General features: G+C 40.7%; 1 protein-coding gene and 1 non-coding gene across 2 annotated transcripts; one reads left to right on the top strand and one right to left on the bottom strand.

Annotated features, from left to right (window-relative positions):
• Positions 1–6932: 6932 nt before the first annotated feature.
• Positions 6933–37364, bottom strand: LOC123237780 (synaptojanin 2 binding protein). The gene is made up of 4 exons (XM_044664910.1): positions 37179–37364; positions 18831–18967; positions 9582–9677; positions 6933–7633 (listed from the first exon to the last, which is right to left on the bottom strand). The coding sequence occupies exons 1-4, from the start codon at positions 37240–37242 to the stop codon at positions 7493–7495; spliced, it is 438 nt and encodes a 145-aa protein (XP_044520845.1). The 5' UTR covers positions 37243–37364; the 3' UTR covers positions 6933–7492.
• Positions 12338–12440, top strand: LOC123238406. The gene has a single exon (XR_006505592.1). It is a non-coding gene; the product is annotated as a U6 spliceosomal RNA (small nuclear RNA).
• Positions 37365–67595: the final 30231 nt, after the last annotated feature.

Genomic DNA, 67595 nt, shown 5'->3' with positions numbered 1-67595 from the left:
GGAGGGAGGGAGGGAGGGAGGGAAGGAGGAAAGGAAGGAAAGGCTTTATTAAGCACCTACCATGTGCCAGACACTGTGCTAAGCACTTTATGGATATTATTTTATTTAATCTTCACCACTCTGGAAGGTAGGTGCTTCCATTTTATAGTTAAAGCAACTAAAGCAAAGGTTAAGTGACTTGCCCAGGATCACACAGCTAATAGTGTCTGAGGTACTCCTAAATCTAAACCCAGAACTCTTCCCACTAGATCATTGTGCTGCCTTGAGCAGCAAATAAAGAAAATAAATCACTTAATATCTTTCTACCTCATTTCTTTACTTAGAAAAATGAAAGATCCAGACTAGATGATCTTTAAGATCCCTTCTAACTCTAAATCTATTACCATAGAATCAGAATTTCAGAGTTGGAAGGAACCCCAGTGACCATCTAGTTCAATCTAAACCCCGCCCCCCAAAAAAAATTTCCTCTAATATATCTAACAAGAAGCATTCAACCTTTGTTTGAAAACCTCCAAAGAGGTCCACTGCATCTTTGGAGGGCTTCCTGCCCTGAGCTTGAAGATGGCAGTCATTGTCACTTCCTTTTCAATAGGGTGGCGGGGCCCGAATCCCAGGCTTGAAGTCCTCAAAGCGTCAAATAGATTGTGGGTCTTTTCTGGGACTCACAGAAAGAGCTAGAAGGGATTTCAGGGATTATCCAGTAAAACTCAGACGTGGAGACTCCCCTCTTTTGTTAGGTAGCTCATTCTGTCTTGTGATCCATTCACGATGGAAGGGCTTATCCGTGCTTAAAAGGGCAACAATTATCATGCAGACATGTCAAGCAACTTGCTCACGGATGCTGATGAGACCAGAAACAGAGATCGCCTTCAAAGACTTCCCACAACCATGAAATGATCTTTGACTCCAAAACACTTTGCTTAAGTTCACACGTGTGAAACTCACTCTGGCTCACACTGTGCTGAATGTCATTAACTTGAAGTGTGGTGTTGGGGCAGCTAGGGGGCTCGGTGGTTGGAAAGTCAGGCCTGGAAACAGGAGGTCCTGGGTTCAAATCTGACCTTGGACACTTCCTCGCTCTGTGACTCTGGACAAGTCACTTACCACCACCACACCTTTGCCCTTACTGCTCTTCTAACTTATCAATTCCAAAGGAGAAGGTAAGGGTTGGGGGGGGAAAGGGGAGTCTTTTGTACAGAAATGGGCTGGAGAGGAGTAGAAAGAAGAGTTAGAATGAAGAAAAGCAGCAGATAAGATATCAAACATGTCCATTATTGTCTGGTGAGCTCAATCATACCTGTCATCAGAATCCAATTATTTAGGGTTATTAGAAAGTCACAGAATCTTATGCTGGAAAGAGACCAGAAAGGCAACCAATTCGATTCCCTGCCCAATATATGAATTCCTTCTACAATTGCTCCAAGAGAGCTATTTGACTTTTCCAAACATACTATCAGGGACTTTAGTCATTAGGAATTGCTTCCTTAAGCTGGTCTTTTTTTTTTTCAGTCCTTCTAAATCTTTAACTTGCCATTAATTAAAGTTTCAAAAAAAAATCAAAAATTTAAAAATTCAAGTTGCTATTAAGTCTGCATTGCAGATTTTCCACCATATCTACAACCTAAATTATTTACATTGAATTCAATCAGATGTAGGTGTGTGGGAAAATCTGTAATCTATACAATAGCAAATTGAATTTTCTCTTCTCTGACTTCAATTTTGTTATAAAGGGGATGTTTACTTTTTTTTTTTTAATCCTTACCTTCCATCTTAGAATCATTACTTAGAATCAATGAATTGGTTCCAAGGCAGAAGAGAGAAGGACTATGAGGGTTAAGTGACTTGCCCAGAGTCACACCAGCTAATAAGTGTCTGAGGTCAGATTTGACCCCAGGACCTCCCATCACTAGGCCTGACAATTTACTTTTTAGTTTCACATGGGACCTGAAATAAAAATATGTTTATACAAAAATAACTCAGTTTGATTCTCAAAAATTAGATCTACAGCCTTTTAAAGTTTAAACACAAGTGCACGAGGTCTTCGTGACTATGTATGTTTCTGTAAATTACATCTGTTGTCACAAATATTTCACTAGAAATACAGGGAATTCTGTGATAGTAGCAAATCATAAAATGAATGACAAATTGGAGTTCATCTAAGGCAGGTGGTCTTAGCCCCTGTCTTCCTCAGTTTTATCTGTAAAACAGGGATAGTTATACTACCTACTTCCCAGGGATATTGTGAAGATCAAAATGAGATCACTGTAAAGCCTTGAGCAAAGTGCCTGACATATTCGACCTATAGGTCAGCTAATATTAGTTATTAGTACTGAAGATGAGGCTCTTATTTGGGATTTGAACCCAGGTTCTCTGATATTGGTGGGTTTTTTTTTAAATTTTTATTATACCACTCCTTTTTGATGCCTTTTTTTTTTAAGCAAAAAAATGTTGCTAAAACAACTTTTCTCATTTCCTACTCTACACCTAGCTGTCTCTTGGGTTACTGTCAAGAATGATGGATCGGGGGGGGGGGGGCAGCTGGGTAGCTCAGTAGATTGAGAGCCAGGCCTAAAGATGGGAGGTCCTAGGTTCAAATCCAGCCTCAGACAGCTTCCCAGACCCTGGGCAAGTCATTTGATCCCCATCATCTACCCTTACCACTCTTCTGCCTTGGAGCCAAATACAAAGTATTGACTGCAAGACAGAGGATAAGGGTTAAAAAAAAAAATGATGGATTAGAGCCATAGGATGAACCCAGACTAAGGATGGAACTGACTGGGGTGGGAAAGCTTACTCCAGAAGCTCTGGGGCACAGCCTACAGCCTCATTCACCAATTGAGGTCATTCAAGGCCAACAATCTGGAACTTTGAGTACAATCAACCACCTCTTCAGAGCTGAAAGTATATTTAGATCTCTGATCACACTGCACAGGTTGCTGAGGCAGTACTCTACCCCCAAAGGCAAATTCTTCAGAGGACGCAGGGGCTCATACTGCACCCCAGGGACAGGGAGAAAGCTCAGTCAAGCAACTTGTACGAAAAGTTTATTTTGAGTCTTCCTGGACTATCTCAGTCTAAAGTGCTCTCTGCAGCCTTGGAACTCCTATAGCAATTGTGGCTAATGTCATTCATCTGGCAATTAATTCAGTGCAACTTTAGGACAGTACTGTCATCCTGGACCATTATTGATGGCTTTTGCTGTTAATTTTTCAGATGGTTTTCTTCCATGTCGCCAACTAGACCAGAAGTACCTTGAGGGCAGCTCCTGTGTCTCTTTACAATAAAGACCCCATCAATCAATCAATACATCAAGGATCAGTGATTTCCTCAATGAGGGGACTCTCAGACTGCAAAACATCCATAGCTCAGGAAATAGGTTTTATATAGTTACCTTGGGCACAAAGACGTTGTAACTTGGCCATGACAGTACCAGTAACAGAATGTGAGCATTTAACTCCAAGTCTGCCATTTTGTCAACCATGGCATGCTGTTTCTCTTGCCCACTGGAAGGGTTCAAGAAATACTTGATACAAAATGATAAATGTACATACAAATTTTCAAGTGATAGCTATTGGCTTATCATTTCTTTAAAAATATTGATAGTTCACAGTACAATGTATATGCAGCCTAGCACGGACCTCCAACTTGCTTCCCATTTCACCTGGCTATCCACATTAGCCATCTCTTTGTTATCCATCCTGCCAACACACTCATTTCCCATCCCTACCACCCCCTAACTTCCAACCTTTTCACTTTTTTGCTTTGAGAACATGAATCAAATCAATATTACCATTGCTTCTGGAAAGGAGGTGTCAAGTGGTAGCACCCCGTATGGCTCCACTCGCCATCTCTACGATGTACCAAACCCAAACATTCTTCCTTGAAAACTCTGTGTGTTATCTCCTCCAGCTTCTAGAAGATAGGTCCTACTTTATTTTTATACTTGAATCCTCAGTTCCTAGCAGAGTGATTGGCACATATACATGGATTTAATAAATACTTTTCATTTATGCCTTCAAATTCCAAACCTATCTTGCATAGTCATATCTCTTTCTAGGCTTTTAAAGTTTCCCATGTTCTCTTCCCCACTATTTTACTTGTATCTTCTATCCATCCTTTAAGGCCCAGCTCCATAAAGTTCTCCAATTCAGTGATCTCTCCTCTCTACTGAATTTTTTTTTAATCTGTACTATCTGTCTTAATATCAGTTCTAAGAAAGAAGTGTGGCAAGAATCAGGCAACTGGAGTTAAGTGACTTGCCTAGGATGACACAGCTATAAAGTATCTGAGCTCAGATTTGAACGTGGGGGGGGGGGGGGAGGGGGAGGATAGCTGGGTAGCTCAGTGGATTGAGAGTCAAGCCTAGAGACAGGAGGTCCTAGGTTCAAATCTGGCCTCAGACACTTTCCAGCTGTGTGACCCTGGGCAAGTCACTTAACCCCCATTGCCTAGCTCTTACCACTCTTCTGTCTTGGAACCAATACACAGTATTGATTCCAAGATGGAAGGTAAGGATAAAAAAAAGAAAAAAAGATTTGAACTCCCAACTCCAAGCTTGGCATTCTATCCACTGTGCTATCTAGCTAGCTATGCCTCTGCTGAACTTCTAAATCACCAATTGATCAATCAACCAACAAGCTTTTTGTTAAGAGCCTACCATATTCCAAGCATTGGACTAGACAATGAAGACACAAGTATAAAGAATGACTTTCTCACCTCAAAAGTATACAGTGCCCAACAGTATATAAGGATTTTGTTATACTATTCACTGGCACTTATTATTTACTGCCTTTCACTGCTAGTTATCTTCTAATGTGTCTAAACTTCACCTTCCCAGTGAGAAGAAGCTTCTTGAAGGAAGAAACACGCTTCTTTCCAAAGCTGGGACAAAGCCATCTCTGTAACCCAGGCGGGGTTTGAAAATGGTGTATGTGTACCCACCAGAAGCTCTTAGTCTTAAAATACACGTCATTTATCATAATAAGAACATTCCTTAAAGAGAACTTTTTAGCATTAAAAATATGTATATTTAGAAACAATAATAGAACGCAATTATTGGCAGTCCCCTCATTGCCTTGAGCCCTGAAACACAACAAAGCCTTTACAGCAAACAAAGGAGATAGGTCTAGTCATCCACACCAGGGGAAAACAGAGTGAAAGAAAAAAGCAGATGACCCAGATTGCCACAAGCAGCCGGATGGAGATCAATATGTATATCTTGGGGAGGTCCTGAAGACAGAAGATGAACTGAGCCCCATATTAAGAACTTGAGGTTAGATAAGATCTTATCAGTGCTCAGGGCTGGGATTTCTATGAGACCAAGGGCTCAATGCCAATCAAGCCCATCTCTTTCACAGTCACATGCTCCCAGTGATCCCTTTGGAAGAATGAACATAACAAATAATGCAAAGAGTGACAGAAAGATGCAGAACAGGCGGTTACCAATGCTACAGAATGGTGGCAAGGGGTCATGCCACAAGGTCACTGAAGGCACCAGGGAACCGAGAAGGAGGGAGGAGAGCGGCCACACAGTTAGAAGGAGACACATAGGGATGGGCAATCCGAGAGGCAACGCCCGGTCCCCAACAGCAGCAGAGAGACCTTCAGCAAGCTGGGAGAGAAAAAAGAGGAACCACCTGGGAGGAGAGGGTGAAGGAATCCCTTGGGGAAGTGCCAACGCTGACCAAATCCTGGACCTTGGCTTTGGACCCTGCCTCTGTTGTCTGTACTGCCCTTCAGATAGGTTTCTCTTATCAGGACAGGGTGGCCTGAAGGAGAGCTAGATAAAGCTGGGCTAAGAGGCCTTGCATCTCAATAAATATTTGTTTACTGGAAGAAATTTCCTGCAGACTTCTTTCAGGGGCTGCCAGGGGGCTGGTTGATAGGCATTCATGTTCACCTAACACAACTGGATCACTTACCTAGCTAACTTAATCTCACAGGGGATCGCAGGATGAAAAGGACAATTTTTAGTAGCCCAGGAGGCAGGTTGCCCCTTCAAGCTCACAGACCTTTCTACAGCTGAATGTACAGGCTATAGTGACATGGAACCCCAGAATTGAATGCTGATGGAGTGGAGAATGCTAATTGCTGTGTTTTGGCACAGGACATGGATGTACTATCCAAGATGGAAAGAGGGAAGAGGAGGGACCTGGGGAGAGACCTCCTTTACCTCTTGCCTTGCTCTGAGGAGCTTTGCCTAGAATCATCCTGGATGCTTCTGACTTGATCTCAGTTCTCAACTTCACAGGGCCATCATCTGGGCTCAAGCTGGTATGTAAACAGGCAACTGTGCCAACAGTGAGACTCTGGATGCTCCAGAGGGGCCAGGACTCAAAACATGTGGGGACCAGGAGAGTTTAGGGTAAAGGGTCTCCAGGCAAAGTTAAGAGTATGAAGACTGTGAGAGAGAAAGAACAAAGAGAAAGGAAGAAAGGTGTGTGGGGAATTAGGGTGTTCTGTGGGAGAGGGAGACAGTTAATGTTTTATAAATTATAAAATTTTTTAATGTAAGGTCTTGGACTTTATTTTTGCAAAGATTTTTTCTGAAATGCCTATAAATTAAAGGGGGAAAAAACCTCTCCCACATGGCTGTCATGGGAAAAATATTTTTCTTGAGAAATCTCTGACTAGTTCCTTCAGCTTCTTCTCTCTCTAGGCCCCTTCCATAGTGCCCTCTCACTATGAAGAACTAAATGTAAGCCCAGGGCAGCCAGATGGCACAGTGGATAGAGTGCCAGGTCTAAGTAGAGAGAACTTAGGTTCAAATCTGACGTCAGACACCTCCTCGCTGTGTGACCCTGGGCAAGTCACTTAGCCCCATTTGCCTAGCCCTTGTCCTTCTGTCTTAGTGTTGTTACTAAGACAGAAGTAAGGGTTAAAAAAAAAAAAAAAAGCGCAAGCTCTAACATCAAAAACCTAAAAACCACAAAGTATTTTGTCTCTTTAATTCTCCATAAGGCATTTACTATCATCATGTTTTTCAATGGTAAAAATGGCCCCCTCATTCTCCTTTGTTCATGTAGGCACCTAGGTTTGTAGACAGGAAAAAAGTGAGGACCAAAAAGAGTTTCCAAGTAAGATCACTAAAAGAGGAAAATCCTTTTTTCTCTTTCTCTCAGCTACACAATTGGCCTTGAAACAGGCCAGGCAAAAGGAAAGGTATCACCTTGGGTGAGCAGGTTGGCAGGATTTTCCTAGCTGGGGGACGAGGCCCATGGCTGGACCGCTGGTTACCCTAATGAATACCCATCTCTCCCATACCCAGGACTCTCTCCTTCAGCTCGCCAACCCATTTCCCACTCCTCCACCCTCCTCGAAAGAAAGACAGCTTCTCAGTAGTTGGACAAGCCCTCCCCAACATCAGTCCAGAACAGAACAGTCCATTCGTTCTCTTTAAATCATGTGGTGGCTCTGTACAGAAGTGGATAGGTGGGCAGACAGAGAGAGGGAGAAAGATCATCGGGGAGCACTGGGGGGAAACAAATTCTTATCACAGCCGCTGCCGATATCTCATGATGACCCAGGCTGCTGCCAAGGCAACAGCCATCAATGGCACCAACACCATGGCAACGGGGACGCCACTTGGTTCTCCTTCCCCTCGATGGCCCAAGGGTCCGTTCTGCACCTGGACCTGGAAGGGAAAGAAGAATATTAATCCAAGTCAGCCAGTATTTCAGAAATACCACCAAAAGACACAAGCACAAAGCAAAGGCAAAAAGGTATGTGTTATTTGTGCTACAGCTCTTGGACAGGGGTTTGGGTGAGAGGGCTCCACCATGGTTTTGCTGAAGAGTGGAGGTGCTCAAGGCCCCCCTGGAGGCAATAGGCCTGTAAGGGGTTCATAAAGCTCAAGGCTCTCCCAGGAGTGATGATCCTAAAGGCCCTCTAGGGCAGAGGGTGGAAGTTACTAATTCCCTCTGGCACCCAGGGCTGCTGTGAGAATTCAATCAAATCCCAGATGGCTCTCTCCTCAGGAATCAAAGTTTGGTCTTTCATTCACTGCCTAAACTTCTCTTCCCCCAATTCTCAATACATGAAAGGAAGACAAATCCACATAATTTCAGCAAAATAAATGATAAATATAAAATAGTCAAATTCTAGGTTAATGAGTTCTTATAGCTGCTTTCTCCTATAGCTGAGTGACTCCTTTGTAAGATATACCAAATACCTCAGTTTGGTAGTTCAGACTTATCTAACTCTCTGTGATACCATAAAAAGTTTTCTTGGCAGATACTGGAATGGTTTGCTATTTCCTTTTCTAGTAAATTAAGACAGACAGAAGTCAAGTGACTTGTCCAGGGCCACATAGCTAGTGTCTGAAACTGGATTTGAACTCAGGTCCAGGTCCATTGTTCTATTCCCTGAACCATCTAGCGCTCTCTCTCTCTCTCTCTCTCTCCTTTCTGTGATAATAAAGGACATCAATACCCATTATTGACCTCTCAAACTTCCCAATCCATTTCCCATTACCTGACCTTTCCATCTCAAAGACACAGGGATTGTCACACCCTTGACCTCACCACTACTCATGAGCCTTCCATTTCAAAAATTGACTAATACCTCCAAAAATACATTTATCAAATCAGAATTTCCTGTTTATCATTTCATATCTCCCTATGCCATATTCCTCCTAAAGACAGTCTTTATTTTTTAAAACCTTACCTTCTGTCTTAGAATTGATACTAGATATTGGTTCCAAGGCAGAAGGAGGGGTAAGGAGTAGGTAATTGAGGTTAAGTGACTTGCTCAGGGCCATAGAGCTAGAAAGTCTCTGAGGCCACTTTGAATCCAGGACCTGCTGACTCCAAGCCTGGTGCTCTATCCCAAGCTACCTAGCTCCCCAACCCAATATATTCCCCATCCTCGCTAAGAATTCTAAACCCTTCATCCCTCAAAAATCTTCCAAACCATTAAACTGCCAATCTCACTTTACTCCTTTGCCCTTGCTGATCCCATAATTAATAAGTTCAACTGTATTCGTCCTCTCTCTAAAATCCCTTGCCCCCAATCTTAAGAACTTTCTTGCCTTGCCAAATGCCAACTCTGGATTATCCTCACCATCTATCACCTCTCCATTTTTACTCACAAAACTGGAGGATATCATGTTCACCTGGCCCAAAACAACCCCAAATGGGGTCACAAAGAGTCAGATACGACTGAAAACTAACAAAAAGAGTTTGACAGCTTCAAAGGTCCCTTCTGTTTCAAATTTACAATTCTAAGTTATCAACTCTGCAAACTGGCTTCCAACCTCATTGCCTAACTGAAATTACTCTCACCAAAGTCACCATGATCTCTGAACTGCCAAGCCTGATGGCTCTGTCTTGGGAGAGGCTTGGAATGTGGCTGAATCTAAATAGCTAACAGTGTCCCAGATGGCACTTGGAACATCACAGACTACAGGCTGCACCTCAAGGGACTTTAAATACATGAGAGCACATCAAAACCCTCCTCCCTACACTCCCACTTATGACCTAGAAAAGATAACAGGAGAAGGAAAGGCTGGGAATTTGTATGGATCTCCAGAAAGCCTGATCTTTGAAAACTGGCTTCAAACCCACAGACAGAGGGATGCCCACCCTATGCTGCACTTTCAGAGACACGGCAGAACCAGCATTTCGGAAGAGGTCCACAGCATCTTGATGCAGCAAATTCTTCAGGTCTTGGCCATTCACCTGCCAAGAACAGGAAGGAAGAAGAGAATTTAGAAGCAAAGCTCAAGTAAATCCACCCATCAAGTTTATGAGAGGTCCTCAAAACACAAATTCCTCAAAGGAGATTCTATGGCTAATTCACAAAGCAGGCTTTATAAGGAGGGCAAGAAATGCATACAGGGTAAAGAATACACAGACCTTGTCAAAAATTTTCCATGGCTCCCTACTGCTTCCTGAGTAGAGGCCAAACTCATTTTTTATGAATTCAGGGCCTCCTCGACTTGGTGCTGTCCAATCTTTCCAGTCATACTTAACTTGGTCTCCCATTACTACCATTCTTGCACTCTGTGCCCCTGACAAACTGGACTACCCTCTGGCTTTCTGTGGGTCCTCCTACCTCCAGAACTAGGCTCACACTGTGCTCAGTGCTTAATGTGCCTTCCCTCTTCCTCCTCTACATAATTTCTACCCAAATCAAGTGTCACCTCCTCCACGTGCTTCCCCAATCCCTTTGCAGGCCAAGTTCTTTCTCCTTGGTCCTCACCAGGACTCAGTTTTAGACTCTCCAGCATTCAGTGCACAGGGTCAGGGGTTGGTGTTCCCCCACCCCCAGCTACCAAGAAACAACTGAAGAAACTGCTCTGTGACTGAATATTACTGTGTAGTGAAATAGAACAAATACAAAGAGTCAAAGAAAGTGAAGAAGCTTTACATGAAATGATATAAACCAAAATAAGCAGAACCCAAAGAATGGTTTATAAGACAATCACAACAATCTACAGGAAAACAACAATAAAACAATTTTTAATTCTGATCAACACCCCATTCCCTAGTAATGGTAAAGCAAGCTTCCTGCTTCTCAGTGAGAAGTGGCAGGCTATAGGTGCTGAATGAATAGACATTTTCGGCCATGACTGATGCATAGATTTGCTTTGTCCAACTGCATTTACTTGTTACTAGGGAGGGTTCGTTTCATGGAATGAGGGAAAGGGAGGAGGGGAATGACTGGGAAGTAATAGCAATCAAAAAGATCAATAAGACTTTTTTTTAAACCCTTACCTTCCATCTTAGAGTCAATACTGTGTATTGGTTCCAAGACAGAGGGTTAAGTGACTTGTCCAAGACAAAGGATTAAGTAACTTGTCGAGACACAGCTAGGAAGGGTCTGAGGTTAGATTTGAACCCAGGACCTCCCATCTCTAGGTCTGGCTCTCAATCCACTGAGCTACTCAGCTGCCCCCTTTCCCCATCCCCCCATAAGACATTTTAAAAAATGAAAGGTAAAAGGTGCAGAGGAAAAAGTATAGTGGACCAAAAAGAGTGAAAAGTGTGATGAATAAAATTCTGAGAGATGGGGTTCTGGGTATAAAAAAAACAACTGATTGACTGGACTAGCAATAACCAATAAATTAATGGTCAATGATCTGGGTAATCAAAGACAAAGATTCAAGGTCCTGGATCACTTTAAATGCTCCAGCTCTCCCTGTGACAGTTCAGCCCTCCCCTGAATTAACTGTTGAACGCTTGATGGGAAGTAGGCTAAGGGCTCTCAGCCCTTCCCAGGTTACTTCAGTTGGGAGTGGGGGTCATCCAGGAGTGAGACCAGGTCAGGAGGTGGCAGCCGCCTTCGGCCCTATGATCAAAGAAACCCGCCTGCTTCTGGGCAGCTCTCACCTCCCTGATGCGTCCCCCTACCTCTCACAAATGGGTACAGGGACCCAAGCTCACCCCCAGGAGTATCTGGTTGAGGTTATTTACAGATTCCCAGTTTAGCAGATGTCATAGGGCATTTCTGGGGCTGTCAGGGAAAGGGCAACTGTTATGGGCAGAGAAGAGAATATTACAAATTTCTATCAGTCATCAAATGATACAATATTAAAATGACCCTAACCAATACATTGCATCTCTCTAGGGTTAGGTTTCTTCATGTCTTCCTTTTTTTTTAAAGCTGAGAAGTATCTAAGGTCACATTGGAACCCAAGTCCTCCCAACTCCAGGCCTAGTGCTCTATTTACTATACTACCTAGCTGCCCCAACACTGTTTTTAAAAAGCAGTACTAATAGATTTATTTGTTTGAGAATAGAGACTCAAAAAGTGGATTTTAGATCTTTGAGGGGTAATTATTGCAAGTAGATCATGAATCCATATTCAATGTTAGCAAAAATACCTTAGGTAGACAGAATGAATAGATAATGTCCCATATATAGTTTTCCAAATGCTTTTTTGATTAATAAAATGCTAATCCAGTAAAATCGTCATTGAAGTCATAGCAGCCTTCTGTCATAGTAGGTTTTCTCAAATAAAAGATACTAAAAAGGTACTCTACTTGACAAAGGAGTTGAACATAGAACGTATTTTGCTTCAGCTTCAGTTATTAAAAATATTTACAAAATGAATTAATCCCCTAATACACCGAAGTACAAGGGTTTAAAAAAAATGAATTAATCCCCTTTCCTGCCTTAGTAAGCATAATAGAAGGAACTTAATCAAACCCTTTTAACAACTGAGGATCTGAGGCTTGTTATTCATTTAAAATATAAACTCTCCCTATATGATAGGCTATCAGTAGATATAGAAAATATAATAAGAGGAACTGAATGTGTCCCTCAGGTCATAAATGCCAGAAGTTCATTGGTACTAAATACCTGAAGTGATTTCATTTTCTTGCCCTTCTTGAGGCTTGCTTTGGCAGCACACATATGAAAATTATGGCAATTCAGTGAAGATTAGCACAGTCCCTGCACAAGGATGACACACAAATTCATAAAATATTCCATAGAAAAAATAAAAATTTCTTGCCCTTTACATCTCCTCATCAGAGATTAGAGCAAAGGTAAAAAACAAATCTAGGAAGGCTTGTTGTAGACCAGTGAATTAAATGTTACATGGTTTTAGCTGTTGATGCCATTTTACTTGGCCCTGAATGGTTTCTCCTTTACAGATACACATCAATGATTGTTCTATCTCCACCTTTGGTTTCTATGCCCAATGGGTACTATACAGTACTGTCATCTGGGCACATTTCACCATCTAATTCACTGTATTTTATAATCTTGTTTCACAGTATAAAATTTAGCAGACTAACGACCTGGTCCCTCTGTGGTATTAAAAGGCAAAAGGTTTTGTTAAAATGAAACCATCACCAATAGAATAAGTTCAGTCATCACCTTTCAATTGATAAAATAAATGGAGATCTCATAAAAGTCTGTTAAGTGACCTTGTCCTTGTAGCCAAACTGTAGGAGACATCTCCTAGAGAGAAGCTTCCTGAGTGACCTATTACAATGTTTCCTAATCGAATGACAGCAGTGTGGCAGAGTGAATAGACTCTTATATTACAACAATGACCAATATGAAAGTGTGGTTTGCATGATAATATATGTATGGCCCAGATCAAATTGCTTGCCATCTCCAAGGAAGGGTAGGGAGATGGTTTGGATCTTATAATTTTTGAAAATCTTTGTTAAAAATTATTTTTACGTGTAATTGGGAAAATAAAGTATCTTTGAATTTAAAAAATAAATACTCCACTGGTAAAATCTTATTTATACTTAGAGTTGTTCAAATATAAAGCTTTAATTGTCTTAAAAGAATTGGGCATGGTCCAGAAAGCTCACAAGATAGAAATGTTTCCCCAAGAAAAACCACCTTTTCTTTGGGGAAGGGGGGGGCAGTCAATGCATAACAACAATTTTAAAATATTCATTATTCTAGTAGATAAGGGAGAATCATCATGTTGCTTTTTAACCTTAGGAAATGGAACTATGATGAAAGGTAGACATCATTTAGGTAAAAATAGAAGAGGTTAAAGTCAAGCCCAGAGGATGTCAGGAGATCAGATCAAGATCTCTTATTGGAAGCCCATAACTGCATGCCAAGGATTAAAAATATTGAAGGCTCCAAAGCACATAACAAAACAACCAAAACCCACAATAAAACCACAAAACAACAAAATCTATTGGAGTGAAAAAAGCAGAGCTCATCAAAACAAGGAAGGAAGCCACTAAACTAAGAACAGGGAAGTCCAAAATCTGACAGATGGGCCAAGAAATAACTGGAAGAATAACAAGCAAGAGTTACATAGCTAGGGGATGGGGCAACAAGGTGCACAGTGGCTAGAGGGCTGGGTCTAGAGTCAGGAATTTCAAATCGGGCCCTGGACAAGTCACTTAGCTCAATTTGACTCTAAAATAAAATTCATAGCCAAGAGGAAACCCTTGGAATACAGCAAGGTAAGCAAAAGAAAGTGTGGAACTACTCCAGTGGTCATGGCACAAAACAGGAATAGGGCAAATTATACAAGAAAAGTCACTATACTGTCTATATATGTGGCACAGCAATTCTACTAGTGGGCATATATACTCCAAAGAAGCCAATGCCAAAAACAAAGGTTCAATATATTCTAAAATATTCACAGTAGGACTCTTTATGGTCATAAAGAAGCAGGAACAAAGTGAGTACCATGAGCATATTCAGGGGATCACAGGGTTCATGGAAGGAGTCAAGTACAGAAACTCTAGAAAAGGCAGAAGGGGGCAAGTTGTGAAGGGCTTTAAAAGCCACCCAGAAGGGTTTTCTATTTAACCCTGAAGGTCCCTGGGAGCTCCACAAATTTTGGAACAGGTTGGGCGCCAGGCATCAGACCTGAGTTTGAGGAAGATCGCTTTGCCAGCTGAGGAGAGATAACCGGATGGCGAAAGCCCTGGGATGGAATGACCAGCTAAAAGACTATAGCAATAGTGGGGATGAGGGGGAGAACCATGCATTTGAATGGCGAGAAGGATGTGTTTGGGAAGGATGCTGTAAAGACAGAACTCTCAGACTCAACAAACAGACCAGATGTACAGAGTGAAGGACTAGGAGGATCTCAGTGTCCCCGACAGTGACTGGACAATCTGAAGAGGGGAGCACTGGAGGGGAATGATATCCAAGAGGTCATTTTGATGCTCAGGAAGTTAGGGGTGAGTATACAGATCTGGAAATCAATCATAAAAAGATGTTAAATGAACCAAGGGAGATTGTATAGAGAGGGAAAAGTGGAGAAGGTCCAAATCAGACCTTTGGGGCCGCTCACAGTTAGTGCATGCCCTGAATGAAAATCTAACAAGAGACTCAGAAAGAGCCATCCGGCAGGAGAAAAACCAGGAAAGAGAGGGACACTCAAGTCTAGAGGGGGAGAGTAGCTGGGAGAAGAGGGATATCAAAGGGGTCAGATGACGCAGAGAGAGTAAGGGCAAGAACCGAGAATAGGCTGCAGGGTTTGGTGGTGACATTGCTGGCACTTTGCAGAGGGCAGCTTCAGCTAAGTGCTGAGGCTGGATTGGCAAGGGCTTCAAATCAAGGGAGAGGAGAGGAGATGGAAGCACCAAGGGTGAATGGTTGGTCAGAGTTTTGCCATGAAGGGGAGAGATATAGGCTGATGGAGAGTGAGGACAGGTTTAGGACAGCAAGGAGCAAGTTAGAGTTTTCTGCAGAGAGGGGGAGATGCAGAGATGTTTGCAGATAGCAAGGAAAGAACCAACAGATAAGGAGAGACTGAGAGATGGGGAAAGAGCAGGGATGATAGAAAGGCCAGACTAGGAAAGAGAAGACGGGATGAGATCACTTATGTATAGAGAGGATTTCCTTGGCATGAAGAATGAGCTAGCGGGAAAGCCACCTGAAAGACATGAGACAAAGAAGAACAGGGAGGAGCTCTCAGCATATGGCCTCAATTTTTCCAGCAAAGTGTGAGGCAAGGTCCTCAGCTGAGAGGGTGAGAAGCCAAGTGGGGCTAAAAAGGTTTAGAGAGGGCACATAGTAGGAAGGTGGTGTCTAAGGACTGAATGGCAGCAGTGAGGGCCCAGGAGAGATTATGTTACAAATGCGGAATCAGTCCAGTAGGCACAGTTTAATGATTTTACCAAGCTTGTTTGGCAGTCTGGGAATAGAGGCAAAGAAGGCAGAAGGTGGGAGGGATCCCCACTTGGTGCCTGACAAGGCATGAGCAGCAAAGAAGAGACTGAGGGAGCCCCATACAGAGGACAGGACATGGCTGAAGTGATTCACCAGGGTCCATCAGGATCAGAAAGGGAGGAGATGCCATAGTGCATAGGCTTGGGAAAGAACCAAGGGTTGGAGAGACTAGAAGAGGAAGAACAGGGTGAGGGTCAGAATGAACAGAGAAAGCCAGAATGGTAAAGGCTTACAACCACTTCTAGGGATAGCTGAGGTAGAGTGGAGGAGTGGACAATGGAGAAGGAGAAACAGAAAAGTTAGTGTTTGAGGGAGTTTCAATATATATGCTGACATTCTATAGTTATGAGGGCAGCATTCTGGGTGAAAAGACAGTGAGTCAGGCCTGAATGGCCTAATGCAGTGCCCAGCACATAGCAATCACTCAACAAATATTTTTGTGTAAAAACTTCTACCTGGGCCACACATGAGTATGTTTCCTTGAAACAGCATTGCAATGTCATCTCCTATTTACAGACTTGCTCCTAGAAACATCCAACATTTGTGTTTCTAAACTTCCCAACTTCTGTTCCTCTCACAAAATAACGTTTTGGCCTTCAAAGTTTCAAGGGATGGGAGTGAAGGGGTAGGCTGGGATGGGAGAGAGAAATAAGGACCTGGTGCCCTGAAGTCCATCCTTGGACCAAGTACTGAAGCTAAATAAGTTTCTGTTCCTGGAGACCCTGAGTCAATTAAAGAACAAGCTGAAAGGGACAGCTAGGTTGCTCAATGGATAGAGAGCCAGGCCTGGAGACAGGAGGTCCTGGGTTTAAATGTGGCCTCAGATTCTTCCTAGCTGTGTCACCCTGGGCAAGTCACTTACCCCCATTGCCTAGCCCTTACCACTCTTCTGCCTTGGAACTGGTAGTTAGTACTGATTCTATAAGGGAAGAGATAAAAGATAAAAAGGCAAGCTGAAGTCTCAATCTCTTCAGTCAGTGCTGACTAACTCAGACTCAGTCACTGAGAGAGGAAAGGATGGAATCCCACCCTCTGGCCTCCCAAAGTATCTCTGCCTGAAGCTGGGGGCCCCAAGATAAGGCACTGGCACATACCCATCCTTTCTGGGGGAGAGATGGGGCAGGGAAATGGTTCCAGACCTATGACTCACAGGCATAGGGAACACCAGCAGTCAAACCTCTCTCCACTAAGGCAAACAGGTGACAGCTCACAGCCAGAGATCTGCCCGAGACACTGAGAGGGTAAGGAACCTGCCCACAGACACTGAGCACATGTCAGAACCAGGACACGAACTCAGATCTTCTTGCCTCCAAAGGTGAACTCTATTCACTATGTCACACCACCTCCTACAATCTTGATCCATACTACTTATGAATGACTGGAAACATCAGGAGTGCCTGAAAGGAAAGTGAACTACCACAAAAACCAAGAAACCACCAGACTGCCACTGAGGCAGGATCCTCAACATCCAGGCCTCCTCTGTGGGTTCCATACTCCTCATTATCTCTGATGGGCCTTTCCTACTACTTCTCAATCGGTGACCTCCCATTCCTGTCTCATGGCCTATGCTAAGCAGGGTTTCTTTCTGGTTCTCCTAAAGAGAATGGGGATAGCTCTGGGCCAGTCATTTATCCTCCTTGGGGGATAAATATGAATAAATAAATAAAATGGAATAAAATAAAGGGGTCAGCCTCAGTGAGCTCCACTCTCTGATGGTCGAAGCTGAAGGCTCTTGTCATTAATGACCTTTCCCATGGCCCATTCCTAATCCCTCAGTCCATTTCAGGGTGTAAGAGTCAGGCCTATGGCTAGGTCTACTCTGCCAACATCATTACCATGTCCGCTCTTCCTATCAGATATGAGAATATCAATAGTTACCTACCCTCAGCCCAACCTGGAATCAAAGTAAGAGAAAGAAAAGGCAAAAATAATTTTCCCCAGCCCTCCCTGTACACATATATATGTTTATGTGCCTACACATGGCCATGCACATGTACACACACACACACACATCGGAGGTGACCACAAGCAGCCCTAAGAAAGGCCAATATTGGGAGCAGCTGAGTAGCTCAGAGGATTGAGAGCCAGGCCTAGAGTCCAGAGGTCCTAGGTTCAAATCCGGCCTCAGACACTGCCCATCTGTGTGACCCTGCGCAAGTCACTTGACCCCCATTGCCTACCCTTACCACTCTTCTGCCTTGAAGCCAATACAAAGTATTGACTCCAAGATGGAAGGTAAGGGTTTTTAAAAAAAAAAAAAAGAAGAAAGGCCAATGTTTTCTATTTTGTTTTCAGTAGTTATGGAAATTCACACTTCCTGACAGTCTGATTTCTTTAAGCCCCATCATTAACTTTTTTACAGCCCAAGCTACTTACACAAATCCTACCAATTTCTCTACATGTCTTACATTTGTATTTCATACATCCTAGCTGGGGTCTTAGCTAAGCTCCTAAGACTAGGTCCTGCTGCATCTGAAAAAGGGGCTCACTCCAAAAGCTACCCAAAGAAAGGGTCGCAGGGAAGGCCCAAATCCAACGACAAGTATCGACATGGGATATAGATGCACTGGGATTGCAACTACCAGAGGAGCAGTCTTGGCAGGGAAGAAACTCTGTATTGTGAGGCTCGAGGCCCAGCATTCTTGATCTACTCTTGTTTCCTGCACCTTGCTTATTAACTATGTGACCATCATCAGCAAATCCCTTCCCTTCTGTGCCTGATCATATTCTGTTAAAAAAAAAAAAAATAGGGGCAGCTGGGTAGCTCAGTGGAGTGAGAGTCAGGCCTAGAGACAGGAGGTCCTAGGTTCAAACCCGGCCTCAGCCACTTCCCAGCTGTGTGACCCTGGGCAAGTCACTTGACCCCCATTGCCCACCCTTACCAATCTTCCACCTATGAGACAATACACCGAAGTACAAGGGCCTAAAAAAATAAACAAATAAATAAATAAATAAATGAAAAATAAATAAATAAAAAAAGACACCACCTCACCACCTTACTGGTCTAAAGACAACTCACCTGATCATATTCTACTAAAAAAAAAAAAAAAAGACACCACCTTACTGGTCTAAAGACAAGCATCAAACTAGATAATATCTAGGACTCTTAAGATCACCTCTATGGTGCAATTCCAGAAGCAGAAATACTTCCAAAGAAAGGGAGAAGGTGTAAGGCTTAGGTGACGGAGGCCCCTGAAGGAGGTGATAACCAGTTCTCACCGAGAGGATCTTATCCCCCTCCTGGAGCCGCCCATCCTGGGCCGCAGCCCCATCCTCTTTGATTCGGCTGACGTAGATGCCAGTGTCGTTGGATACATACTGTTGGTCTGTCCCTCCGACGATGTTGAAGCCCAGCCCTGAGAAAATCACAAGGGAATGGAAGGGGGAGGTGGGGGAGAGAGAGGGAGGGAGGGGATCGAGAGAAGACACAGGAACAAAGAGACAGTGGGACAGAGAGAGAAATGAGAATGTCAGACAACATAGACGCAGACCAGGTAAACAGGTGAAGTGGGGTCAAGAGAGCATCCCCACAAAACAAGCCATCGCTCCCACAGCTGTCTACTTGGATCGGTCTGGGAACAAAATGAGATTGGAGGGATTTACCAAAGGTTTCAGGAAAATGAACCGAGAATTAGCATTAATTCCTGTAGGACTAAAGACCTGCGCTCTACTTCCAATGGCAACATCAGGAAGGTGGCCCAAAGTACAGAGTCTTCATCCATTATGCTCTTTATAGTGGGGAATGAAGTGAGCAAAACCAGGAGAACAATTTATACTATAATTTTGAGAACTTCTGTAAATGGATGAAAAAAAATGAGCAGAACCAGAAGAACAATTTATGTAATAACAACAACACTGCAAACAAACAATTTTGAAAGCTTAAGAATGATGAGCAATACAATGACCATTCATGATTTCAGAAGACCAATGATGAACATACCATCCATGACAGAGAAGTAAAAGATGGATTTGGGGAAGGAGACACACTTTTTTTTGTATAGCCATTGGGGCAATTTGTTTTGCTTGATTATGCATATTTATTGTAAGAATTTATTTTTTTTTCTTTCCTTTTTTCTCCAATGGGAAGGGCTTGGGATGGAGAGAAAATAGATTTCCTTTCATTATTTTAAAAATGTAGAAAGGTGGAAGGGATGCTACAAGTGGGAAATGTTGCAAGTACTTTCATATAAAATCATTATATTATTAATTTTACTTAACTGTTTTACATTGCTATAAGACCCCATTAAGTGGGAATGATTTGTAAATGTATGTAATGTAAATACACAAAAAAAAAAAAGCACTGAAAGTGAAAAAAAAACTGTTCAATAGGGCGGGGAAAAGTGCTTTTGGCCTATTACTAAGTGAAAGATGTGCTCTCAAAATAACAAAATAGAAAGGAACATGTCATGCAAAGACCTTCACCCCCATTCTTTTATTTCTCTAGGTCCTGTGTCATTTTGGGTAGGCTATGAGCTGGAGAAGAAAATGGCAAATCATTTCAGTGGCTCTGCCAAGAAAACTCCAAATTGGATCATGAAGTGGAACTCGACTAAGAGCGACAGACAATAACAATATGGTTTGAGAGAAGAGGGCAGCAAAGTGGGGCAGTGGATAGAGGGCTGGGCCTGGAGGCAGGAACACTCATCCTCCTGAGTTTAACCCTGGCCTCAGACACTTACTTTACTGTATGACCCTGGACAAATGACTTAACCCTGTTTGCCCAAAGTTTCCTCATCTGTAAAACAAGTCAGAGAAAGAAATGGCAAAGTACTCTAATATTATTGCCAAGAAAAGCCCAAATGGGTCATAAGGAGTCATGCATGACTGAAACGACTGAACAACAAGTAGTTTAAAGGTTAAAATTTATTAATTTTTGATGAGAGAGGAAACTGGAAAAAGAACAGACTAGAGGACCAAAGGACAACTACTACTTGATGGAAGAACCAAGCCTGTCAAGAGCTCAGAGAATTCTCTGCTCCCTTCTTAAACCTATAAGCAACAATCAGGTTGATTATGAATGACTAACAATAATAATAATAGCTAGCATTTATATGGTACTTTAAAATTTATAGAGCACTTTACAAATATTATCTCGTTTGATCCTCATAACAACCCCAGGAGGTAGGTGCTATTATTATCCCCATTTTACAGATAAGGAAACTGAGGCAAAGGTTAAGTGATTCATCTAGAATCATAGAGCTACCAAGAGCCTGAGTTTAGATTTGAACTCAGGTCTTCCTGACTACAGGTCCAGCATTCTCTCCACTGTGCAACCTAGCTATAGCCTTCACCCACCAGTCTCCATCAACCCACTACCAGGAACACAATTTAATTCATGATGGATAAGCTCAGGGCCTACTTTCTTCCCCACCTAGAACCCTCTAACTTACTCTGCCCAAACAAGGCTGAAAGGAAAGAGGGAGGCCTTTTTAGGAGCTGCCAGTGAAATGGGGCATGGCTCTAGGTTAGGGATATCTCAAGGCTCTTTCTAAAACACCTACACCACAATCCCCCAACCCATACAGAAGTGCCCTCTAATTTTAAAATGGGGGTGCTGGGGAGAACAAGGTAAAAGACGACCAAACAATTCAGAAATCAGCAATAAAATCTCCTCTTCTCATTTCCACTGTGGAAATCCACTGGCCCAATCTGCTTGCCAGAAGGAGGGAAGAGTTATAAGTCCCCGGAAGAGGAGCCAAATTGCAGCCCTAGTCTGATAGAAGTCTGGCCCAAAAACCACCCACAAGAAAAGTCTCTGAGGACAGCAGGCCCTCGGGGAACCCCCCCCCACTGCCCTTCGGGCTCCCCCTGAATAAGAGGCAGCTGTGATGGGCTGAAAAACTTTTCCTGATGAATGTCCAAGCCAAGCCCTTGCCCCTACCAGTGATCCCCTTATGTTCTTGTGTCAAAGGCCTAAAAATGGAGAAGGGGGATGGAAGGCATCCTCACTGGGCACAACAGGGAAATACCGTGGGTTTCCTGCTTCTTCCCCACTGGTACCCAGAAGCTTCTCCCCAGCAACAGGTCTTCCACCCTTCTCTGCATCACCACAGCTCCCTCTTGCCAAGACCTCCATCCCAGTACCCATGGTTTTACCTGGCCTCCACCTGACCTCACAGAAACGACTACCTTCCAGAGGAGTTGACCTCGACTCAATCTACCACCTAGTAGCCTTCCAGGCCCAGCATTACCCCTGAATGGGCCAACAGGCTCTTAGGATACAGCCAACTCCTTTCTTTGGGCTGTGCCAAGAGGATGGAGGGGACTGGTCACAGGGTGATCAGTCTCTTCTTCCATGAAGAAGAGAGCACTACCTTTTTTTTTTCAACCCTTTACTTTTGTTTTAGTAACAACTCTCGGGAAGAAGGCAAGGGCTAGGCAGACAAGGTGAGGTGACTTGGCCAGGATCACACAGCTAGGAAGTGTCTGAGACCACATTTGAACCCAGGGCTTCCCGTTTCTAGGCCTGGCTTTCCATCCACTGAGCCACCTAGCTGCGCTGTCCCCCCACTCCTTGGGGACATTATTTTAATGATACAGAGAACTCCGGGGGGGGGGGGGGGGAAGGAAACTTTCCCTACTAACACAAATTCTCTGGAATTTAGTTCTTTTTTAAATCTGGATCCCAAATGGAAGTCTCCCTTACTTGGTTTCATTTTTATATACAATTTAAGCTGACAGATGGATCAGTAGAGAGTACTTGGAGTTAGAACTTAATCTTAAGAGAGTTCCCTAGAGCACGAAAGGGGTGCCTGGATCACAGAGCCTGTCTGTGTTGGAGGCAGGGCCAGGTCTCTCTGGCTTTGAAACCTTCTCTGGACCTCCCTGGCCATGCTGCCTCTCACACTTGAAAGCCCCACTTAAATCCCACTCCTTCCTAACTTCTTTGGCCCATATTTGCTCTCAAAATTCCTAATTATTGGCCTTTTATCAAATGCTCTTTTGTATCATTACTAATATTTCATTCTACCTTATTTCCCCAAATGAATCATAAGTAACCTCACTGTGAGAATCTTACCATATTTTTCTTTTATCCCTCACAGCATCTCACACGGGGCCTTACATAAAAAGAAACCATTATTAAGTAAATACTCCATGCAGGATCAGTATTGGGGATATAGAGACAAATGGCAAACAGTCCTCAATCTCAAAAAGCTTTTCTTTGTGGAGGAAGGAAGAAAGGGAATGTGGCTTTTACATGAATAATTACAATTACAGATAGCTCCAAAATTCGTTCATTCATTCAATACACATTTATTAAGCCTAAGAGGCAACTAGGGAGCTTAGAGGATAGAGCATGAGGCCTGGAGGCAGGAGGACTTGAGTTCAAATCTGGCCTCAGACACTTTTTAGCTGTGACCCTGAAAAAGTCACTTAATCCCAATTGCTTAGCCCTTGCTACTCTTCTGCCTTGGAATTGACATTTAAAGAAGCGACTAGATGGTCCAATGGCTAGAGAGCCAGGCCTAGAGACGGGAAGTCCTGCATTCAAATCTGGCCTTAGATAATTCCTAGCTGGGCAGCCCTGGGCACACAATCCCCATTGCCTACCCCCTTACAATTCTTCTGCTTTGGAACCAATACTTAGTACTGATTCTAAGACAGAAGGAAAGAGTTTTTTAAGACCTACTATGTGCAGTGCATTGTGCTAGGTACTGCATAATTCAAAGTGAAAGAGGGATCTAATAACTTGGAGGATCAGGAAAGGTTTCCCCCCTCAAGAGGCAGCACCTGAATTGAGCCTTGAAGAAAGTTAAGTGGCAAAATAAGGGAAAAAAATGCATCACAAACATATAAAATGTGTAACATAGTTAAGATGGAATTCCAAGTTCAAATAGGGGCAAATAATACAGTTTGGCTGGAAAACTGAGTGTGCAAAGGGGAGTAATATGAAATAAATCCAGAAAGCAAGGCTGAAGCCAAACCACTAAAGGTTTTCTTTCCATGCCAACCTCAAGTTTCCACTTTGGCCTAGAGAGAATAGGGAATCCTTGAGAGATCCTGAACAAGGCAAGGCAAGGTCATGGCCAGATTGTGCTTTAAGAGGATTATTTTGGAGGCAGCTAGGTGACTCAGTGGATAGAGTCAGGCCTGGAGTCAAGAGGACATGGGTTCAAGTGTGGCTTCACTGACACATTTCCTAGCTGTGACCCTAGGCAAGTCATTTAACCCCAACTGCCTAGCCCTCACCACTCTGCTGCCTTGGGACCCATAGATTCTAAGACAGAAGGTAAGGATTTTGGTTTTTGTTTTTAAAAGGGAAGTTTATTTTGACAGCTTTGTAGAGGTAGGACAGAGAAGGAAGACTAGAAGTAGGGAAATCAGTTACAAACTATTCCAATAGTTTGGGTGAAAGAGGATAAGGACTGGAATTGGGATGATAGCTGTGAATGAAGAGAAGGGAACAGGCAAGAAATAAGTCTGTGAAAGAAGAATTGGCCAGACCCAGCAACTGGCTGACTATATAGGTGGTAAAAGGCAAAAACGTTAAAAAAAATCAAGAATAACTCCAATGATGCAATAAATATTTATGCATGATTGCCTGAATAAATTAATACATATGAGGCTTGACATTTAGATACCAAGACTGGGCAGGCAGGAGTTCAAGAACAGCAGCCTTAATTAAGAACACATGCTATATACCTGGAGGTTGGGATAAGACAGAAAAATGCCTGCTACTAAGTCAGAGGTAAAACAAACCAGTACCTGGCACATTTCTACCTGCTTGAAGTCAGGCCATAAACCTATGTTCCTACCTTGAGATGTCCTCAGATCTATCAATAGCAAACCATAAAACCTTTCTACTGTGACTTGTATTAAAAAAGATGTTTGAACCCTGCAGTGCTACTGCATAATAGGAGATTATACTTTATTATCAAAGCAGACACAACCTGTAAAGACAGCACCCTTGTTAAGAAAGAGGGAGAAAACCAGATTTGTTCACAAAAAGCAGCAAATGGTTTCTCTACAAAACGGAGAGAACCTGTGACAATGGGAGGGAAACACTTTGCTTAAGCACTGACCCCTAAGCAGCTATAGGGGAAAAAACAATTCTAGGAGTCTGATGTCCTCTGGGAAATAATGTCAGGGTTATTTCCCACCACTCTCCTGTCAGGTTCTGCTACTTGAATCTTACAGAACTCAGGCCCAGGCCTGTAAAAAGAGTAGGTTGGCCCAGGTTGTCTTTACTGCTCCTTTCAATTCTAAATTCTAAGGCCTCACACCATAAGGGACTGAACTCCCCAAGGTTCCCAACCCAACTCAGTCCCAACCACCCTCCAATAGGTCTGTGGCCCACGTGGTCCCCACTGAGACCTCTTTCTGAGGGAAGATGCCCCACTTCTGACCTGAATTGTGAGGCTCCAGTCTCAGAGCAGCCCTTCTGGTCTCCCTGTGCTGAGCCTCGCACTCAATCCATCCCTGTCTGTGCTCTTTGATCCAGCATTTCAGCAGGTCAGTCTCTTTGTGACTCCATTGGGGGTTTTCTTAGCAAGAATCTTGGTGTGTCATTTCCTTCTCTGGATCATATTACATATGAGGAAACTGAGGCCAAAATGGTTGAGTGACTTGTGCTAGGTCACCCAGCTAGTACGGATCTGAGGCCATTTTTGAACCCAGATCTTCCCCACTCCAAGGCTGTGCTCTATCCACTGCACTTCAGAGCAGCCCCATCCCTACTGCACCAAGTCATGTAACCTGTACAACCCCAGCCTTCCCTCTGATGAGACAACTTTCCATTTCTTCTTTCGGTAGTCTGTGTGTAAATAGAGCTTTTTGCGCATTGTCTACCTTTGCAAGAATTCTGTTTCTGTCTTTTCCTTGTATCTCCAGGGTTTAATAGAGCCTAGCACACGATAATTACTAAATATCTCTGCCTGCCTAACTGCTCTCCTTCCCCGCCCCCTGGCCTAGTATCTGCCTCCCAAGGGACCAACATGGAGGACTGTTTCACCCCACCCCCCACCCCCACCCCCTGTGCCTGCTAATTCTCTGCCTGGAGAACCCCATTCCTAGTCCATTTTCTCCGCTCTTACTTGCAGGGCAGTGATCCTCCATGACAACTGAAGCTAGACTCTCATGGTGGCCAACAGTCAGCCCTTCCAGACTCTCCACATCAGAAGGTCCTCAGCCGCCATCTAACCCAACTCAAACCCAACCAAAAATGGAGAGCCAGACTGGGGGGCACAGGCCGGACACAAGAGGCCTGCTATGAGCTCCACTCCTCCTCTGAGCTAGGGCACCCGAAACAAATCAAGTGACTTCCCAGGGCTTTGGTCAACTGTCTTCTCACAAGAAGGGGAAAGGGAGATAAGGAGAGAGCGCTGTACAAACAGCAGTTATTATTCCTAATCTCTCCTACATCTTTGCTGAGAACATCTAACTTCTATCTAGCAAAGGGGGCCCGGCCTCCCCCAGAGCCGTCTCAAGGCTGGGGCTTTTTTTTCTCTTAAGTGAAGCTAGAATCAGCCTCTATGTAACTGGTGCCTAGCACTCTGGGACCTGGCAAAATAAGCCTATTCCCTCTCCCAGATGACAGATCTTCAAATAGTTCCTAAATCTCTAAGCCAAGCATTCTCAGTCCCAACAACTGAACCTCAGATGACTCAAGAATCCTGCTCCTTCCTCCTCTGAATGTATTCCACTGTCACCATCCTCGAAGTAAGAGACTAATCGGAACTCAACAAGATCCTCCAGTGCTGGACTGTCCCCCCTGCTGGGCTCCATGTCTTCCTTGCTTCTGAAAAAACATCACCTTTTTTGGTTGGACTTGTAGTCCACTAAAATCCCTAGATGTTTATCAGAAGAATTCCTCCATAAAACCTTGAAACTGATGATTAGAACCCAAGTATAGAAATGGTCCTGTTCTTTGGGCAGCACTGATTTCTCACCTCATTCCTCTTCATGACTATTTAAAATCTGAACTCTCTTCTCAGGCCCTCCATCCCCCATTTCCAGGGTAGATTCGGCCTTACATCATGGAGAAAATTGAGACTTCTGGCATTGAGTTTCAGCTCCTCTCTAAACCCTGAAACTTCTCAGTCACCATAATATCCTGCACTTCTATCCAAATCCTTAATAAAGCCCTTAATCTTGATCACGGTTAAGCTTTCAACCCATGCAAGGAGCCCCTCCAGAATCTCCAACAATCATAATGATTCCCATATTTTCCCTCCTCTCTTCACTTCTTTTTTCCTTTCTCCTCTCCTATCTCTCCTTTCCTTCCTTCCCTGCCTTCCTCTTCCTCCCTGTCTCCTCTCCTCTTCTCTCTCCCTCTCCCTCCCTCTATCTCCCTCACTGACTCTCTCACCTTCTGCCTCTGTCTCTCTCCCTCTCTCCTCTCCCTTATCTATCTCTCCTTCTCTGTCTCTGTCTGTTTCTCTCTGTCTCTCTCCTTCTGTCTATCTCTGTTGTCTCTCTCTCCCCCTCCCCTCCCTCCCACCCTTTAATCCTGTTTTCCCATTTTCTTCAACATTTCACCACCAAACTTCTTAAATAATTAGGCCTGTGCTTCTCACCACTATTCATTTCTCAGGCTCTTGGCATCTGGCTTCTGACCCTTCAATCCTACTGAAACTGCTCTCAGAGGTCTCCAAGGAACCTCTTATCCCCAGATACAAAGGCTTTTTCCTCCTCAACCTCTCTACAGGAAATGTCATTCTTTAAGCACTTGCCCTTGGCTTTGGAGAAGCTAACTTCCCCTGGTTCTACTCCTCCTGCTTTTCTTCTCTCCTCCTCCCACCCCTGAGCCATTTATACTCCTCATCATTTCTACCTCCACAACATCCCAAATCCAATCCCTCCCTCTATGATATTCTTAGTCACTGATACCACCCTATTCCAGGCCTCTTTTACTATCCATTTCTGCCCTCCCTCCCCTCCTCAGAAGAAATAATTAAGTGAAACAGATTTGTAAAATATTAGAAGTGAAAGGGGGTAGCTTGCAGTCCACTAGACCTTAGAAATCACCCAAGACCCAGAGAGATTAAATAATTTGCCCAAGAATGATGAAGAGGATGGTTTCAGAAAAACTGGAAAGACCTACATGGCCTGAAGCAGAACCAGGAGAACATTATACACAATAACTGAAATACTATGGGATGATCAATCATGAAAAACTTAGCTACTCTCAGCAATACAATAATTCAGGACAATTCTGAGGGACAAAGAATGTTCTCCACCTCCAGAGAAAGAACTGTGGGAGTCAGATGCAGATCAAAGCATACGATTTTTCACTTTAGTTTATTTGGGTTTTTATTTGGGGGTTTTTGTTTAATATGAGTATTCTCTTACAAAAATAAACAATATGGAAATGTTTTACACAATAATACATGTATAACCCAGATCATATTGCTTACTGTCTCAGAACGGGGGAGGGAAGGGAAGGAGGAAGACAATTTGGGTAAGTTCAGAAAACTTATGTGGAAAATTATTATTACATGTAAGTGATAAAAATAAAATATCTTTACAAAAAAGATAATAATAATTTGCCCAGGGTCACACAACTAGTTCAAGACAGAGGCAGGCCTAAAATCAATGACATCACTAAGTCCAGTCTACATTTGTCATAAGCCATCGGAACATACTTAAAAGGAGAAGCATGGAACAACAGGCAGCACCAAGATTTTAACCCCCTTAACACTTCCCTTTATGCCTGAGTTTTCCCAGGTAGAATAAGAGCACATACAGAGAGAATCAACATTCCTACAGGAAAAACAAACAAACAAACAAACAAAAAAAAAAAACAGATCCAGTCCTATCTATAATAGAACAAGAACCCAAGTTCTCCAGACCCCTAGGAATATAGTAGGGATAGGAGGTAAAAGAGGCAAGAGGATCCAAATAAGTTTTCTTGTATCTAATTTGACCTCAGGATCCACCCTTTCCAAAGCCTGTTCAAAATCCTTTAATGATTCTTTATCTACACTTCAGCCTTCTTTATGCTTCAGTCCCAACTTCAACCTCCAAAAAAACATTCAGCTGCCTTCCTAAGGGCCCTATGCTCCTGACCAGTGAGGGTGACCCTGGTCCTTTCCTGCCCCCCCCCCCATACATACCCATGCCCTTTTCACCTCTAACTATATACTGAAAGCATCCTGAGGGAAAAAAGCATGTCAGGGGCAGCTAGGTGGCTCAGTGAATAGACTACCAGGTCTGGAGTCAGGAGGGAGGAAGGGAAGGAGGAAGGAAGGGAGGGAGGGAAGTTGGTCTTGTTTTTTTCATTTGTATCCCCAGAACTTGGCATAGTGCCTAAAATATAGTAAATACTTCATAAATGCTTTTTTCATTAATTCATTATTGACTACCAAAAGAAGCTCAACGTCCTTACTTAGGCTAGCAGGGAAGATTCATCACAATGTGGCACTACCTTTTCAGCCTTATCTCACACAAATTTGAACCAAGCAGCCAAACTCACTGAACCACCTCTATGCCATCCAGAGATGATGCTTAGGCCATCTCCTATCCTGGGAATGCCCTCTCTACCATATTTGCCTACTGAAATTTTACCCAGCTTTTAAGGTCCAGCCCACATGACTCAAAGCTTTTCCCAATGCCCCAGTTCCAGGCAGTAGTAATCCTTTCTTCTTCAGATTCCATCTAGTCCTTAGTTCTTACCTCTTTTATGCAATTATCACACACCATTTTGTATACTAGTTTTGTGTGTGTGAATATATGTGTATGTGTATATATATATATATATATATACACATACACATATATATAGAAATTAAAAATATGTACCAGGTAAACAGAGTAATGGGAAGCAAAGAGGGAGGAAGTAGTCAAGGAAAAGAAAAGGGCTTAATATTCTACAGTTATTCCTAATTTTCATGTTAGATTTGGCCTATTGTGTTAATTTGTTGAGTTCTTTTTGGATAACCATTCAGTCATCCAACAAGCCCTGGTTATCCTTTCACATTCCTATGATTTAAAAATGATTAGGATTCCTTCAATATCTTTATCCATAAAACTGATGAAAGTATTAAATATGGAAATGCTAAGAACTGAGTCCTTGTGCAGATCATTAACAACCTCTATCACGGTTAACATCCATTAATCGACATTCTTTTCATTTGATGACTTAACATCTAGCTGTGTATTTATTCAGCCTATGTTTCTCNATATATATATATATATATATACACACATGCATATAAAAAGTATATATTTCACTTGGGCAAAGATTCTGTTTTTCTGTTCTCTGGCTCTGTCTTCTGCACCTACCATGGTGCTCTGCACACAGATGGTACTTAATAAATGTTTACTCAAGTACACTGTTTCAAAACCCTCCCTTGTCAGATTGCTTTTGGTAGGGAGGACAGCCCTACTCATACTCCTCTGTCCCTGCCTCCCAATGATTCTCAAAGGAGTCGCTGCAACACCCCAGTAACCTAGAAGCAACAGAAAAACAGAGTGATAATAAGGGGCTCCAAGCGATCCTTCTTATCCCTTTGTAGCTCAGGAAGAGAATCCAATGAGGTAGAAAGGAGAAGGCTGGGTGGGTCAGCAGGCAGGAGGCTAACAGGAAGGCCCGGGTGGGGGGGTCAGCACCTCTGAGCCAATCCCCAAGCTGGGCCTCTGAGGAAATCAGGGCCTCAGAGCACCTCAGAGCACAGGAGCCACAGAAGGAGGTCCAGTTGATTCAGTATCTTTACATGCCCAACAGGGGCTACTGACCATTTGCAAAAAAAGGCAGGGGGCTCAGCATCCCACTTCTAGCCTAGCCTTTAGAGCCACCATCCTGAGAAGCAACTCCTGAGGAGAAGGGGCCACAAACTACCAACCGACTGCCACTTGCCGGGCACAAGTGGGCCAACCTGGCTAAAGCCAGAGGTAAACTAAGGGAGGGTGAGAGGCAGCATGTGCCAGGCAAGCCAAACCACCACCACCACCACCACTCAACCCCCATCTCCCCTCAGAGTCTGACAGAGCCTGGGCTACTGAACCCAAGAACTTCTGGAACAGCAATGCTGGCAGCCTAAGGATCTCATTCATCATCCTGGGAAAGATAATGAAAAAATAAAAAAATATATATAGGGTACATCCTATCAAAAACTATCCTGGAAAATAATTTAAGAAGTAAATATTAAACCTCCTGGAAACAAAAAAAAAAAAAAAAAAACCTGGACACTATGTCTTAAGAAATCATGAAAACTGCCCAGGTTTATTAGGACCAGAGGAAAAGAAAAATAAAAAGAATCCACCAATTGTCCCCTGAGAGAAACCTCAAACTGAAAATTCCCACTGATTTTATAGCCAGAAATCCAAAGCTTCAAGGTCAAAGGAAAAAATACCATAAGTAGCCACCAAGCATTCCAATACCAAAGAACCAGTTAGAATCACACATGAACTACCAACAATTACTTTAAAAATCTTAGAATATGATAAACCAAAAGGCAAAAAGATAAAAGCTTTCACTGAAAAATTATTTATCCTGAAAAAAAAATACAGAAGGGAAAAAATGGACCTTTAATAATGCACTTTTAAGCACTTCTAATAAAAAGACCAGAGTAGAAACTCTGAAATAAGCACAATAGTCAAGAGAAAGGTTATACAGTATTTGACAAAGGGTAAGGATCCAAATAATGATGAAGTGCTTATATTCTACTAGGATAAAGGAAACAAGTATTCTTTCAGAATCTTATTGTCTTTAAAAGTCATAGACGGAGTTCAATGTGAAAAACACAAGACATGCCAGTAATTTAATCCTATTTTTGTTACTGACTTCATTGTTATTGATTTTAGACGAAGAAAGAAAAAGAAAGGGGAAAGAGGATTCACCAGAGGAGAAGTAAGAAAAAATAGGGAGTAAATAAATAGCAAATAAATGAAAAGTTGGGGTAAAAATACATACATAGGAGGGAAGCAGTCAACTCATGATCTCATTCTCATTTGACCTGGGTAAAAGATTGGACAAACACAGACACACACATATACTTTACAAAAGTGGGGGTCCACAGATATGGAATATTGCATATAATATAATTTTTGTGTTTAGTGTTTTATGGGACCTTTTTTCTTTTTTTTTATTCTTTATTATAAGGTATGGATCTCTGGAAGAGAGGGTAGGGGGGCAGATAGAGAAGGAAATGTAAGATTATATAAATTAAGATTATTAAGAAGGAAACATAAGATTATCGATAAAAATGAATTTTTTAAGTCAATCAATGGAGCAGGGAGGAAAATTAATACAATAGCATAGTTTTGTTTAAAAAACTACAATAACTTAGGACACAAATTAATAACTAATGAAAAACATCTGGGAAAATTGAAGAGGAGTCTGTAGGCTCAATTAAATTAATACCTCATATCAGATAATAAAATATAAATGGATACATAACCTACATATAAAATATTTCATAAACAAATTAGAAGAAAATGGAAGGAAATGTCCTTTATCCTTTATAACTATGGATAGGTCAAGAGTTCTTGACCAACCAAGGGGTAGTAAGGATTACTGGAAAGAAAATAGACCATTTTAATAACATAAAATTGTAAAGCTTTCACACAACAAAGGCAAAAAATTTAAAGTAAGAAAGAAAAACAATTAACTGTTCATGTCTGTTGATAGTTGTCAAGTTCTAAATAACAAAAAATTTAAATTAAAACCCCAGGGGAAAAAAGGCTATAACCAGATTAAACCATGTGGGCACCTCGTTAACTCTGTAGCTAATAAAGGTGTTCCAGAAGAGTGACCTTTAAAAGAATTCTTTAAAATCTGAATGCTAACCATCCTAGGCTAACTGGACATCAGGAGAACTGGGTTCTAGTTCCAATTTAGATAAGATGATCTCCATGGTTTTGCCCAGTAAGGATCCTCCTGCCTAACAGAACACCCTGTATGGTCCTTGACCTGCCTTCCACTGGCAAATAGGCCTTCCTTCCCCATCAAAGGGCAAAAGGTTTGCCAAAGCTCCCTCATCAGGGCAGCTGGGTAGCTCAGTGGATTGAGAGCCAGGCCTAGAGTCCAGAGGTCCTAGGTTCAAATCTGGCCTTAGACACTTCCCAGCTGTGTGACCCTGGGCAAGTCACTTGACCCCCATTGCTTACCCTTACCACTCTTCTGCCTCGGAGCCAATACACAGTATTGACTCCAAGAAGGAAGGTAAGAGTTTAAAAAAAAAAAAAAAAGCTCCCTCATCATACTCCTAACATCTGAGGTTGGATATCCTACTTCCCAGAAGCCTTGAGATGAATCAGCGTGCCAAAAAATGATATCAAAAAAAAAAAAAGGTAAAATAAGTCCCAGCCCTCAAGAAGCTTACCAGATATGTTCAGGATAAATTGGTGAAAATTAACAGAGGGAGGGCACTAGTTTAAAAAAAAAAAAAAAAAAACAGGAAAGACCTCTCACTTAGGGTAAGACTTTGACTAAGATTTCCAGGAAAGAATTCCAGGAAGGGAAGAAAGCCAGTGAAAATGCACAGGGGAAAAAAGCATCCCCAGCTGACTTGGTAGTAATACTGCATTCTTGAATGACAGTGAATAAGAGTTTTTATCCAGATCTCATGGGAAAAGGGGACAAGCCTCTCAGCAAAGGACTCTAAATGGGCAAAGGCACTCTCAGGAATGGGGCGGTCCTGCCTGGTGGACACAGGAACACTGAGGGATGTTAGTATAGAATAAGTTCTGGTACTGGCCCAGGACAAGCTGCATTCAAGAAACTAACTTCAGATTAACGATACCAACATCATTCCCTATCTCTCCCAGGCTACATCTGCCAGAAAAGGAAATTAAATTAGTCTGCCCTGACCTTGTCGAAGCCACTGTTAATGCTTTTGTTTTGTGTTCAGCTCCCCTATGGATCTACTTACTAATCCAGGGTCTTTACAAAAGAAAACAATTTCTCATGGCCATGACTTCCTTATGTGTGTTTTCTCTCCTATTGGAATGTGAGTTTGTTCATGAGGGAAGGAACTGTCTCATTTTTGTATCTGGATCCTCAGCATTTAAATCACAGGGCTTGGCACACAGTAAGTGCTTAAATAAATTGGTTTTCATTCATTAAACACTTTCTTTTTTGTTTGTGGAAGAAGAAGATACTGTTGGGCCTGGATCAAGAAGACCTGATTTCCAAACCAGCTTTTGATAACTAGTGTGACCCTGGGCAAGTCACTGAACTTGTCTGCCTCGTTTCCTCAATTTTAAAGTGGGGATAATAACAGCACCTACCTCTCAGAGTTGTGAGAATCAAATGAAGCAATCTTTGTAAGGTGCTTAACTTAGAGACTAATACAAAGTAGATGCTATTTAAATGCTTATTCCCTCATCCCCTCCAAAGTAGAAATGAGAATCTGAATCCCCTGAGCCTTACTTCCATGATCTTGCCTCCTCTATAGCAACCTGACTCCTTTAATTCCGCCACCTGTAACTCCACTTCCCATTTATCCATACATCCTGACCACCATACTTCTTCCCCTATGTAGGATTCAGTAATAGGAGGGAAGAAAACTTTTCGTTGAATAGCAGATAAATACCTTACATATGAAGTCTGGGAAAAGTTTAGAAGCCCATATGTTGTGCTGTACTAGAGCACAAAATGGAATAAATCCTCACAAGAAATCAGCTAGGAATTATTCACTTACAGACAGGAGACCTAGTACAGAAGGGAAAGCATTCTGCACATTGTCTACTCTCATCTTTGCCTTAATCCACTTTATTCTTTATACATGTGCACACACACATCCCAGATTACTCACTTCCCCTTCTCATCCATGGGGAACTGATTCAGGAAAAGAATACAAACAGGAACAAGGAGCCCTGATTTTTCTGTCCCTCCTATGCTAAAGACTTGCTCTATGACCCTGAGCTAGTCACAGTTCTCTGGACCTCAACTTCCTTATCTCTAAAACAAACGAACTGGATGAGATGATATCTAATGTCTCTTTCAAGCTCAAAAATTAATATTAGTTTGTGACATCTGGCTCAAGATCAAGCTGGAACAGACGCCAGGTCATTGCTGATAATCTGTAGCAATCAATGGATAGCCTATATGATTAACTGAACTTTCAGCAAGACCCTGGGGGCCAATGTTGTTCACTCTCTACCATTCCCCAATAGAGGTCCCTTTTATTTTCTTTCCTCCTAATCCTTCTCCCTTTTTTCTCTCTCATTATTCTTTTCCCTGGCCTATGTCTTTGGACTTCTGATGGCATTGCTTAGTCACTCCACAGACACTGACGGCTAAAAATTCTGTTAACTCACTCTTGACACCAATTCCATCTTCCTGGGGCCCTGGTTTCCAAAGTAGGGGCCACAGCCTGATTTGAGACCAATCACGAGGTGAATCCCATCCCACAGTCCTCCCATCGTAAATTATGGGGCTTATTTTCTATACCACCTTACCCCAAAACCCTCCCATCTGCCTCCTCACTCCCCTATGCATGGGCCCCCCTCTGGAGTTCTCTCCACCAGCATATCCATTCCCTCAAACTATTTCAGGGCTTCAGCAGGGATCCCCTGGAGAAGGGCAATGCCATCCTTCAGTGTTATCTTCTACTCTCCACTCTCCTTCACCTATATGGCTAATTAACTGCTAAGTCTTGTCATTTCTACCTCTACAACAATGCTCTCAAAATGAAGCTACCATCTTAGTTCAGTCCTAGCCTGGATTACTGAAATAAATTCCTACTTGCTCTTTCCTCATTGAATCTCTCCTCCACAAGCTGCCCAATGATTTTCCTAAATTGTAGGTCTAGACAGGTCACTCCCTTACTCAATAAATTCCAGTGGCTCTTGAATTACTTTGGGATCATTTATTATTCCATCTTTATCTTGCCCTTTTTAAATGTATATTTTCCCTGAAAGATAATATAAGTAATCTTTAGAATTATAGCAAATGCACCTAATTTATAAGTAAATATACATATTTGAGGAGTGTATGATTAATTTTTTTGATAGTGATGTGCAATCTAAAAAAGTCTTGAGACAACTGACCTTGAGAACCAATGTCTTAATTTTTTTACTGAAAAAGGTGTACAAATCAAAAAGTCTAGAGTCCATTGTACTAAAGAACCAATACCTTAATTTTTTTTACTGAAAAAGGTGAGCAATTCCAAAAGTCTAGACTACTATCCTAGAGAACCAATGTCTTAGAGACCACTGTCCTAAAGAACCAATACCTTAAATATTTTTTACTGAAAAAGGTAATTCAAAAAAGTCCAGAGACCCCTCTCCTAGAAAAACAATATCTCATTTTTTTTAAACTGAAAAAACGGGTGCAATTCAAAAAGTCTAAAGATCACTGTTCAAGAGAACAAATTCTTTCAGGATTAGGGAAACACAACTCTCACTCTTAAAAGGAAGTTCATTAGGCAAGTAGAGAATTCAAGTGTGGGAACTTTCTGGAGTGTTTGCTTGCTCTCTAAAGATCTAAGAAAACCAGGCAAAATCATCTTTCTAATTAAATACATTTAAACTATGTAGAAGTGCGATACAATTTGGAGATGCAAACAAGTAGGAAACAGCACTTTGAAGGAGGGCAAAAATCTCCAGATGTACTGTATGCAAAGCAATTAAGGGTCAGGCACTAGTCACCAAATTTCCCCTAAGTGCCTGTCACTCTGCTACTTCTCAGAAAAGATGCTGGCTAAGCTGCTTGACTGAGAATCGGGCTGGCTGTACCGTGAAGTCTATTTTCAGAATTCAATCAACACCCTATATAAAGTGACGATTTCAACCCCTCCCCCCCAATGCCCCTTAAAATTAGCGGGAGAATAGGGTGAGGATGTGTAAGGGCTACAAAAGCAAGTGGGTGGTCTTCCCGAAAAACCGAGACAGCCAGGTCCTAGTTCCAGTTCTAACACTTAAATTATCTAGACTGTGTGACCTTGGGCAAATCGCCTCTCGGATCTGGCAGTTTCCTCAAAGTGTTGGCGTAGGAAGGTGATCTTTTAAAAATTCACTTGCCCAAGCAAATCTTATTAAAACTCGCTTATCTACTGATTGATTCAATCCATCTACAAATTTTCGATTAGTAGTTTGATTAAAAAAAAGAATTCATACAAGTTGATAAATGGATTTTCCATTTTAGATTCCGAAGAATCTCCGCAACAGATTTTTTTAAAAATAAAAATGAAAGACAAAGCTATCCTCCCTCACTTTGTTTGGGGGGGGGGGTTAATTGGGGCGGCAGGGGGTCTCATTCCTATACTGCACGGCCTGCCACTAGGGAAAAGGAAGGTTGATGGGACAGGGAGGGGCGTGGGGGTAATGAGACTGCTCCAGGTGAGTGACAAAGGGCAATATGCACCACCACCCCTTTTTTTTCCCTCCCTCTCCCGGGAGCCACGCTGACGTTCGGGCAGCTCCGACTTCCAGGCTGCGGACAGTAAAGGAGGGGACAGGAGAGGACAAGGGGCTCCTCCGCCAAGCGCGGTCTCCAACTGAGGAATGAAGGTTACCGGCCGATGATATCCCCTCCAAGGAGGTTAAAAGAGTGGCCCCCTGGCTGGGCTAAGAAAAAACTAGGGGAGACCCCCCGCGGCGGCGCCTGTGGTGGAGAGCCTAAGACTGCACCTCCCCTCCCCCCTGATCCACCTCCACACACCCCCAGCTCCCGTCAAGTACCTGAGGGTCCCCTGAAAAGGTTGATCTCTTCTTCCGTGACGAGATAATCTACTCTTCCGTTCATGCTTTACCCAGGGCCCAGGGTTTTCTACCCCGCGACCAGATTCACCCCCCCGTCGCGTTCACAGGACTGAAGGTGAAAAAAAAGGCGCCCCAGCTGCAGCAGCAGCAGTACTTTCAGTTTCATCAGCCGCCCCGGACAGGAAGAGGAGGAAGGGAAGCACCGGGAATTCTGGGGAAAGTAGTTCCTGGCTTTTACTCCCCCTCCTCTTCCTTCTCCTATGCGTTGCACTGTGGGTCGTTTATGTTGGAAGTTTTTGTTTGTAAAGTGAGAGGATAAACCCCGTGCCAACATCCCCTCTATATTTCTGTATACTTTGTGATTCATTTGATCTTCACAATAACACTGGGGAATTTGTAGGAGGGGAAACTGAGGCAGAATCAATGGGTTAATAATTATAACGACAATAATAATAATCGCTAACATTTAGATAGCACTTACTTCTTTGTGCTAGAAACTATGCCAGGCCTTTACAAGTATCTCATTTGATCCTCACAGCAAACCTGGGAGCTAGATGCTATTATTATGCCGATTTTACAAATGAAACTGAAGGGGGGAGGGGGGGAGTTAAATGACTTGCCCAGGGTCACACAATGTCTGAGACCAAATCTGAACTCAGGTCTTTCTGACTCCTGTTTGGAATAGGTAGATAGAGCTCTCTATTTTGCCACATAACTTATCAGGGCAGTAGAGGTGACTCTGGGTTATATATATGTATAATTAATTAATATATATATGATGACATATATATATATATTAAAGGATGCCTATTGTACCTATTTGACAAAGTTGCATGAGGTCCAAATGAGATAATCTATGTAATCCCTTAGATTATAAAATTCTTGAGGGCAGGGAGTATTTTTAGTCCCTTTTTGTTTTTTTCTGTGCTTAACCCAGTACCTGGCAGATAATAGGCTCTTAAAAAACGGTTTTTGATTGGGATTTTTATTCTACTAGGGACCTCAATTTCCTTCTGTGTAAAAAAGGATGCCTTTTGTATCTACTAAACAGGGCTGTGTGAGGCTCAAATGAGACAAATATGTAACCATTAGATTGTAAACTCCTTGGAGGCAAAGATTGTCTTTGGTCTCTTTTTGTATCCCCAGTGCCTAGCACATAGCAGGTGCTATATATTAGTGGAAAGAAGAAATAATAAATCATAATAGGCCATTATTGATTGAAATGTTTATTAAGTGGAAGGGAGAGGGGAATAAGCATTTATAAAGCATCAGATGCTTTACAAATATTATCTTACTTGAACTTCACAATGTCTAGAGTCACAATGACTCTAGAAGTAGGTGCTAAGGGCAGCTAGGTGGCCCAATAGATAGAGAGCCAGACTCTTCTGCCTTGGAACTAATTTTCAATATTAATTCTAAGACAGACGGTAAGGAGGAAAAGGAGAAGGAGGAGGAGGAGAAGAAGATGGAGATACATTTTACAATTGATGAAAGGGAGGCAAATAGGTTAAGTGACTTGTTCAAGGTCACACACCTAAAACAATATTTATACTCACATCTTCCTGACTCCAGGCCCCAGTGCAGGTTAAAAACCTTAAAATTTAATAGAATGTTAGCTATCACAGAGTAGGCATTTTGTGCTTGTTTTCTGAATTTGTTTAAATTAAATGTTTACTAAATGTATCTTTAAACAATTAAGTATTTATTCATATCTTTTATTTTTATATCATTTTCATTTCCTGATATATCTTCTGTCCTCCTCCTGGAGAGCCATCTTTTATAACAAAGGGAAAAAAGTAAAAAATAATTCAGCAAAACCAACATATCAAACAAGTTCAATAGCACATGTTGTGTTCAACATAGTCCCCCCAAAAAAATGGGAGGAAGGGAAGTACATTCTCATATCTCTTCTTCGAGGTCAAATTTTGTTATTATAATTTTACAGCATTCAGCATTAATTTTTTTATTTTAAATAAATGCTTGTTGACTGATGTATTATCCTAAAAAGCTATGGCAGCAGAACACCCACCTGCAAAGGAATTAAATATGAGTCTGTGACAGCCTGTGTCTGTTGTCTCAGGACCAGCTTAGATAAATTTAGAGGCTTATCCTTAGAAAATTGACCACAGGCTGATTGTTCAGCCAAAGCAACTAATAAAAACCATCTGCTAAGAATCCTAAGGTGGAGCTCTATATGACTGAAGGGATTACTCACAAGAGGGAAATCAAAGATCTTCTAAGTTAGTAACAAAGCCAGGTCAATAGTCCAGACTGTCAGAACAAAGCTCCATTAGCCTTGTAGAGGAAGCCTAATGTAGTCATACAACCTTCTGATTTTTAATCAAAGTTTAATTCAAATCCTGACTGCTACTTAACACCTTTGTGACCCCATGCTCTCCTAGCCTCAGTTTCTTTATTTGTTAAATGGTGATAATAATAGTAACTATGTTACAAAATTTTTATGGGACTCAAAGTGTTTTGTAAACCTTAAAGGGGCCATACAAATACAAGTTTAATTGGAGTAAGTCCCACTGACTGGGCCATTTGTGTTCCAGTTCAATAGTAAAGAGTCTGGTCCTTTGAGATGACCCAGCAAACTCTGGGTGGGTCCCTTCTGAGAAGTAGAGATTTAAAAGGGGAAATCTCTGGTTCTTGGTCTCTCTGTTTCTCTCTCTCTTCTCTCTTTTTCTCTCTCTGAATGTCTCTCTGTCTCTATCCCCCTTCCCTTTTCTCCATCTCTCTTTCCCTCCCCATCTTTCTCCAAGTCTTTCCCTCCCTCTCCATCTCTCTCCTTATGCATCTCTCTATCTCTGTCTCTCTCTCCCCATCTCTCATTCCCTCCCCCTCCATCTCTCTCCCTGTGTGTCTCTCTGTTTCTGTCTCTCTCTCAGTAATCTCAACCTCATCAGCTCTCATGGATTAATATCTCTATGGAAATGACTCATAGATGTACATATCTAGCCCTAAACAAACTCTTCCATAAGAGAAAGAATCCTTTGTTATTAATTTTCTACTAGACATCTCAAACTCAACATGTCTAATATTGAACTTAGACCTGGGCTACAAGGACCCCCAAACCAGACAGCTCTTCATTCCAAATCAGATTTTATCTTTCTCTCCAACTTTCTTACTGAAAGTACCATCACCCTTCCAGTCTCCCAGGTTTTTAACCTTGGCCTTATCCTTGACTCCTCTTCACTCTCCTACATCTTACATATCCACCCGATTACCAAATCTTGTTCTTTCTACCTTCTATCTCACATCTGACCTCTTCTCTCCACTCATACACATAGGTCTAACACATCTCAGGTCTCTCCCCACTTCAGTTTATCCTCCATTCTGCTGCCAAAATGGTTTTCTTCAAATATGGATCTGAGGAGGCAGCTGGGTGGCTCAGTAGATTGAGAGCTAGGTCCAGAAATGAGAGTTCCTGTGGGTTCAAATCTGGCTTCAGATACTTCCTAGCTGTGTGACCCTGGGCAAGTCACTTAACCCCTATTGCCTTAGACCTTACAACTCTTCTACCTTGGAACCAATACATAGTATTGATTCTAAGACAGAAGGTAAGAGATTAAAAAAAAAAATAAAACCTGCATTTTTGGATACAGCCAATGTGAAAATGTATTTTGTTTGACTGTGTATAGTTGTTTAGGGGTTTCATTTTTTCTTTTTTTCTTTTTCTTCCAGTAAAGGAATATGGGAAGTAGAGAGGGCAAATGCTTGTTAATTGAACAACAAATTCTATTTTTTTGGAAAATGTATATACATACCTTGAGGGAGCTGTTTAGACAGTGCAGAGCCTAAGTTAAGGTGCAACATTAATTCAGCAACCTCACAAACTTTCTCATGTTTTAGCGTTTTAAGATTCAACTTTTGTTGTTGTTCAGTCATTTTCAATTGTGTTTGACTCTGTGACTCCATTTGGGGTTTTCTTGGTAGAGATACTGAAGTACTTTGCCATTTCCTTCTCCAGTTAAGTGACTTGCCCAAGCTCACACATCTGCTGTCTGAGGACAGACTTGAACTCAACCTCCTCATTCCCAGACAGTACTCTATCAGCTCCACCATCTATAGGCTAATAGGAGGATTTTAATAGAGCTGAATGAGACAATCTTTTCATTTTTTTAAGAGGCTGCTAGTGGGTGTGATAGAACTGAAGTTAAGGAAGACCAGCCCTCAGGCACTTACTAGCCAGATGATCCTCTTACCTTCTGCCTTCAATTCCTCCACTGTAAAAGATATAATCAGGGAGGGTGCAGCTAGACCAGTGGTGTCGAACCTTTTAGAGACCAAGTGCCCAAACTGCAACCCTCACGCTGCATGTGAGCTTCTCTCCCCCTTCTTTATCCCAGACAGGTGAGGGAGGAGGCTGCTGGGCAGAGGGGCAGGTCATGTGAGAACTGTCCTCAGGTGTGGTGGAGAGGAGGAAAGGGAACAGCCCCTTCCGGCATGCTCCGGCATGTGTGCCATGGGTTCGCCAACATGGAGCTAGGTAGCTCGGTGGATAGAGAGCCAGACCTAGAGATGAGAGGTCCTAGGTTCAAATCTGATCTCAAACACTTCCTGACTGGGTGACCCAAATCACTTCCCCCCACCTCGCTCCCCATTGCCTTGCCCTTCTCAATCTTTGACCTTGGAGTGATTCTAAAACATAAAGTAAAAGTTTTAAAAAAAAAAAGATATAATTAGAACTGCCTCCCAAGGTCTCATCAAATGAGATGCCATTTCTATCATGCTTAACACAGCTCCTGGGACAAAGGAGAAGCTAAACAAACACTTATTCGCTTCCCCTTCCCCTCCTGCCTTTGAAAGATGAAGGAACTGAGACATCTGGAGATGGAGTGCTTTTTCCCTGGTCACACAGGTCACCAGCGTCCATCTGAGGTAGAGAGTCCATTCTAGAATGAGTGCCACCGAGTGATGCTGCCTCCAGAACACATCCCTTCCACTCTCCAACCTGAAGGCAGGCCTAGAATCAAATACCTAACACAGAGGTAGATAGGCTTTTTTTTTTAATCTTTTAAAAAAAAAATTTTAAGATCTAAGGTTGTTTTTTTCCTTAATAACCTCACACCTTACACTGCCTAAGAAATAAAGAGGCGGCTTACTTGGTTGTAAATTGTACTAGAGTTGTGAGCTTCCTGAGGAAGCATTTAAGAATCAACACTACTTCAGTTAATTACTGGATGATTCAGTGAATTTTGATGTTCAATCTCAGACTGGCCATGAATAAGAAACTATGTCAGGCACTGAGAGACATACAAAAAGTGAAAACAGCATTTGGGCTTAAAAGAATCATTTAAAATGGGGAGGTGGGTCTAGACCCATGATGGTGAACCTATGGAAAGTGTGCCAAAGATGGCACACAGAGACCTCCTGCGAGCACCCGCACCACACTGTTCCTGGCAGAGTTAGTTACTAGAAAGGTAGAGGGACTCAGGTGGAGCTACTCCCTTCCCCCTGTCCACCACACCTCCCTGTCCCTCTGTCCAGTAGCCCAAAGGAAACGCTTACTCCCTCCCCTGAGTGAAGCACAAGGGTGGGCGGGCATATCACACAGGCCAGGGAGCGGGGCATAGCACACAGGCTGGGGGGCAGGACATGGCACACAGGCTGGGGGACGGGGCATAGCACACAGGCTGGGGGGGGTGGGACACAGCATGCAGATTGGGGGGTAGGACATGGCACACAGGCCAGGGGGCGGGGCATAGCACACAGGATAGAGGGAAGGACATGGCATACAGGCTAAGGGGGCAGGACACACATGCAGATTGGGGGGGGGTAGGGCAAGACACCCAGGCTGGTGATGAGGCATGGCACATGGTGTCTAAAAGGTTTGCCATCACTGGTCTAGCCTCTAGCATTGGTGGTGAACCTATAGCACAGGTGCTTATGGGAAGGGAATTCACCTTCCTTTGTTTTGATGTAATCAATCAGCATTTACCATTGAGATGTGCAGAGATAGACAGGACCTCAGAGAAAGGAAGTTAAAAACAACAAAATGGGAAACTGATTCCACAGGCAGTGGAATCCCCGGGCAGTGACAGGCAAATTAATTAATGATTGGTTCCTGAGATGTGATGTGGGAGACCTAGTGGGTGCAGAAAACAGCTTATAAAGGTGAGACCAAGGCTTTGCTCACACATTCTCGCATTCTTCTGACTGGAGATTGGACCTGAAGGAGCCTCTGTGGGTGGTGATCTTCAATTCATCAAATGGCATATATAGGGTAATAAGCTAGGCAACTCTCTACCTCTTTCCTATGTTTCCCTCTCTTTACTATCACTACTTTGATGTAATAAAGCTACTAAAGCTACTAAAGCCTCATAATTTAATTTTAATTATTACATGCCAGAGGAATAAAGAGATACAAGGTGAGAGGGGCAGCTGGATGGCTCATTTAATGCTGTTTGCCTCAGTTTCCTCATCTGTCAAATAAACCAGAGAAAGAAATGGCAAACCTCTCCAGTATCTCTGCCAAGAAAATCCCAAATGGAGTGAAGAAAAGTAGGACACTGCTGAAATGACTGAACAACAACAACAACAAATAGATATAGACATATATAATAGTTAACATTTATGTAGAGAGCTTTAAGATTACAAAATGCTTTGCAAATATTAATTCATTTTCTCCTCACAACAAACCTGAGAGGGAAGTGCTTTTATTAAATCCATTTTACAGGTGAGAAAACTGAGGTGGATAGAGAGTCAAGCCTGGAAATAAGAGATAGGAGATCCTGGGTTCAAATCTAACCAGCTTCAGACAATTCCTAGCTGTGAGACCCTCGGCAAGTCACTTAACTCCATTGCTTTATAACTTTTCTGCTTTAGAATCAATACTTAGTACTGATTTTAAGATAGAAGGCAAGGGTTTAAAAAAAATAAAAGGAGCAAGAGAAGTCACACAATTTTAGGTCAATCTTCCCCTAGGAGAGACCTGACCTGAAGGAAAAGCAATCAAAGGTAATCTACAAACACTCAGACTTCAATTCCTGGAAGCTGCTAATCAGCATGTAATGCCTATCAAATATACGGTCCACTATCAATTATTCAGGGAAAGGACTGATTACTTAGGGCTCTCACATCTCTCCTTACTATTTCTACTCATTGGCAACTCAAGTCAACAAGGATATTTTCAGTGCCTACTATGTACTGGATTCTCTGTCACATCCTAGAAGATGAAACTATTAGGAATAAGCAGTTACGGCAAGGATGACTAGGTATCTCAGTGGATCCCTCAGTCAGGTCTGGAGACAGGAGGTCCTGGATTCAATAATAACCTCAGACACTTCCTAGCTGTGAGGCCCTGGCTAATTGACTTGACATAACCTGGCCAATTGACTATCTCTAACCACTTTTCTACCTTAGATCATCTGATACTTGGTATGAATTATAAGATAAGGGTTTTTAAAAATAAATTAAATAGTTAAGTAGTAACAATTAATTAATAGAGAGCCCTGAAACCAGTGTCAGGAAGCTCTGAGTTTAAATCTAGCCTCAAATGCTTACTAGGAAGTGACTTAACCTCAGTTTTCTCACCTATAAAATAGATTTAATAATAGCACCTCCGTCTCAGGGTTATTCTGCAAAGTACTTTGTAATCTTAAAGCTCTCTACATAAATGCTAACTATCATATATGGCTATGTCCATTTGTATATGTTGTTGTTCAGTCATTTCACTTGTGTCCTACTCTTCATGACTCCATTTGAGGTTTTCTTGGCAAAGGTACTGGAGTGGTTTGCCATTTCTTTTTTCCAGCTTGTTTGACAGATGAGGAAACTGAGACAAACAGGGTTAAACGAATTGTCCAGAGTCACACAGCTATTAAGTGTCTGAAGCCAGATTTGAACTCAGGTCCTCCTGACTCCAGGCACAAGTACTCTATCCACTGTACCAGCCAGCTGTCTAGATAGATAGATAGATAGATAGATAGATAGATAGATAGATAGATAGATAGAAAGATAGAAAGATAGAAAGATAGATAGATAGATGATAGATGAATGGATGGATAAAGAGATGAAAGAAGATAGATAATGGATGAATGGATAGATAAGTGATAGATAAATAGGTGAATGGATAGATAGATGATAGATAGATGATGGATGAATGGATGGATAGAAAAGATAGATAGGTAGATGATGGATGAATGGATCGATAGATGATTGATATATGAATGGATAGATGACAGATAGAAAGATAGATGATAGAGGGATAGATGGATGGATAAATAGATGAAAGAAGATAGATGGATAGATGATAGATGGATGAATGGATGGAGGGATAGATGGATGGATAAATAGATGAAAGAAGATAGATGATAGATGGATGAATGGATAGATGATAGATAGAGAAATGGATGGATAGATAGAGTGGTAGATAGATGATAGATGGATGTCTGGATAAGTATATGTGGGTACGTATGTGTATATGTAACTAGCATTTGCAATATGTGTGGTATGATAACTATATCTGTGTCAGCAAGGAAAGTCCAAATGCTGCACTCTCCTGGCCCAAAACAGCCAAACTTCAACCATGGGGAAAGCCACTCTTCCTCTCTTTCCTCACTCCTCCACCCTGAAGCTAGGTTAAAGTAATCAAACTTCCAATCAGTCAACCAGTGGCATGGCATGTCGTTCCAGAGATTTACAATCTTCCCTGAAAGCTGTTGAAGTGAAGACTTCAGGCTCAGAAAAAAAGATTTTCTTTTTCCATTCTAAGACTGACCAGTTCCACCTCCACCCTTTCCTGTTTCTTATTGTACTGAGACCCCCAATTATAGCCCTTCTCTGTTTGAATTGTTTCTAAATTACTCTTTTTCTGCATGTTATGACACAAAACCTCTGATCCATCCCCCTGGGTCACTGAGTTCTTTTTGCCACTTTCTCATTTCTCTCTTTACTTTCTCTGTCAAACTTCACTTGGGAAGCCCCTTGCTATCTGATTTCTCTCTGACTAATGAAATAACACTCCCGTAGATTCCTAGGCATGGGGAACATGAGCAAAATCAACATGGCACAGAAGGCATAGGTTGTATAATGTTGTTGTAGTCATTTCTGATTCTTTGTGATCCCACTTGGGGTTTTTTTGACAGAAATACTGGCATGGTTTGCCATTTCCTTCTCCAACTCATTTTCCAGATGAGAAAACAGAGACAAACAGAGTAAAGTGACTTGCCCAGGATCACACAGTGAAGTAGCTGAAACTAGATTGTAGCTCATAGGTCAAAGTCCCCTGCCCCTTACAAAATGAAGAGACAAAGAGAAAAATAGCCATAGCTGAAACCAGCTAGAAACCCCCTACATGTTTGGGGAAAACAGCCAAAACCACTAACTACAAAGGCTCTCCAACTACAAAGGCTATAGAAGTTACGCTTCAGGAACTATAGGGCGCCCCTAAGTCTGTCAATACCCGCCACCTTAACCGCCATCCCTTGACCCCTCTCCCCCTTAACCACCAGCCCAGAATCCCAAACGTATATAATCTTTGCTCTGAATATACATCACTGGAACTCCTTTGCTGAGCTCCCCTAGCGTGCACTAGAAATAAAGACTTCCCTTTGCTTGGATTGCATTGTCTCTGTGTGCTCCTTGGGTGGCGATCCATTCGGACCCCAACAACAGCTAGCAAAGCTGGGTTTGAATTTAGGAAGATGAGTCTTCCTGACTCCAGGCACCCTACCACTGTGCCACTAGCTGCCTAGAATGTATAATAATTTGCAGGGAATTTGAGTTTGGTTGGAGCTTAGAGTATATGGTGAAGAGTAGCGCACTCTCGTCCTTGAGGGCAGGGACTATCTTTCCTTTGGTTTATATTTCTTCCCAGCACCTTGTGCAGCTCCATTCACATAGTAAGCACTTAATAGATGCTTACAACTTAAAGTCACACAAGTAGTTAGTGTCAGAGGCAGGGTTTGAACCAGGGTCCTCTGTCTAAAGCAGCCTCCCATCTTGGATGGGACTATGGGGATACGTGTATGTATGTGTGTTTGGTTGTTTGTTTGTTTGTTTTTCCCAGTATTCAAATTTTTTATTTTATATTTTATAAGCATGCAAAACACACTTCCATATTGATCATACAAAACCAAAACCCCAAAATGAAACTGTAAATACACAAATAATTGTATATGTGGTTTCAATTATTTATTTATTTAACAAGTATTGATTAAGCTCTATTAAGTGTCCAGCGCTCTGATGGATACCATGAAGAATGGGGGGGGAGGGGGAATGTCAAACACAGCTTCTACCCTGGAATTAAAGTCTAAAAGGGGAAGATATGCAGGAATGGAAGCTGGAAAGGAGGTGCGAGGGTGGGAAGGGTACCTGCATGGGGGGTTGATGAGGAAAGAGATCAGAACAGAATTTAGAGAGGACTAAAGATGTGGACATGACTGACCTGGGGACTCTCCATTTTGTAAATTGCAATACCAGGAAGAACTGACAAATCAAAGGAATGGGACAGAGGAGCAGGGAGATCTTCCAGGGTCAGGACACATCTGAGACATCATGAAAAAAGAAGTCCAAGAGCAAAGCCCAGAGAGAAATGAAAGAATAAACCTTAGATAAGTCCCTTGATTCTTGTGAGCTTCAATTTTTTCATCCATAAAATGAGGGGCTTAGATTGGGCAGCCTCTTAAATCTCTTCCAATTATCAATCTCTGATCCAGGGCAGCTGGGTGACCCAGTGGACAGAGCACCAGGTCAGGAGTTGGGGGGACCCAGGATCAAATCTGTCCTCAGACACTTCCTACCTGTGTGACCCTGGGCAAGTCGTTTAATCCCCATTGCCTAACCTTTACCACTCTTCTGCTTTGGAACCAGTTACTTGTATTGATTCTAAAATAGAAGGTAAGAGTTTTTAAAAAATAAGCCTGCAATCCTATGAGAGAGAAAAAGAAAGAAAATGAAGAATAGCAGGAAGTTCAAGTCCATAATAATAGTTCATACTATATATAAATAGTATATATATATATATATATATATATATATAGTACTTTTTTAAGGTTTACAAAGCATTTTCCTCACAACAATACTATAATGATGATAATAATAGATAGCATTTAAGTAGCAATTTAATAATATATATTTACCAAATGCTTTTTATACGTTGCCTTATTTGATACAACAATCCTGTGAAGTTGGTGCTGTTTTATCCTCTTTTTACAGATAAGGAAACTGAGGCTGAAGGAGATTAAATGTCCACAGTCACACAGCTAGTGACTGAGGGAAGATTTAAACTCAGGTCTTTTTGATCAAAGGAAAGTCTTTCACCCACTATGCCACTTATCTCCCTATGTGACAATTCATGCAAATTTTGTTATCCCTATTTTACAACTAGAGCTCTTAAAGATGATTGTTCCATGATTCCACAACTGTTAAGTGTCTATGGTAGCTCTCTTGATCCCTGGTCCAACATTCTTTCCTTTAGGGCACATAACTTCTTGGGCAAATGGATCCAAAATGAAATGGAATTGAAATTGATGTTTCAATTTTTCAATATATACTGAAAATACTTTCTTAGTTTCTCATTCTTATTCACAAGGCAATGGGTACATGGAGTACATATATATTATATTACACATAGTATAATTATTATATGACATACAACATATTGTTATATGTAATATAAATATATTATATGTGTATATACATATACATATATAGTACACATATATATCCTTTATTCTTTCAGATGACCTTAGCAGTTCTACACATATTTATATATTCCACAATATATAAATATAATATATAAGTTTTTAAAAGGAACTGGTATGGCTTTAGAACATTTTATCATGATTATTGATAGTTTTCATTTCTTCATCTTAAAATTGCCTATTCATATCCCTTAGCCATTGTTAATTGGGAATGATTTGATTTCTTATAAATTTGACTTAGTTCTTTGTATATTTGAGAAATTAAATCTTAGTAAGAGGATTTTATTATAAAAATTTTCCCCAGTTTGTTGCTTCTCTTTTAATTTTGGTTGCATTAGTTTCGTTTATACAAAACCTTTTTAATTTAATATAACCAAAATTATTCATTTTACATTTTGTAAAGTTCTCTATCTCTTGCTTGGTCTTAAATTCTTTCCTTCCCCATAGATCTGACATATACTGTTCAAAAGGAACTGGTATAACTGATGACTTTACAGGTTCCTACAAATTTATTTATTCTATAATATATTGATGTGATATATGTTTTTTTAATGAACTAGGAAGGCCATATGAAAGAACAAAAGATCTGCATTAAAAATCCTATAAGCAATTCAATTTTTCATCCAGAATTACAACTCTTCCCCAACCCAATCCTCACCCTTACTTGTGGGAAGCCATTGACTCCTTTTCATAATTCACACCTTTCTTTAAAAAGCAATATAGTCTTATTGAAAAAGCTTTGAGCTCTCAGTAAACCAGCAGGAAAAGGGTTAACACTGTTAGCCAGAAATACAGCTGCCTGGTACAGCCAAGGCCAAACCCTTAGCAGGGGCATTTTGCCCAGATTTAAAGTAAACTAATGGGTCTCAAAAATATTGTTTAATGCCATCAAGGCTGAGAAAAATCATGGGCTTTCCATCCTACCAAAATGCCCCAGACTTCGCTTAATAATAACAAATATAGCTGAAAGTCCAGCCTGGTTCTTATCTTCACCTTGAAGCTTCTAAGCCTGCTGTATTGTCTATGTTAAAAATACAGCTCTGTGTAGTTGCAGAAAACTATTCTTGTGCTTTTGGGTGAAAGGGAGTTTGAATTTCTTATATAATAAACTTGTGACTCAATGGCACTGCGGAGAAGCAGCTATGAGTTAACAGTCAAGATTGTCTCCCCTGTCCAGTTATTTCCTTATCAGCTAAGCTGTCTATCAGATTATCTGGAGATGATAAAAAGATCTCTAGACTTACTTACCTTTTAAGTAAAAAGAGTTTCTTCTGCCTTAGGAAGTCAGCATAATGTTGTGGGAAGATCATAGGATCTCAATGGGAAAGGACCTCAGAACAATCTAAAGGGGTTGTTTTTTTCCTTTCTATAAGGGAGGTATTGATTGATTAAATCAACCTAATTACCCAACCCACCTAATGTAAGTGATAAAGTGCTACACCCTAGTACCTTCAGCCAGGTAGGAACCTGTCTCCATTAAATCAAATCAATCAAATGTCTTTCAACTAAGAGTGAAAGAAAAAGTGAATTATTAACCAATGGATAACAGGGGTGGTGTTGGACAGAGAAAATTTTCAGATTAGTTGAAGAAACTTGTCTTCTATAATATATCATTCCCAGATGAAACAGAGATTCTGATGCCTGCAGAGAGGGAGCATCCCACCTAGCCTAACCCATCTGACAAGTCTCTTGTGTCAGGGAACAGAAGGGAAAGCCCTTCAGCTCTATCATTGGTTTCTTCCTCCTGCCCTCAGGAGCTTCTTCTCAGTGTCCTAGGGACATTCCTCAGCCCATCAGCAGTTGCTGGTAATACTGTCTGAATTAGGAGCCAAGGAGAGTCTGGATGTAGATTCACAGATCTACAAACAACCCAATCAAAAAAAGCTATATTATGCCTGAGGGAACTTCTTGAGCATCCCATGGAGAGAAAAGGGCATCTAGCACCCAGGAGATCCAGGTGTTTTCTTATTCTTCTTATTGTTATTATTTATTTTTCTTTTTCTTATTTGTCTCCCCAGTACATAACATAGTGTCTGGTACATAAGAGGCACTTAATAAACATTTATTCAATTGCTCTCTAAGCCTGAGTCTACCTTTCCCCAGACTCTGTATGTATTGATAAGACACTTATCACAAACTTTGGAGGGATGCTTTGTACCCACAATGCCACCTTGATAACTATCCCTGCCTGAAAGCTTAAACTTAAGTCTGGCTGACAAGGCATGAAGCATACCAGGTTAAGCTGTGGTGCTAGAAAAACAACTGCGAATGTCTCAGACCCACCCTTAGACACACCTGAGGGGACATGGTAGCCATGATCTGGGGATCTAACTCATCTGTGTGAGTATGAGTTGTGATAGTTACCTTGGAGCACGTGCCAAACATAGATGAGGAAACTGAGGCCAAGAAAAGTTAAATCACTTCCCCAACATTACATAGATAGCAAATGGCCAAGTCAGGCTTTAAAATGGGTCCTCTAATTACAAAACCACGACCCATTAGATGGAATCAAAAAAACTTAAACTCTCCAAGTTTAAAGTCTCCAAGTCTCTGATTTCCTATTTAACAAATCACTTCAGCCCTCTGGGCTTGTTTCCCATATAAAATGAAGGAAGATTGAATTAGGTATGTTACATGTATTCACCTTACTCTATATTAGCCCTGCCATATGCATTGTACAGTTGAGGAAACTGAGGCAGAGGTAAAGGGACTGTTCCAAGGTTACACATCCAGTAAGTATCTAAAGTCAGACTTAAACTCAGGTTTTCCACACTCCTATCCATTGCACTATTTAGTTTCCAGAATAATTTAGTTTTTAGAAAAGATTGTTACTAAGCAAGTATTGCAAGGACAGTTGTCCAAAAAAACTGGAGATGCATTCTCTTCTTGAAAACATAAGTTACCTGGGTAGAATGAATTTAAATTTGAAGAACATATTCGGCCAAAGAGTAAATTCTCAGGTCCTGATTACCAAAAGTCCTCTCTCATGGTGTTTTCATGAAGTTCCCCTTAGGGGTAGCTGGTCTGATGTGCTCTGAGGATCGGTGCCCTTGTACAGTTCAGAAGCTACCATTCTTTGGGGTGTCTAACTTGTCCTCATTGTGTTTCTTAGCTCTCATTGTAGACACTGCTATTAATCAATCACTGCTGTTCTTCGGACACTTGCTACCAGGGCCATTGGGAATTCCATACCTTCCAACCTTTCAAAGTTCACACATTAATCATCTAATTACAGGGGTAAGGGGGAAAAATTTAGGGAAAAGAAGTGACGTAATCAGCCTGGAAAAGTAAATTGGAGCCAGTTTGGAAAGAATTTGAAATGCCAAGCAGAGGAATTTTTATTTGATGCTAGAAACAATAGGGAGGTGTTTATTGAGAATAAGAGAGTTAGATCTTTGATTTAAGGCCATCACTTTGGAATACAACTTAAAATTGCTATGATCCTATATACTTAGGCAGTTTTAATTATTTTCCTTTATTTTCACTCCTGAAACAAGCTGAGAAGATTTCCTCAATAGATAATCTGGGTCTCTATACCCTATAGGTCCTTGGATCATTGATAAGATGTTCCAGTTCTCTCTTGCTGCCAACCATGAGGAAACATGCCAATCTCATATTCCCATTCTCTCTTACCCATGTACTGTACTCAAAGACTGAAAAAGTATAGATTTGGAAGTAGAAATAGTAATAATACCTTGCTTCCAATGAATCACAACGCTATACTGCCTCAGAAAGGAGAAAGCACCTCTAACACACATTAGATGTATGTGTGTGTAAAACTGGGAAGTGCCATACCTTCACATAATATTTGAGGATGATCATCTTCTCTTGGATACTTTCATCTCTTTTCTGGGTTCTTTGTTCCAACAGCCATGAAGATGGCCAGAGCAAGCACTGTGGGAGTTCTTAAAGCTTTGTTAGATATCAAAGAAGCCAAGTCATCTACTGCATCTTGAGCCATCTCCAGTCTTGATTTTTATCTTGCCACTGAGCTTCAATAATTCTGGAGGACAGAGCAAAGCCAACAACTTTATGCAATTCTGCTTCACTTAAATCTAATTCATACAGACATTAAGACATCACCCTGTGGTAGCTCAGTGAATTGAGAGTCAGGCCTAGCGATGGGAGGTCCTAGGTTCAAATCTGGCCTCAGACACTTCCCAGCTGTGTGACCCTGGGCAAGTCACTTGACCCCCATTGCCCACCCTTACCAATCTTCCACCTATGAGACAATACACAGAAGTTAAGGGTTTAAACAAAACAAACAAACAAACAAAAAAAGACATCACCCTGTGATGTTACTGGTCCTCTGAAAAAAATAAAGGACAAAGCACTGAAAATATCAAGGCCATTTGCCATGAGCTTCCTCTTCTCCTCTCTTCCTCATCTCAAATTACCCTTCTGCCTTCTGCCACTATTTCCTCTTTCACCCATCTCAAAGGAAAAGCTGGACCTAGTCCTTGCCAGTGGAAAAACCTGTACTTGCACAATCTTATTCCATCCCATTTCCTCCAACAGATTACCCCCTCTAGGGTGTCCCTCAATTAGGGAATGACTGAACAAATTGTGGTGTATGATGGTGATGGAATACTATTGTGCTATAAGGAATGATGGACTGCTTGATTTTTATATGAAATGGAAAGCCCTCCATGAACTGATGCAGAATGAAATGAGCAGAACCAAGAGAACATTATACACAGAAGGGAAACATTGTGGAACAATCCAGTATAATGAACTTTGCTACTAGTAGCAATGCAATGATCCAGGACAGTCCCAAGGGGACTTATGAGAAAGAATGCTATCCACATCAAGAGAAAGAACTATGGCAGTAAAAACACAGAAGAAACCTTCAATTTAATATGTGCAAAACTGAAACTCACTATTTTAAGGATGGGATTTGTGCAAGGGGGATGGGACCAAAGAAGCCAGCAAAGGCAGTTGCTGACAGTTGAGACCAGAGAGGATTCTGGAGATTTCTTTGAGGAAGAAGAGGAGGAGAGGTCTTCGGGCAGAAGACTGGGAAGGAGGAGGAGGAGGACAGCCCAACTCAGATCCAGTTCTGAGGGTTTCCTGAGGATCTTTCTTTGGAAATTGAAACCCTGAATCAAAGCCATTCCATCACATCTCACCTATCAAGACTTCAACCATCGAGCCAGCTAAGTTTTTGGACTCCATTTTGGGAGCAATCTCTTAGTCTCCTTCTCCCATTATCCAGCCTTGCTGAGAGACCCCCTTTCAGTCAAAACTTACAATTATAGAAAAGGATAGAAACAGAAAACTAGAAATAGAAACAGAAGGAGATGAGGTGGGGGAAGAAGCTTAGGAGTGGGAACGCAAAGGTTCCCTCCTAAGGGACAGACCCCGTAGAAATAGAGAAGAGGGCACCCCAAAATCCCTCTGCCCTTCACCCCTTTCCCCAATCCCTGAATTGCGAATAATAAAAGCCATTCATCAGTCAGATAGTGTTCCAGAGTGCCTGAGAGACAACACGGGAGAGGGGAACTTCAGCTTGGTCTGGCTACCTCCATTTTGAAGCCAGACCACCCACTGTGAAATTAACTGATTGAGGGGAGGTTTATGTGAACTCCATTCTTATTCAGAATCAGATTGGGGTACCCATACCTTGTCTTATAGGGAAGCCTCACCCACAACTCCTGTGGGGCAGCATGACCATCCAGGTCACCCAGTTTTGAGGTGACACCCCCTTAAAGTCTCCTAGTGTATATTCAGCCCCAGGGGAGACCTGGAAGAGACTCACCATACATACTTTTTCTATCTCCCTTCTATCAAACATTGGCTACTGGCCTTTTTAAATTGTTATACTATCTTTCCTCTGAAATCTTCTTCTCATCCTAATTTCTCCAGTATTAGAGGGTTCCAACATCCTCCCAGTCCCCCAAGCTCATAACCCAAAGCGTCAGCCTGGACTCCTATCTCTCACCCCTCATATCCAGGCCAAAGTCTGTCTATGTCATTTTTTCAACATCTCTCTAAAGTGCTCCCTTCTTTCCTGACACTGCCAATACTCTGGTGATTTGTTGCTACAATTTCTTTATTAATGTTTTGTTAAGTTTTTTCATAGATGTGTCCATTTAAGGATAAGCAAATATCATCATCTTGATGTCTAAACCAGATCTCTCTGATTTAGGTATACAGATGATATCACAGAAGAAATTTGATAAGATGCTCTCTTTTGCTATTTTTGCATATAGTTTGTATAATATTAGAATTCATTGTCCTTTGAATATTTGGTAGAATTAAAGCTATTTAGTCTGAGGATAGTTGTCTTTGAGAGTTTGTTCATACTGTGTTCAACTTCTTTTTCTGAATTTGAAATTTTTTAATACTTCTTGCTATGTTAATCTGAATATTTTGTATATTTTTGTAAATATTCATCAATTTCACATAATTTTTCAGTTTTATTGGAATAAAGTTGGGCAAAAATTTTAATGATTTAATAATAATTTCTTTCGTTCCTTCTTCATTTGTTAAGAAATTTCCTTTAAAATTTTTGATAGGGGGCAGTGAGGTGGCTCAGTGAATTGAGAGTCAGGCCCAGAGATGGGAGGTCCTGGGTTCAAATCTGGCCTCAAACACTCCCTAGCTGTGTGATCCTGGGCAAGTCACTTAACCCCCATTGCCTAGCCCTTACCACTCTTATGCCTTGGAACCAATACATAGTATTGATTCCAAGACAGAAGGTAAGGGGTTAAAAAAAAAAATTTTTTTTTTGATACTAGTAATTTTGTTTTCTTCTTTCTGCTTTTAAAAATCACATTAGATAATGGTTTATTTTTTTAAAGCTACAAGCTTTATTTATTATTTCAGTGTTTTGTTAATCTCTTCTTTGATTTCCAAGATTTCCATTCTGATGGGGAAGGGGGTTATTTGTTCATTTTCTAGTTTTTTGAGTTTCATGTCTGATGCATTGGTTTATTCTTTTATTGATGAAAGTATTTAAATATAAATTTTCACCTGACTGTATCATTTGCATTCCCCAAAATTTTGATGTGTTGTCTAATTGTCATTTTTTTTGGTCATTGTCATTATTGTCATTGTTTCTATTGTCATTGTTTTTTAATGAAATTGATTATTTCTTATGTTTTGCATGATAATGCATGTATAACCCAGACTGAATTGCTTGACAACTCTGAGAGCAGGGAGGGAGAAAGGGAGGGATACAATATGGATCACATAACTTCAGAAAACTTGTGTAAAAATTTGTTATTCAAATTTAAAAAAGCAAAAATAAAAGAAAGAAACTGATTGTTTCTATGATTTTTTTCTTTAACCCACCAATTCTTATTTCAACTGAAACATAATAAATTCTTCTCTAGCCCTTAAACTTTTTAAAATAAAAACTCTAACCTGTCTTAGAATCACTACTATGTATTGGTTCCAAAGCAGAAAAGTGGTACGGGCTAGGCAATGAGGGTTGAATGACTTGCTCAGTCACACAGGTAGGACGTGTCTAAGATTAGATTTGAACCTAGGGCCTCCTGTCTTTAGACCTGGATCTCTTTCCACTGAGCCACCTACCTGCTCTTAGCCCCTTATTTTAAACTTTGTGTATCTTTCTGTTTCAAATATGTTTCTTATAAACAGCAAATTATTGGATCCTGGCTCTTAATCCATTTTCCTCTCCATTTTATGGGTGAGTTCATCACATTCACAGTCATTCATAGGTAGGATTGCTAACTGTATATTTCCCTCCACCTAGCTTTCCCACCTGAACTCTCTTTAAGAGTATATTTTACTTCTGCCTAATGTCTCTCTTAATCAACTCTTCTTATTCCCTTCTTTTCCCTTAAGTCCTTTTCTTACTATTTTCTTGTTGGGTAAAATGTATTTTTGTACGTAACTTTCTGTGTGTATGTGTGTATGTGTGTATTCTTCCCTCTTTTAACCAGTTTAAATGACTGAGACTCCCCTTTTTCCACTATTTCCTCCTTATTTAAACTACTTTTTGAGGACCCCATTTATGTAAGACAATTTTCCCCATTCTTCTCTCTTGACCCCTCTCTCCACATCTGCCTCTTCCTCACCCATTTCACATCCAAATACAAGAGAACCCCATATCAGGTCCTCTATCTAATTAGATTCCTTTTATGATCCCTGGTGATGATAATGGTCTGAGAATTTATGTATATCATCTCCCCATATAAGAATGTGAGGAGTTTAGTCATCTTTCATCCCTTATAGTTTTTCATTCATGTTTACCTTTCTAAACTTCTCTTGACTCCTTTTTGTATGTCAAATTTTCTATTCGGCTCTGGCCTTTTTTATGAGGAATGCTTGGAAATTCTCTATTTCATTAAAAATTCATATTTTCCCTTGTAGGACTATCCTCAGTTTTACTATATAGTTTATTTTCGTTGTAAGTCTACATCCTTTGCCTTCTGGAATATCATTTTCTAAGCCCTCCATTCCTTTATAGTGGTGACTATGATTTTGACTATGGCTCATTAGTACTTATATTCTTTTTTTCTGAATGCCTGCAATATTTTTTACTTGACCTGGGAGCTCTGGATTTGGGCTATAATATTTCTGGGAATTATCATTTGGGGATTACAGTACTTTCAGGAAATGACTGGTGGATTTTTTAAAATTTCTACTTTGCATTCTTGTTCTAAGATATTTGGCACAATTTTCTTTTATGATTTTTTGAAATATGTTGCCTAAGATAATTTTTTTCATGGTTTTCAGGTAGCCTAATGATTCTTTTTTTATGTTTTAAAGCACATATACTTTTTTATTCTTTCTTTTATTCCAAATTCTCTCCCTTATTCTACTCTCTAACACACCCAATAAGAAAACAAGAAAAACAAAACCTATTACCAATAAATATAGTCACAAAAAAAAATTTCCAAATTAGTTATGTCCCAACAATAACAACAAAAAAAGAATAATAAAAAGAGAAAAATATATACTTTAATTTTTTTTATGGACTTTTGCATTCTAAGTCCATCAATTCTCTATCTGGGGTGGGTAACGTTTCATGATAAGTCCTTTGCAACTGTATTAGGATTGTTGTGTTAGCCAGATTAGAATCTATGTAAACTGATTATCTTTTTAATATTGTCATTACCATGTAGATTTTTGTTATTGTTGTTTTTGCCTTCTTACTTTATATCAGTTCATACAGGTCTTGCGAGTGTTTTCTGTAACCATACTCTTCATTATTTCTTATAGCATAATATCATTCTCATATCACCTTCAGATGTTATAACTTGATAAGTTATTCCCCAATAAAGGGATCCCTTCAGTTTCCAATTTTTTTTCTTTCACAAAAAGAGCTGCTATAAATATTTTTGTATTTATAAGTCCTTTTCCTCTTTCTTTGATCTCTTTTGGGTATAAATCTAGTAGTGATTTTACTGGGTTAAAGGATTTGCTTAGTTTTTTTTTCTTCCGGGTTAAGATGGCGGAAGAGTAAAAAGCAGCTGCTTGACCTCTCCTAACCCATGCATATAGGACTCCTCGAGAAGACATAAAAACAAATCCAGATGAATGAAGGGACCCCACAACAGAGCGCAGTGTTGAAGGTACGTGGGTTCAGGGCATTTCCATGCTATAAAGTGGTGAAACAATTCTCACTAAAATGAGAGCTGAGCAACCCCCTCTCCCTCCCCCCCACACCACCTACAGTGCCAAAGCCAGCGCACAAGAGTTAGAGCAAATTTGGGGCACCCGTTAAGTCACTGGCAGCTCACCAGGGCTTGTTCCTGAGAGCAGCAAGACTTAAGACCCCAAGAGGCTAAAGAACTCACAGACTTTGAACACAGACCCTGAGCACAGGCGCAGGTGGAGGTGCGGACATAGGCGTGGGGCTAAGGCGCAGACAAAGGGGCTGATCCTGAGCCCAGGAGTGGACCTTGAGTGGGGACCCAGGGCAGAGAGGTGCTTGACCGTGGAAGCAGCTCCCTGACACTGTGAAAGGAGCTTCAGGCAGAAGAACGAGCAAGGAGACCACCAGGAGGCTTGACCCAGAGAACAACCAGACCTGGGACTTCAGGAGCTTAAAGAGCTCTGACAGATCCTGGGCGTGAGCATAAAGCTGAGAGGGCACCCAGCTCACCAATGGCAAGCCAGAATCAGGAAAACCAGAAAAGAAAGATGAAGAAGAAATCTTTAACACTCCACAACTTTTACACAGAAAAAATCCAGACAGCAGAGCAAACGGCAGAGGAGAACAAATGAGTAACCATATCCAAACCTTCCCAAAACAATGAAAACGGGTCACAAGGTCTTGAAGAGTTCAAATCTGAGATTATTAGAAAGATGGAAGAGATCTGGCAAGAAAATAACAATTTAAAAGGCAGAATTTCACAACTGGAAAGTGAGGCAAGTAAAATCAAAGACCAGAAATGACCAGATTGAAAAGGAAAACCAGTCTCTAAAGTCTAGAATTGGGCAATTCGAAAAAGATGCCCCCAAATCAAAAGAATTGATAAGCAAATTGGAGACCAAAATCAAATAGCTAGAAAACAGGACAGACCAAATTAAAAAGGAAAATCAAAAGCTTACAGCAGATAACCAGTTTCTAAAGACAAGAATTGAGCAAGAAGAAGCCAATGATCTATCAAGACAGCAAGAACAAATAAAACAAAGTCAAAAGACTGATAAAATAGAAGGAAACATGAAATATCTCAATGAGAAATTGACAGATCAAGAAAACAGGTCTAGAAGAGACAATCTGAGAATCATTGGACTTCCTGAAAAAGCAGAAATTAATAGAAATTTGGACTCCATACTAAAAGAAATTATTCGGCAAAATTGCCCTGAAGTTCTACAACAAGAGGGCAATATAGACATTGAAAGGATCCATAGGTCATCCTCTACACTAGACCCTGAAAAGACAACCCCCAGGAATATAATAGCCAAATTCAAGAGCTTCCAAGTAAAAGAAAAAAATTTTACAAGAAGCCAGAAAGAGACAATTCAGATATCAAGGAGCACCAATTAGGATCACACAGGATCTGGCAGCCTCCAAACTAAACGACCGCAAGGCTTGGAATATGATATTCAGAAAGGCAAAAGAACTGGGTCTACAAACCAAGGATCACATACCCATCAAAACTGACTATATACTTCTAGGGGAAAGTTTGGGCATTAAACAAGATAGAAGATTTCCAAGTATTTGCACAGAAAAGACCAGGACTAAATGGAAAGTTTGATATTCAACCACAAAAATCAAGAGAAACATGAAAAGGTAAATAAGAAACAGAAAGGAAAGTAAGAAAACTCATATTTTTAAATTTTGCCTCTTTAAGGGCTTCAATAAGATCTAATTATTTGTATTAATATGTGGAGAAATGTTATGCATAATTTTCTGTAGTGAACTCTGTTATAGAATACTAGCAAAGAGACTCCAGCAAGTGATCAAGAGGATCATCCACCATGATCAAGTGGGATTTATATCAGAAATGCAAGGATGGTTCAACATTAGGAAAACCATCCACATAATTGACTATATCAACAATCTAACAAACAAAAAAAATCACATGATTATCTCAATAGATGCTGAAAAAGCCTTTGACAAAATACAGCACCCATTCCTATTGAAAACACTGAAAAGTATAGGAATAGAAGGACCTTTCCTAAAAATAATAAACAGTATATACCTAAAACCATCAACAAGCATCATATGCAATGGGGATAAATTAGAAGCCTTACCAATAAGATCAGGAGTGAAACAAGGATGCCCACTATCACCTCAATTATTCAACATTGTACTAGAAACACTAGCAGTAGCAATTAGAGAAGAAAAAGAAATTGAAGGTATCAAAATAGGCAATGAGAAGACTAAGCTATCACTCTTTGCAGATGATATGATGGTCTACTTAAAAAATCCTAAAGAACCAACTAAGAAGCTCATAGAAATAATCAACAACTTTAGCAAAGTTGCAGGATACAAAATAAATGCACATTAATCATCAGCATTTCTATATATTTCCAACACATCACAGCAGCAAGAGGTAGAAAGAGAAACACCATTTAAAATCACCCTAGATAATATAAAATACTTAGGAATCTATCTACCAAAACAAACACAGGAATTATACAAAAAAAAAAAAACTACAAAACACTTTCCAAAAAATTAAAACTTGATCTAAACAATTGGAAAAACATTGATTGCTCATGGTTAGGACGAGCTAACATAATAAAAATGACCATTCTACCCAAACTAATTTACCTATTTAGCACCATACCTATCAAACTACCAAAAAACTTTTTCACTGAATTAGGAAAAACTATAACAAAGTTCATTTGGAATAACAAAAGATCAAGAATATCAAGGGAAATAATGAAAAAAAATGTGAAGGAAGGTGGCCTAGCAGTACCAGATATTAAACTGTACTATAAAACAGCAGTCATCAAAACGGTATGGTACTGGCTAAGAGACAGAAGGGAGGATCAGTGGAATAGACTTGGCGTAAGTGACGTCAGCAAGACAGTGTATGATAAACCCAAAGAACCCAACTTTTGGGACATGAATCCACTATTTGACAAAAACTGCTGGGAAATTTGGAAAACAATATGGGAAAGATTAGGTTTAGATCAATATCTCACACCCTACACCAAGATAAATTCAGAATGGGTGAATGACTTGAATACAAAGAGGGAAACTATAAATAAGTTAAGTGAACACAGAATAGTATACTTGTCAAATCTCTGGGAAAGGAAAGATTTTAAAACGAAGCAAGAGTTAGAGAAAATTACAAAATGTAAATTAAATGGTTTTGATCATATTAAACTAAAAAGCTTTTGTACAAACAAAAACAATGTAGCCAAAATCAGAAGGGAAACAACAAATTGGGAAAAAATCTTTATAATGAAAAACTCTGACAGGGGTCTAATTACTCAAATATACAAGGAGTTAAATCAATTGTATAAAAAATCAAGCCATTCCCCAATCAATAAATGGGCAACCTAATAATTGAATTTAAACATGATAAGAAAATCATTCAAAATGCTTTTTGATAGCATTTCCCAAACTGGAACAACATTGTTTCTTTGGTATTTAAATTGGCTCATAATCCCAGAGAATATATCACAGTGGATACACTTAAAACTGTTCCTGGGTATGCTTATGATAGCAGGATATGTGGCCATCCATCTATCTCTTTTTCAGAGAAGATTGACAAACAGTCTGAATAATCTGCAACACATCCAATATGGGGATCCCCAGAGGTGTGACCAAAGCAAATTTAGATGGATGATATTGGGGAGGAGAAGGAAATTTAATGATTCTGGAGGTGACTTTTTAAGTCTTTTCAGATTCCATTGTTTTCTTAATGATTAATTCTTTTCAGTTTTGTTTCCCCTCCCTAACAGGACTCTGGAACACAGTGCCAATCCTTTCATCTATATTGCATTTACTGATTGTTTTAAGATTTAATTTTGTTTGTTAATTGTCACATATATAATGGATGGACTCTATCAAATTGGTTACAACCTATATTAACAATCCTTAGAGAATTTAATGAGCTAAATATCTCAATTGATTTTAAGGGACCTTCAGAAATAATTTTTTGATATTTTGATATTTTGATTCTTATTTTGAATTTTTATTTCTCCTAAAATTTAATTTTCTTATGTTTTTGGTTTTTCTTTTGATAATTGACTCATACACCCCATAACTCAATGATGTAGTCTGAGCTGATCTGGGTGTTTCCTTTTTAAACATTCTCTTCAGGGGGGGATTGTATTTTTATAAAAATCTAAGCCTTAAAATTTTGTTCGAGAAAATTTTTTTTCAGAAAAAGAAGTCTGCTAATGCTTTGAAACCAGAAAAATGGACAACTTGCCTGCAGAAACTTACACTGAATCAAGATGATCCAGAAAAAGATGACTGCAGAAATCTACACTGAATCAAGACAAAAATGAACTTTGGGATGCAACTAACTGAACTTGAGGGGATTGAAAACAATTATTTGAATTGTAAACTCTTATGCCAAAGGGGATTGCCCCCAATTGGTTTTTTCCATAAAAGCCATCCTGACTTGGGTCTATTTTAAATTTGGAATCGAGCTAATCCGATTCCTGGTGACCATACCTTAAATATCTAGTTTCCCCTCTTACAGTGACCCTGGGCAAGCCACTTGACCACTCTTACCACTCTTCCACCTAGGAGCCAATACACAGAAGTTAAGGGTTTAAAAAAATTTAAAAAAAAGAAAAGAAAAGAAAAGCATCTGTTGTGATTAGACACCTAAACTAGGAGGAAGGCACAGGAAGTGAGGTAAAAGAAGCCCCTTTAAAAGAGAGTTCATTGAGTTTAGCAGCTCTCTTGTTGTTCATGACTTGGACCTGGCTGGGACCCTGACACCTTGGTGAGTGAAAAAGGCTGACTGACTATCTTAACTTCCCTGGAGGTACTAGCCTCTGGGAGGCTTTCTTGATTGGGAGAATCCCTAGTGGCTAAACCCCTTGTTAACTGACTTTTAGAGTCTCCAGCTGGGCCTCTGGAGCCCTGCCAGAGTAAAGCCCAGACTTGAATACAAATCTAGTTCATTAAGTTAGATCTCTTACTCTACCCTTTTCTCATCTTTCTACTTCCACTCTCTCCTATATTTTGTAAATAAATTGCTAAAATCATTTTAGGAATTGGTATTTATTCAGTTCCTTGGTGACCATACCTTTAAATATTTTATCCAATCAAGAATCCCTTTTCCCTCTTACACCAACTCCTTTCTCTTAGTTACATCTAATTCTCCTATCTGGATGAGGAAGGTGGAAGCATCTCCAATACATGCAACTGTGATATAAGACCTGAAACTGCCATACTACTTACTTCAGGATCCAGTTTCCTATATAGTCATAAAACCTCCTTGTTCATTCACTTTTTTCGCAGTCAAATCACAGGTATGTCTGCTTCAAAGCCAGGTTCCAGTGTGCCTGTCCCTCTTGTGAGATAGCCTCTCTGGGATGTGCTCTAGGAAGTTCATTTTTTAATTTAATTTAATTTTTATTTAAACCCTTACCTTCCATCTTAGAAACAATACTGTGTATTAGTTCTAAGGCAGAAGAGTAGTAAGGGCTAGGCAATGGGGGTTAAGTGACTTGCCCAGGGTCACACAGCTAGGAAGTGTCTGAGGCCAGATTTGAACTAGGACCTCCCATCTCTAGGCCTGACTCTCAATCCACTGAGCCGTCCAGCTGCCCCCTAGGAAGTTCATTTTGGAAGATGTGTAGTGGACAGATTGGAAAGGGGAAAGGTACTTAAAGATGACAGATCAGAAAGCTATTACAATATTCAAGGAGCAGGTATTAGGATTAATTAGCAGCTAAGGACAACAGGGTAAAGAATAGTGGGTAAAGTTTCTTTAAGGCCAGACAGAATCCTGGTAGTGGTGGTTAGAATTCTGAGTAGCCAGAGTCAGTTGGTATTTTCCAACTACCAACGGTCTCCTGGTGGTTTTTGGCTTAGGAGGAAGCCTGGTGTTTCTGTTCCCTGGAATACAGAAAAAACCCAGTGGCAGGTGGAGGAGAAAAGGTTAGAATTTATGGAATAAATTCGTGGGGAAAATTAACAGAAAGGAGAAAGAGAGAAACTGCTTTTTCTCTGAGTGGCTGCTGAGAGGGCCAGGCCATTTTGTGGCCTGGTCAGACTTTATAAGCCTAGCTAGGCCCAGAAGGGCTGGCAGTGGGCAGAGAGAGAACTACCAACTGATTCAAAACTGAAGGAGATTTACAGAGTAAATATATAGTTAGAGGATTAGTAATTAGTATAAAGTTATTTAGTATAGTTTTGAGTTTTTTAGTGATAGATAAGGAGTTTTAAGAAGGCTCAAGGATAACCCTGAGCAAGAAGCAGGTCCGTGAAGACCAGGGGGGACTGGGATAAGTTTAGATGCCTTTTAGATTAGGGAATCCTAATCCTCAAAACCTTTGATTACTTTTCCTCACCTTTCCTTAACCTTTAATAGTTATTAAATAGAGGTGTTTTTACATCTGTCTCTAGCAGTTATTCTTGCAGCCAAAAACAGATACACAGCACTTCAGTAGCCACAAGCTATTGGGTACCTGCCCGATCTATTACAAGCAGTAAATTTCCTCCCCACCCCCACCCCTTAACATCCCTATATTAACATTCCTCACTGTTCCTATTATAACATTCTAGCCATTAACATTCTTGGCTATTCCTATGTTTCACAGTTAATAATGAAGGCCTGAACTAGGATGATGGACATATGAGGAGAATGACAATGATGATGATAAAAGTTAACATTTATGTAGGGGGGTAGCTTTCTTTTTTTTTTTTATTTAAATTTGTCACATTAAAATACCCAGGTAACTCCTTCCTTTTCCCCATTAGAAAAGGCATCATTTGACAAATTACATGTTTTAAAGTTTGCAAAATGTTTTTACAAATATCTCATTTTATCCTCACAAAACTCTGGGAGGCGATGTGGGAGAGCTAATTAGGAAACCTGAGCTGAAAGGAACACCTTCTTCATGAATGACAAGGCTATTGTAATTAGCTTAAAAATAAAAGAGATTTATTAAATTGATGGCAAGCTGAATTATTGAGTTGAGTGGCTGGGAGGCAGAAGCAGGTAGAATACTGCCTCCCTAAGAAGATGGAGTTTGGGATACTTATACCCTCTTGACAAAAAGGCCTATGTGACTAGAGATGGGATGATGGTGGGTTGGTGTGTTATGAGACAGATGGAATGGGTGATAGTGGGATGATGGAGTGATGTCTTTTGGGGCTCTGGTACCCAAGATAAGTCATGTGGTTATGTCCTATGCCTCAAAGTGAAAAGGGGGTGAACTTGTCCTATTTAAGGGATGGTTAGATATTTGAGCTCAAAACAGATGCTTATTAGAAGCAAGCTGGGCTATTATTATTTCCATTTTATAGATGAGGAAAGTAAAACAGAGAGGTTAAGTAACTTGCCTCGTTACATAGCTGATGAAAGAAAAGAAAGGGCAAACCCTTTCTTTTAGTCAACCTTAAAACTTTGAAGGGAAAAGATTTTAACCATAGCACTTGTTTCGTTCTGCCTTGTTCTATAAGTGGTCTTTAATGTTGCTCTATTTAATCATTTTAAGTTTCATTTTTGCTTCCATAAAAAGTAGATAATGCATGGTTTTGATATGAATATTTATAAAGCTGACTGAATTTTTATCTTCCATAAGGCATTTGTCAATAAACACCAATTTATCAATTTCAACATCAATCCCTATACTCTCAAACTATTTCCATAATTTTGAATTTTGCTTTAACAAAAAAGTAATTTTTTCTTTGGGGAAGTAATACAATATACTTTTATAGTAGCATACCCTCTTTTTCCAGGAATCTGTCTACAGCAGGAATTCTAAATCTAGAGTTCATGAAAATGGTTTTAACATATTCTGAAATATATTTCAATTTAATCAGTTTTCATTGTAATCTCTGGCAAGTAAGGCTTGAGCCAGCTAGATGGAGAATTAGATCTATCCCTAAAGTTAGAAAGGCTAAGACCTATCTCTATCTATCTATTTATCTCTCTTTACTAATAAATACTTATAAATCTGGTAAGAAGCCTACAGATTAATTTTTATTTATAACACAGCAATACAATAATCTAAAAGAATCCCAAAGGACTTATTAGGAAAAAAAAATGCCACCTGCTTTCAGTGAAGGAACTGAGAGTCTAGATCCAGACCAAAGCAAACTTTTTTCACTTTTTTTTTGTTCAAATTTCCTTCCACCAAAGGATGCATTTGGAAAACTGTTTTACATGATTGCTCATGTAAAATCTATATTAGACTGTTTACCATCTCTGTGGGTGGGGGGAGGGAAGGAGAGAATTCAAGACTCAAAATTATTTTTAAAATATTGGAAACGTTTTACATGTAATTGGGGAAAAAATTAAGCTTGGGGGAAAAAATTAACAGATTTTTATAGTCAGTGGAAATGCATCATCCTGTTGCCACCTCAGCTTCACCAATAGTACCAAGTAACTTGGCAAGAAACTTTTGTTCAAAGGCAGAAGCAAAAAAAGACCACTCTCCTTCCCTCACTCACTTCTCTCTCTGTGGCAACATTGCACTAGCTCTGGCACATTAACTCTCTTAAGAGGCCCATGCTGATGGGGAACCAAAGAGTCCAGCTGTCATGACTCTTTGATGCCTATGTCCTGCCACTATGATGCTCGAGATTCAAGTCCCCTAAATAATGTACTTCACACAGCTGAGAATAACTAAGTCATTCAGTTATTTTTGTCACTGTGTACAAGGTTCTCTTGGTTCTGCTTATTTCACTCTGCTTCAGTTTGCTAAGTCTTTCCAGGTTTTCCTAAGCTCCTCCTGCTTATCATTTCTTACATCATCATAGTATTGCATTATGATCAGATACTACAACTTATCTCAGTCATTCCCCAATTGATGAATATCACATCATTTTCTAATTCTTTGCCTCTGTAGAGAGCTACTTTGAATATTTTTGCATACACACACACACAAACACACACACATATATATATATATATATATATATAAATCCTCCCCTTTTTGTTTTTTCATCTATTTGGGATACAAACCTAGTAATGGTATTGATGAGTTAAAAAGTATGTATTATTTTATAGCTCTTTGGGCATAGATCCAAATTGCTCTCCAGCATGGCTGAATTGGTTCCAACTGTCCCAACATTGCATTAATATCTCCATTCTCCCACATCTCTTCCAACTTTTGTCATTTTCCTTTTCTATCATAATAGTTTGATAAGGTGTGAGGTGGTACTCCAAAGTTGTTT

Source organism: Gracilinanus agilis, chromosome 2, assembly GCF_016433145.1.
Source record: "Gracilinanus agilis isolate LMUSP501 chromosome 2, AgileGrace, whole genome shotgun sequence".
NCBI lineage: Eukaryota > Metazoa > Chordata > Mammalia > Didelphimorphia > Didelphidae > Gracilinanus > Gracilinanus agilis.
The sequence above is the reverse complement of the archived record's forward strand: the minus strand, read 5'-3'. Positions and strand labels throughout refer to the sequence as shown.

Bases quoted from the DNA above. Each gene is read 5' to 3' on its own strand.
- LOC123237780 (XM_044664910.1), bottom strand. From the start codon at position 37,242: ATGAACGGAAGAGTAGATTATCTCGTCACGGAAGAAGAGATCAACCTT. The intron at 9,678-18,830 runs GTGAGAACTGGT...TGTTCTTGGCAG, and splicing joins AGGGGGATAAGATCCTCTCG to GTGAATGGCCAAGACCTGAA. The intron at 7,634-9,581 runs GTGGGCATCCCT...TTTCCCTTCCAG, and splicing joins CTCTGAAAGTGCAGCATAGG to GTCCAGGTGCAGAACGGACC.